This window comes from Octopus sinensis, unplaced genomic scaffold (genome assembly GCF_006345805.1).
Source record: "Octopus sinensis unplaced genomic scaffold, ASM634580v1 Contig09387, whole genome shotgun sequence".
Taxonomy (NCBI): Eukaryota; Metazoa; Mollusca; class Cephalopoda; order Octopoda; family Octopodidae; genus Octopus; species Octopus sinensis.
In genome coordinates, this window is record NW_021831828.1 from 1 (window position 1) to 64,977 (window position 64,977).

At 35.3% G+C, this 64,977-nt stretch overlaps 4 protein-coding genes and 1 long non-coding RNA gene across 5 annotated transcripts; all 5 read left to right on the forward strand.

Moving 5' to 3' along the window:
• The first annotated feature begins 1,022 nt into the window (after positions 1 to 1,022).
• Positions 1,023 to 1,541, forward strand: LOC115228092 (endoplasmin-like). The gene has a single exon (XM_029798759.1). The coding sequence runs from the start codon at positions 1,023 to 1,025 to the stop codon at positions 1,539 to 1,541; it is 519 nt and encodes a 172-aa protein (XP_029654619.1).
• Positions 1,542 to 2,013: 472 nt separating this feature from the next.
• On the forward strand, positions 2,014 to 2,562 carry LOC115228088 (endoplasmin-like). The gene has a single exon (XM_029798756.1). It carries the CDS (start codon positions 2,014 to 2,016, stop codon positions 2,560 to 2,562), a length of 549 nt encoding a protein of 182 aa, XP_029654616.1.
• A 28-nt stretch (positions 2,563 to 2,590) lies between these two features.
• Positions 2,591 to 3,124, forward strand: LOC115228093. The gene is made up of 3 exons (XR_003883184.2): positions 2,591 to 2,857; positions 2,888 to 3,031; positions 3,065 to 3,124. It is a non-coding gene; the product is annotated as an uncharacterized LOC115228093 (long non-coding RNA).
• A 21,733-nt stretch (positions 3,125 to 24,857) lies between these two features.
• Positions 24,858 to 25,607, forward strand: LOC115228089 (craniofacial development protein 2-like). Its single transcript, XM_029798757.1, has one exon. It carries the CDS (start codon positions 24,858 to 24,860, stop codon positions 25,605 to 25,607), a length of 750 nt encoding a protein of 249 aa, XP_029654617.1.
• Positions 25,608 to 50,997: 25,390 nt separating this feature from the next.
• Positions 50,998 to 52,539, forward strand: LOC115228091 (acetylcholine receptor subunit alpha-like 1). Its single transcript, XM_029798758.1, is given in 3 exon segments — positions 50,998 to 51,194; positions 51,227 to 51,335; positions 51,337 to 52,539. Coding segments are annotated over 3 exon segments (1,509 nt in total).
• Positions 52,540 to 64,977: the final 12,438 nt, after the last annotated feature.

Below are 64,977 nucleotides of genomic sequence, written 5' to 3' on the forward strand. Positions count from 1 at the left end.
TGTCTGAAAGGTCAAGGTTTCGTATATAATTTTCCTTGTTTTCGATTAAGTTAGTGGGGAAGCGTTTTAAATTTGTTTTTGATAGATTTAGTTGACCACTAAGAGTTACATTGGGGACGCTTTTGTTGGAAGTGTTTCCCATTAATCTAAAATTTGTTTTAGATTCTTTGTTATTGATTATGCCTTTGCAATATTTCTCCCACCAGGAAGTCATCGATAGAAATTCTATTCAATTATTTTTTAATAATTAAAAATAATGAGATTAGATAAAACCAAAGCTTTGAAAAAGATACATATGTAAACAAAAAAAATTAAAAAAGAATTAAAGTAAATTACTTAAATTTCCAAGAAAAGAGAGAAAATAGAACACCTTAGTTTAATAATATTAATTGTTTTTAGAACTGTAATTAATCTAATTATGTGGCTAACCTTAATAACAAATATAAATACATTCAATAAAGAGTAATACGTGTCTGCACATGCGGTCACTCTTTTTTGTGTCGTCAAGTCTCTTCTTCATTATTCTCGTCTTCGGTGAATAAACTTAATAAATATTTAAATTTATTCAGAAGTAGGATTAGGCAGACAGGAAGAATCCAAGTCGATCGAGAGACCAATCCCTCCTCCATCTACTGGAACAATGAGCGAACCAAGGTTTGATTTCTTCAGGTAATAGTCAAAGTACTAATTACGATCTTGGAAGTCTTGCTGACCTGAGCAAGTCAGGCCAGTCGATGCAGTTTGATGCCCACGTGGAACGAATAATGTATTTGATTATCAATTCACTATATCGCAACAAAGAGGCAAATTTGTGGAAATTAGACATTTAGGTCTTCTTCAGAGAACTAATCTCTAATGCTTCTGATGCCCTGGACAAGATCAGATTTCTCTCTTTGAAAGAACCACAAGTGCTTGAGGGAAACACTGAAATGGCAATTTACATCAAAGTTTTCCCCGCTATAATAATAAAATAGGCCGATCCCGAGGCTGGAACTTTGGAAATAAGAGACACAGGAATTGGGATGACTAAGGAAGACCTCATAAAACATTTGGGAACCATTGCCGACTCTGGAACTTCAGAGTTTTTCAAAAAATTTGAAAATTCTGACACTGAGGGCCAAAATGACTTAATTGGAAAATTTGGGGTCGGATTTTACTCTTCTTTCCTCGTTTCTGAGAAAGTGGCGGTCATCTCGAAACACAACGACGACCAACAGTACATTTGGACATCTGACGCCTCCTCATACACCGTGGTCCCCGATCCGAGTGGGAATACTTTGGGACGAGGAACTAAAATTATTCTATTCCTCCGTGAGGAAAGTCGTGAGTTCCTTGAAGTCTTCAAATTGGATTCGATGTGTAGAAAGTTCTCTCAATTCTTGTCTTTTCCGATATATTTACGCGACAAAAAAAACGTGTACGATTCGGATGAGTCTGAAAACAAGGAACCGAGGACCGAAGAATATTGGAAACATGTCAACACGGTAAAACCTCTTTGGCAAAGAAAGTTTGTCCCCCACAAATTATTTAAGTCCGAGTGAAGTAGAGGAGAGTGAATACAACGAATTCTACCAGCATTTGACAAAAGATAGCAGCCCTGTCATGTTCTACAGTCACTTTAAGGCAGAGGGGGATGTCAGCTTTTCGGCAATGATCTTTGTCCCTTCCAAGCTTGTGCTTGAAAACTTGCCAAAGAACAATGTTAGAGTTTGTACATTTGGTGGTTGATCTTAAGTTATATGTTCGCCGTGTTTTTATTTCAGACATTTTCAATGATAATGAGTTTATGCCTTCATATTTGCGTTTTCTTGTCATTTTGATCGATTCTGACGATCTCCCACTCAACGTCTCTCGTGATCAATTGCAGGAGAGCAACTTGCTCAAAATAATCCGAAAGAAAATAATCAGAAAATTTATTGAAACTGTTTCCAAACTCCCAGAAGAAAAAAGACAGGAGTTTTGGAAGGAATATGGAATTCAGTAGCTTTTGTTGTTTTTTATTTCAGAATTAAAATGGGAATTAATGAAGACACTGGAAACAGAAATCGGCTTGCAAAAATAACTCATTTCTACTCTTCAATCTCGAACGAGACGATGACAACCCTGGATGACTATGTGGACAGAATGGATCCGAAACAACCCGCAATTTACTACATTGGCGGAGATTCCCTCCAAACTGTCCAAAAGTCCCCATTCGTGGAACGACTTATGCGGAGGAATTATGAGATACTATATTTGTTGGATCCCGTGGATGAATATGCAGTGGGGCATCTGACGGAACACAAGGGAAAAAGATTCCAGAATATTGCTAAAGGAGATATTGAGATATCTGAGTCGGATCAAGTCGCCGAGCGCAGAGCACAGTTGGAAGTCGAGTATAAGGAATTTGGAGACAGAATTAAGTCAATTCTTAACGTCTTGATTTCCAAAGTGAAATTGTCACACCGATTGGTCAATACGTCGTGTGTGGTTGTGGCCGACACAGACGGACTGACTGGAAATATGGAGAGGATAATGACGGCACAGACCGCTCACAGGGCTCAGGATCCAACTGCCAGGTGAGAGACAAGGATTGAGGATTGGTAGATATTATATGCAAATGAAAAAGATTTTGGAAATAAATCCATATAGCTCACTTGTCAAGAAGTTGAAGAGTGACTTTGATGTACTTGGTGTTGATAATTTGTAGGTTCATGGTGGTAATGATACCGAGTGGGTGGACACTCTAAAGTTTTTTTATCAGATCTGCATGATGAGGTCTCAATATACCCCGCGTGATTCGATTGGATTTGCTAATCGTGCCGAAAAACATTTGAAAAATAGTTTGCAAGTGAATGATGACGATTTTTCCAATGAAGTAGTTTTTAAGTATTTTAGTGTTTTTTAGTTGTTTTTAATTGATGACGATATCGAAAATTCAGTAGATGTTACATCGGAGGGGGATACGTCTAATAAGATTTTTGAACCATCAATGGCTGACAGCTTGCCTCAACCAGAGGACGCTGACATCACTGCTGATCCTGTTACTGAGGTTTTCTGTATTAATCTGATTTAGGCTAATCAGGAATTATAACGTTTAGTTATTTAATTCTTTGTTCGGGTGTTTTTTTCTTTGCCTTTTACCTATAATGTGTTAATTCGTTTTAAGAGAAATTAGTTATTAAGGATGCTGATATTATTTTGTTCTATATTTTTAGGACTGTATTTTCCCGGTTATTTTATGTCACCGTCCAGATAGGTCGGGGCGCCAGATCGGTTATGTATAAAATTTTTAATAAAAACTACCTTTCGGAAGTTATTTTCTTTTTCTGGTCATTCTTTTGTTGATTTTAATATTATTTTTGCAAAAATATTGAAGTTACTGAGTTCATAAAAAACCAACATCCAGTCATTTCCAGATAATTACCGTATTGATTTTGCATTTTATTTAAAAACGCTTTAACCAAGGTTAGCCAAACAATTTTCAACAATAAAGTTTATTAGAAAAATCCATTTTTAATTTTTAAAAATGTTGTAAATTTCTATTTTTATCATTAAAACTCTAAAATACAATCCGGCCTACGGCCGGATGATTAAATGTGAATATTTTTCCCTATGCGGCCTTCGGCCGCGTCGAATTTGTAACAATGGCACAATTATTTCACAATTAAGTAAATATGGCACGAGAAAAAACACAGAACGAACCCCATGAATATTTGCAGTTAAAGTTTTTTTACTCTGCTAATATGTATCCTTTGATCTTTTTCATCCTCTTCATTAATTATCGTTACGAGTTCTCGATCCCTATTTTTCACAATATATTTTTGTGCAGATATCTCGTCGTATAATGGGTATTTTCTATAACCCGGGTTTGCATCCCCATCATGGCGTATTAAAATTTCATCGCCACTTTAAACTTCATCATATTTCCATTTTCTCCGCCTTTTCATTTTTTCTTCCGATTTTACAATATTTTCAAGGGCTTTTTTCTTTTTTTTCACGACCTCAGAATTTGTTAGTTTTTTATTTGGTTTCTCCAAATCAGTTCCGAACAAGAGATCAAAAGGCCTTTGTTTTGTAGTTTCTTAAGTTCTGTGTCTTCGATACAAAAAAAACGCAACTTTGAGCCATTTTTAGAAATGTAGGTGTTGTTCTCCTTGAAACTAAATTTTTTGGCATATCTCCGTATTCATGCCCTTTCTTCCGAACTCAAGGAATCATCAGGGTGGCCTGATTCCAAATACTCCCTAATTTTTTCGAGGGTGTCTCGAGTTAATTCAACTAAAACCATTGATTAATGCTAATCTTTTCAACTTTTTAGAACTTTTTTATTAATAAGATTTTATTTTTTTATTATCAATATTTTTTTGCAATGAAATGTTTTGTAGGAAAAATATTTGTTTTGTATTTAGATAATTGACCTGACCGATCTGGCGCCCCGGCCGGTCTGGACGGTGACATTTTATGTTTACTAATATTTTATTAATTAAACGATGTTGTTATAGTTGAAATAATTTTTCCAAAATTTGTTTTTTTTTAAAAACAAAAATAATTTAACTGAATGCGATCGAAACAAAAAATTATGCGATCTAAATAATCAAGCTTCTACACAAGATAAATCATCTAAACTAATTCCCGAATTCCAATCAATTTATCAAACATTTGATTATGAAGATATTAACAACTTTTTGCAACATTTATTAAATATAGGAAAAGATTTGATTCTCCTATTCCAAGATATTTTTAAATTAGAAATTCCATCTTGGATGATTAATCCTTTTTTGTCGAAGCCAGAAGAAGAAAAAGGAAATATTCAAGAGGAATTAATTACTTTAAAATTCAATCCAGACTTAAAACTATACTATGAAAATTCAAAAACGTCAGTTATTTTTTGGCAAAATATCAAAGTGAAAGAGACTTATCCAAAATTGTGCAACGAAAAGCACGATTGCTACTCTATTTTCCGACATCATACTGTGTTGTATATAAAATTTTTAAGGGGGTCGATTAAATATTAGGGGGGTCAAAAAAATCAGGGGGTTGACAAGTAAAAAAAAGGTTGAGAACCCCTGATTTAAAGCATCAAACAAATGACTCGACCGGTTCAAGAAAAGGCACGAGTTATAAAATTCTACTAAGAATTATACTTATACCATTGAACGCTTACATAGTATATAGTCTATTTGATTATAATTCAGTCCTGAGTTTCTTTATTTTCTCTATAGAAGTGCACTAAAAAGAGCCACGACCATCTTCGAAGCTCTTGACTGTGTTTGCCGAGAATTACTTATCGTGGTCTTGTAGAATTTTCTGGCTGAGGATGATACGGGTACTGTTCATACTTCAAAGACGCCGTTAAATTTACGCTAATCTTTGAAATAGTCAGACATTGAATCATATTCTCTTCCTTTGAATTTTCATGCTGGAAAATTAAACAATTATATCTCGTTGCAATATTCATTTGATAGACAAAACGGCCTCGGTGTCTGCTTCCTTTATCAGATTTTAATTTTGAAAAATACTTAAACACTTATAAAAGGATTAAAACAATTATTAACACGATAGAACACTGATTGACAGCGAGTTTAGAAAAATTTACATAGCATTAATCATTTATTTAAGTTTTTTATTCTTGCGTCGCACGACCTGTGAGGAATAGGTTAAATCCGTTTTTTCCCATGTGTCGAAAAGAGCTTCCAGGATACCCAGGAATGGGTGGCCTACCCTGCTTCAGTGCATCGATCGACGCCTTAGCTTGAACCTATCAATGAATTCACTGAAGAAGCTGAACAAAATCCCTCCTCCTGGCTCGCAGGGGAGGACTCGCGCTGTGGTTAAGCCGTCAGGATACCCTCCGTGTTCCGAAAAACACGAGCATTAGGATAGCGAGTCATCGCCTTGACAACCCGCAAATTGACATATCGTCGTCATCAACGTGGCTGAAATATGGGAATGACTCTCCCCGATCAGACAGGTTATTCTCACAACGGAAACAGTGTAATAACTGTAAAAGTAAGGCAATGACCATTGACCATTTAGCCACGAAGTGCGGAGTATGCTTTACTATAATTACACATGGAGACATAACGAGATGGTGAAGTCCCTTCGTCTTTTGCTCTGCAATAAGTGAGTCTTGGGACGGTCCAGAAAGTTGCAAAACCATCGAGTTCAATCGTTGTGTGAGAACTCAAAGGTGTGCATTAAAGTGGATACCCCCATACGCACCTCGATTGTTGTCCAGCACAAACCGGATATTGTGGTCCACAATAAGGTCACCGGGGAGATTGTTATTGTGGATGTGGACATCACGTGCCTAGACAGTTTGCAGTTTGCAGAAAGTGTAAGTGGAAATAGGAGGAAGTATGATTTCCTTGCAAACGAGCAAGGGATAATGCATCAGTTCAAAGTCAATGTCATTCCGTGTGTGATGCCATGGGATGGACTGGTCACCAAATACCACAAGAGGTACTTAAGACTGCTGGGTGTAGACAAGTCTCTACAGGGTAATATGCAGTCAACTGTTCTTGAGAGGACTCTGGAGAGTGTCTCGTTTGATCCTTCCCTGACATTTACTCAGCACTTTCTCAAAGGTCTACAGTGCCAGAGAAGAAAAGGTGCGTGGAGTGCCATTCTCTGTTCACTTCTAAGGCTCTGCACTTAGGCAATTAATTAGTTTTTTTATCCATAAAGTTTAGTTTACCTGACCATGAATCCATGGTGTTTTAGGGCTTCCGCATATGTGTATGATTTTTAAGTAATTACACATTGTTTCCATACATTTATTCTTAAATTCTTTTACATTATCCTTCTGTAGAATTAACGGTTCTGATAATTTTCTGTATCTTTTTTTAGATTTCTCCAAAATTATTTATTTTTTAAATAACGTTGAGGGGCTATTACCCAACCCGGAGTATTATCCAACCCGTGACATAATATGATTAGAAAATGTTTTTGGGATGTGAGAGAATGTGAAAAAATATTTATGGGTACGAGCTCTCAAAAGGTTTGGAAGCCCTGCTATAAACAATAATTCCATTAGTCTCGTGCATGTATGATTTTTGAGGTTATTTTGTAGGTTATGGTTCAAGAACTTAATTTTCCCGAATTATTAATCTGAAGATCTTTTAACTTTTCTGGGTTTAAAACCGTAGATTGTTAAAAGTTTTTTTACTTTGATAGTTTTAAAACCATTAAAAAAGCCACAACAAAACCATAATTTAGTGCAATTCACAAAGAATTTATTCTCAAATTATTATACTATGATGCAGTGCCACAGTCTATCATAACTATAAATATAAGAGACATTTGCGATTCATAACGAGCTTGCTATAGAAAAATGAAAGTAAGTTTCATATTTTGTCAATTTTATCGTTAAATTAAATTTATTTCATTTTAAAGATAAATCAATTTTTGTCGGATTTAAACAAAAATATGCAGATAATAAGAAAAGAAACCTCCGAAAATACCTTAATTTTTCTCATCATTTTTACATATAAAAATCAGCAAAGTCTATTAAATTACAAAATTTACATTACACGAATTTTAGATTGGGTGATAAGTTTCTGGATAAACACTACCATCCAACACCGAGGATCTGAGTTTTGCAGTATTAGGATTAAGAATTTGTGATCGACCGAGTCAAAATGTTTTTTAACATCAATCTACATAGAAAAGAACTTATTCTCATTTTTTTAGTTTATAAACTAATTGCAGATGACGTCGACTTCGTGTCAGACGACAAATCGGCCTTACTTCGACTCCTTGAAGTGGCACCTGCTGAGCTGAACAGATGGTTCCTTAAAATGAACGTTGGAAAAACCGACATCGTTGAAATCATGAGGATGGAGAGCAGCTCAAGTGAAGCCTGGCGCAAAACGAACAAACTCGGTTCTCTACTTGGGGACGGCCATGATATTGTCAGAAGAAAGGCTCTCGCTTGGGCCACGATGAACAAGATAAAGAAAGAGTGGATCGGCAAACGACGACTCTGTACGTCACTTCGTCTGAGGATGTATGAAGCCTTTGTCAAACCAATCCTGACATATAATTCGGCGACCTGGGGAATGTCTAGTACTGAACAACGTGGACTCGATTCTTTTCACCGCAGGCAACTTAGATCCCTACGGATTGAACTGGCCTATAAGAATCAACCAGGAATCGCTATACAATAGATGCAGAACTGGCCCTCTGAGTGTGGAAATCGTCAATATGCGGTGGAGGTTATTGGCCATATTCTACGAATGGACATGCTTGCCCCAGCTAACATAGCAATGGAGGGCTACTTCCTGAAAGAGGGATCGAGCTTCCGTGGACGTCCACGTGTTACGCTGCGGAAACACTTGACGGAGACCTGAAATGTGTGAAGAAAAGGCTAAGGAGTGGTGAGGATCTGGACGAGCTGAGGAAACTCGCTCACGACAGAGGAGGTTGGAGGAGGCTGGTTCAAAGGATTGTTTTTAATGCTGCACGAGTAAAATTATAACTAATATGATTCTACGTATGTTGCAAATAATAATAATAATAAACTAATTGACGATTGTCTTTTTCTGGCTTTTTGACACACTCTTCGCGTTCCAAGCTAGTATTTATTTGATATACTTGTGGTTAAGATTTTTATTAAAAATGGTTATTAAAATATATACTTTATTAAAATATATAATTTTTGTTGTTTTTATAAAAATAAAAATGTTATATGACCTATTTTAGTTTAAAAATAATAAAATAACCAAATTAAACGACTTTGTGATTTAATTTTGGTTTTGTTACGAAACGTACATTATTAAATAGATCTTAAAATGGGGGAAATATATGACCTAAACATACCTTCAGTATCTTGTTTTGCCTTAAACAACAACAGCACAAGTATAGATAACTTTAATTCCCTTTATCCGCTTAATATTCATTAATTAATTCCAGCTCTTGTTGCTTCCCCTTCAAACAAGGAAATCCGTGTTTACAAACTTACTGGCAAAAAGTGGGAGTACTCCGAGACCTTAGGACAACACACTCAAACTGTCACCCGACTGAGTTGGTATCCCAACCAAGACAAGTTTCTGTCTTGTTCCTCGGTAAATACATCTCCATCAACGTTAGGACAGGAACGCCTTCGTCTGGTCGTTAGAGAATGGCAAGTGGACTCCTCAGTTGGTTGTCCTTGGAATCAAGTTCAGTGCCTGCTGTGGGTCGGTCTCCCCTAAAGGTGTCTTTATTTGCTGCTTAGTACTTTAATAGGACAGAAATTGGAGTTGGTTGCAGTGACAAACTCGTTTCCGTGTGTTTCTACCGAAAGTCTGACAACTGGTATACAGGAAGGAGGATAAAGAAGCCCATTCTGTCGACAATTACCTGGTTGTGTGTCATTGGTCACATTAGCATTGACTGGCACCCAGATGAGGTCATGTTGGCTTGTGGATCAACTGATTCTCGAGTCAGGTAATGTATAACGTTCTGGGATATTCCAGAGTGTTTTCAACGTACACCAAAGATCTCGATCCATCCTCTTCGGAAAGCGAATGTGGGAAGTTTGGCGACATGTACTTGGAGACGAGGAGTTGCTACAGCGGATTCGTCAATGATGTAAAATTCTCCCCTTCTGGGAAATACTTGGCATTTGCTGCCCACGATGCCACTCTCAATGTGGTCGAAATGTCCTCTAAGAACATGTATTGTACCATGTGAGTCCTCAGAGTAGCAGTTCTCGATTTGACTAGTCTTCCTCTCAAGTGCATCATCTGGACTAGTGAGACCAGTCTTATTGGCGGAGTTTGTCTCTTGTGGTTATTTGCTAGGGATTCGACTTTATTCCATTTCAGTACGAGTTCAAGAAAAACCATTTGAGCAAAGTGAAGGACATGGACAAGCCCAAGGCAGTCCAGGCTTCGGGGCAGTCTGCAATGAGCAAATTTAAGAACCTGGACAGGACAGCTCAAGAGGACGACGTAGTGACTGCCAACACTGTGCATGCCAATACCATAATGTGCTTAGTTTAAGTTAGTTTTAGAGATATCAAACCATTCGCGAGGTCTGGTAATAGTGTCAGTAAAGTAGCTTCAATGTCTATTGAAGGACGGTTTGCAGTCTGGGCTATCTAATCCATTCTTTAATTCTAAGGAGATTCCTTTGGAATAACATTTATGAGTTGAATGATGGCTAATAAATTATTTTCCTTGTTTCGTTTTTAAATTTTTTCGTTTACTTATTCTTCATTTGAAATTGGGAAAATTGTGGAAATAAACCAATTTTATTTATTTCGAAAAATTGTTTTTTAATTTTCTTTCTTGTCTCAATAAAATTCAACTTTGGACACTGCTTCCCATTCCAATTAATTGTTTATTGCAGACTGGCTACGCATGCCGTAAAAACCTTCCGGCACTGCGCTTGCAAGAAAATGGGTGGAAATCGTATCGGTCGACCGTTTTGTCCCACATACAACGAGCCTGGCATATTTCTAAGTCGAGCCTAGACTTGTTTTCCAGCAAAAGTCCGGCAGAGGACAAAAGTAACACCTTTAGCTAGTCACCGGAATGCGGTTTACAGGCTGCATTCAGGCGTGCGAGCTGGCGTTGATCATTTTGGGTTCAAAGGTTTTTCAGAAGTTTTTAACTTCAGTTTCTCGAGACGCATTGATCTACAAAAACGCAAGTCCGGAAGAAGACCAGACATTGGCAGCCCTCGCTTAGCACCTAGACTGTTTAGGATAAGGGAAGGGGCCATGAATGAAAGGTAGAAAGCAAAAGCGAGGTTAAAGCAATTGCGAAAACCAATCCTTTCGTGCTGGATTTCAATGTTCGCTCCTGAAATAAGCTTTAAATCAACAGGGGTGTTTAAAATTGTTTCAGCGTGCGAATACGAAGGTATCAAGAACCGATAGCTGTTTTTAGGACAAAAGGAGGGAAACGACTGGAGAGAAAAAATAGGTGTAAAATGGACAGAAAATTCTTTAGAAAAAACGACGACACTGGAAAGAAGGCAAATTGCGACTACCAGACTCGGACATGATGACGCAATTATCCATGTAATTTTAAAAAAAACCAATTTTCAAAAAAGCATCAAATTGTTGACGTGGACCACTTGACAAAACTGTTGATTAAAGGGTGGCGAAGATAAGGTTCCGACGATGTTCACGCATGATACGGCATGCGTAGCTTGTACGAAATGTCTCTCTTCTATTTCCAGGGAGAACGGGTTCAGATGCCCGATATGTCAGCAATATTTCCACCTCAGCTGCCTCAAAATTTCGAAAAATGTTTCAATAAAGATTCCCAACCTGCTTTGCCTTTCATGTTTTTTGCTTCGGATTCTTTACGGAGCACTCCTTTCCATTCGTTTCTTTCACACGAGTATATATGAAAGTTAAACCGAAACGTCCTTTCCGAGGTCCCTGAGACAGCAAGGACTTTTCCAACTGGCTCTATTGATCAGCCTTAATCTTAATTTTGACAATTGAGGAATCATATAGAGACTGTGAAAAGACGGCAAGATTCGAACAATGCAGACAATGAAACAAACAATTTCAGAATAGGAAATAATCACAAAAAGAAAACAATTTCTAATGCTAAGCACCAAGTGATAAATAAAACAAGTTAGATGCTAGCTCGAGTTAATGGATGAAAGAGTAGTCAAGATCCTAAGGGTCGACTCAACAACGCTGCATTGCGTATTCAATGGCAGTTTATACGGAGCACTGAGACGAGCTAAAAGAGCCAGCTTGTCCTCCTCTGGTCGTTTGTTTTTTAGGAGATTCTTCTACCAATGCCAGTGAGGAGTTGAGTTGCGGTCTTAGCGACGATTCCTGAAATTTAGAAGGGAAGGGGGGCAAACTCAAAAGAGTCTGGAATACACAGGTATTTCGTTCTCGAATTTTTCGGTCTGAGGACTGGCGGAGCCCGATTGCTGCAAGTATTAGTGACATTGTCGCCAAAAAAGAGTCGACAGAGATGGCGTCCTAAACCAGGGACTTGCCTTCCCTAAAAGGAAAGGTCGTCATCTCTTCGAGATGCTTAATGTCGCTCCGGAAAAGGTCGACTGGCTTTAAACTGGAAGGGAAATCCTCCGACTGGAGCCCTCCTGAAAACGTCATTAAGTTGAATGTGGCGAGGAATTATACCGGCACTCTTCTTACACGACAAGGCGTGCAAGCCGTTCGACGAAACTATGAACTCGCAGATTTTAAAGCTTAAAATCAATAACATTTAAACACTAAATTTCTCAAGATGAAATATTAAAAGTATCTTGAAATATTATAAATAAAAAATCAAATTTAGGATTCCAGATTTTGAATTTCGTCACAAAAAAACTCTGAATCCCTGACTGAATTGAAGCATTCAAAAAAATTTTCCGGGAAGCATAAATCCCTCTAAACAGTATCTCACCCCAACAAATACCTCCAACGATCCACCAGGAAGTACATTGAAAGATATAAATTGATTCGAAGTTGTAATTACCATCAAACAACGTCCCTTAAATATGACTATATCAGCAATCTTGTCCTCCAAATTATACTCCGCAGACACCTCCAATCGATCCATATCGAGAGAAACACTCACCAGTTTATTGTCGCTACTCTATGATTATAAATCTACAAACTGAGAAAGTATTAGCAAAGAACACTCGTCACACCACACAAGGCACTGAATCCCCCGATCTAAAACACAGGAGTGCAGAGGAAGGCCAGAGTCGACGTCCCAGAGAAATATTTTATTGTCCTGTCAATATTTTGTAACCAATTTGACTAACTTGACCAACTGAGATTAATCGATTAAAGTGAGAGGTGACAGATATGAGGGCCTTTAAGGCACTGTCTGGAGAATTTGAGTCCGTCAAATGACCAAGACATATAGAATTAATGACAAATGAGTTCGGAGGTCTCAGTGATATCCTAATTTTACCATTGCGGTCTCCAGTAGCAATTAGGTGAGGCCCCACATCACACTATTCTCAAAAATATACAAAATATACCAAAACAGTGACGCTGGAAATATGACTGCAAACAAACAAAAGTTCTTTTCCATTTATTTGACCCTGGAAGACATTTCCTCTTTTATCGGCAATTAAAAGTGTGCCGGCATCGTCGATGAAAGAAAAGACTGAAATCCTTTTATTCAAATTACTAATTAATTAAGTAATGTCAATACAAGGATTGGACGTGTATTTTTTGTTGTAGATCATATATATTTAACTTTGTAGGATTTACTAAGTCTAATTGAGCAAAATATGTTCCACATTTTGAAAGGGAATTAAGAACATTATTATTTGGACTGATATTTAGTTTGATAGTAGTGACGTGATCGTTACTTTGTAGTTTAAAATAAAAGTATACTCAAAATTCCAGCATAGCAATTTAATTGGAGAATAAATGATCAAATTATTTTTACTGCAAAATAATGATTTCATTGAACAACAAAAACTGATAAAAGTCACGAGATGGATTTTTCCTTACTTATTCTTTAATTTTTATATAAAATTTAAATAAATAAATATATGCTCATTTTATTTAAAAAATTTCATAAAATTGTTTGAAACAAGGTGACCCCCTTGGTCCATTACTCTTCTCCATGGGCGTTAACCCAACAGCACACGCCGTAAAATCACCGCTCAACGTTTGGTATCTGGATGACATTACTATTGGTGGTCCTGCTCACCAAGTCATCTTGGATATCGAATCAATCGCTTTAAGTCTGAACAAAATTGGATTACAGTTGAACCCTTCAAAATGTGAGATCATAAACCTCAACGCCAACGAGGAAGATTTCGCGACTATAGTGGAAAAATATCACTCAGTCTTACCGGGTGGTATTATAACCAGGAAAGGGTCGCTTGAAGTCTTAGGATCTCCCATTTTTTCGGAAGGAATCGAGAAAATACTGTCCGGAAAATTATCCACTTTTGAGTTTATGCCAAGCAGGCTATCCATCCTGGACGCTCACGAAGGGTTTTTCTTGTTGAAAAACTTCATATCACTCCCCAAGCTACAACACGTTCTCCGCTCTGCCCCCTGCTTTATAAACCCTGAACTTCTCAAAGAACTGGAAACAGGGCTGAAACACAGTGCCGAAAATCTCTACAACATTCGTTTTGACGAAGCCTCGTGGACCCAAGCCACGCTTCCAATACGATTCGGAGGCATTGGTCTCCGCTCTCCAGCAGATATTGCATTACCCGCTTTCCTCTCTTCTCGATTGTCGTGTGACTCACTGGTGGTTGCTGTTCTCCCCCTTTCCACTGAACGCAACGCATCCTCCTGGTATCAGATGGCAATCGAAATTTGGTCGAACAAAGGCCTCAAGACACCTGCTAACTCATTCTCACAGAGATGTTGGGACGACCTGCATTCTATGTCAATTTACCACCACTTGGAAGAGGTCTCTGATCAATCTCGTCTTGCATGCCTTAGAAGCGCTTCACAAAAACAATCCGGAGCGTGGCTCAATGCATGTCCTATCCCTTCAGTCGGAAACAAACTGGACGACGAGACATTGCGAATTGCAATCTCCTTACGCCTTTGCATGAAGATCTGTCGCCAGCACCGCTGTAGTTGCAGGGCTTCCGTTGACGAATTCGGACGGCACGCTCTCTCATGCAGACGCAGTGCAGGCCGGTTTCCAAGACATCACGCAATGAACCTAATTGTCAAGAACGCTTTGCATGCAGCTGGTTTCCCGGCACAGCTGGAGCCTCCTGGTCTCATCCGCACAGACGGAAAAAGACCTGATGGGATAACAATCTTCCCGTACACCAACGGGAAGTGCCTTGTTTGGGACTGCGCCTACACCGACACCTACTCAGAGACAAACCTGATCGCCTCAGCCTCCTCTCCAGGATATGCTTCACAGAACTACGAAAAAATCAAAAAATTAAAATATTCAGAGCTCAAGGACAGGTTCATAGTTCAACCGATTATTGTGGAGTCATCTGGAGTCTTCGGTCCGGAATCAATCTCTTTCATTAGGAAACTTGGATCCCTGATCTCGGTTCAGACGAAAGATAGAAGGGAGACCGAATGGCTGTTTCAACGCCTTTCAACAACCGTTGTCAGGGGTAATAGCCACGCTATCCTTTCTGCTCTTAAGCAACCTTAATTAACTTATATTTTCTTTTCAAATAAATATCATTAAAATAAAAAAAAAATTGATGGATATTGTTTGATTGTTACTAGAAGATGCAGACGATCTAGACAGCTTTCGAAAAATCGGAATTTCAAGAAGAATGTGGAGGTTTAACAAAATTGTCCAACAAAGTTTCGCAAATTCGACGAGAGGACTATGACTTTCTTATTGTTATGGATGTGCGAATAATAAGAAAATGAATAGTGTTGTTTATCAATAAATAATCTTTCTATTTCGGGATCTTTGATAAAAGGAACGCCCTAATATCATGCACAACATGCAGTCTCTCACGATAAACTGATTTTAAATTGAACAATGATCAACATCCTTGTTTGAAGAGATATGTATTGAAAACAAAGGAAAAAAATCAAGTATATAAAATCCAAGTACAAATTTCTGTTTATGTTTTCATTGTGTTTAAATATACAACTTTTATTTATCACGTACGCAGATAGTTGCGCGACAACAGTTGGGCCCATAAAAATTGAGGACCGATAACGGAGTTTTTACTTTGTTCACACGTCCATAGGAGACAGTATTCAAATGATCTTGAGCGATTTCGTGATGATTTTGTATGTGACCAGTTGTTCATTGTCAAGCATGCACGTGCGCTTCTTTCGGAGACGACCGTCGCGAGACGAGCTCGCTATTCCAAAGAATTTCCTTTGCCATTCTTGGGGGCAATTTAAAGGCAAAGTTTTTAACAGCGGCATTGTCTAGTTCAGGGTTTCCCAAACTTTTTCTTTCACGACACTCCTAAAAATGTTAACTTTATCCTTGGCACCCCTAAATAATATTTTAAATAAATATTTGTTAAAAATTTGACGATTTTGCTGACTCACAAATACATAGTTCCTTGCGTAATTCAATCAGATGATTTAGAACCTTGCCAATTGATAACTATCTAACTTCAGCGTGCAGTAATAATCCTGTATGAGAACCGCCCATTTCATCACATAGATTTTTAAATAATCTCGTATTTTGTGGTCGTGCCGCAAGATGAGAAAGACTTATCGTTTAGGCCGGAACACATTTTATTATTATTTTTTTGTGAAAATCAAGACAGAAAGAGAACATTTTACCAAAAAACTAACTAATTCAAACGAAGTCCCCTCTTGTCCCTTTTTTATTTTGTAGTGTAGCCAATGAAGACATCCGGTTCCGCAGTGAGATGACTGATGGCGGCGTCACTCGTCACGCCGGGGTCCATATTAGATGCATGGAACCTTCAGTGAGATTCAATAAAATAATTTTTTGAATTTTTTGCGTCACCCCTAATAAATCACCGCAGCATCATAAGGTGCCGCGGCACCCACTTTTGGAAACGCTGGTCTAGTTAGTTAAGCGCCCTTTTGCGTAGCCCACAAAGGGTTTCGTTTGAACCACGCATTTCCACTATGCCGCTTCGATTATGTCTTTGATATTTTCAAAAAGCCGCTTCGAGATATATAATGAATAGAACAGGGAATCTCCTTGTGAGTGACAATATTGGTGCCAAATTTCATTGAATGCTTTATTCAAATTCTCATCAGAAAGCAATAGACTTATTAATCTTAGAAAATCCTTGTCAAGTAGTTTCTTTAGGATATTCATGAGTTTTTCTCTGTTAGTGATGTCGAATGCATTTGTAGGATTTGGAATACTTTTGAGTATTTTTGACATATTGAAATAAGGCATATATGACACCATACGACATCTGAGGTAGACCTTCTACTTCAGAACCAACTTTAACTTTTAGAGAGGTATTTTTCCACAGGCTCTCGGATATTGTTAAGCTCTATGATCAATGAAGTTTTTCTGATAGTTGAAAGTAAGATAATGGCCCTTATTCCATCCAGTGACTTTTTTTCCAGGTTTGTGAATTGAGATTAAGAGAACAGTGAAGTTCCAATGACTTGTTCAATATGTCGGTGATTATATTCCTAACAATAACCGGAACATGTTTTAGTAACTCGCTAGGTATACAATCATAGCCAGTTGACCGATTGCTTTTGACGTGTATGAATGCATCTGTAAATTTTATTACTGTAAAATTGTTTATATAGCTCCTACGGAGGTACTTTACTGTAAATAGGTACTTTGACATCTGTTAAAAACACTTTAAGTGGTATTTTAAAGTCTGTTAATAACACTGTTAAGGTCGATTATGATAATAGCTTTAATTTTGATTAATGGTCGATAAAGATATATGGCATTTAATTTTATAGTACACACACAGACAGCTCGTATTGAATGCTGATATGTAGATAAACAGTCATCTACATCCCTTTTCACAATAATATCGTCATACCTTTCAACAGAAGTCAGGGGATTTTAGGAGTGATTCTTGATATGCATCTCTGCTTTTCTCCACATGTAGATAACATACCTCTGATATGCGAAAAGAAAATGGTTAATCTGGACCTCCTTGAATATGAAAAAGTGGTTCTCATTCGAAAAGAAAATGATTAATCAAGGAAGCTTAATCAAGGCCGTCCAGATTAATCAAACATTGGTGGTATAGAAACAAATCTGAACTTCAAAATGCTGCTCTATGTGGCTGTAAAACCGACTAGTCGCCCGGTGTGGTCTCGTGCAGGTTTGTGGGAAGAAGATGATCTCGCTTGTGAAGTGCATCGGGATCACGTGACTCATTTGTTCTGTTTTTACCGTGGTCTTAATGTAAATAAAAAATTTTTATACATTCAATTAATCAATTAAAGCTACAATTATAACTAAATTCAATAAAACAACTATTACAATGACCTAATTATTGACTGTTTATTGGATTAGGAATAGAGGCAATAAAGATTCTGAATAATAATTTTATTAATTCTATATTAAAATGTAAGCGAATGTTATTATGAAAACACTTCCTCTTTCAACTGAATTATCTCCGCAAATGCATCAGCCAATTCGTCTTTTAGTTTTTCGTAGTTAGAACAAATGTCAACTTTGCCGGAATAATTCCAACTCAATCGTTCCACCAATTGATTTAACGATTTTAACTGAGTTTTCCTATCTTCGAGGGACGACTCCACGACTTGGAGATCATGTGTTAGTTGTGCGACAATATTTGTCAGTTGAACTACTTTTGCTTCTTTAATAACTAATTTGTTCATAGTCTCAACACAGTGTTTGTCGAGTTGATATATGTCTCGTACTGGAAACTGTTTCTTCATGTATTCCACTTTGTTATTAGCAACAACCAACTTTCTGTTGGCATTGCATAACTGTTCTTGGAGAATGGACATCTTTTCTTGAGCAAACGCTGCCTCCACGCGTCCACAGTGAGCTCTAAACCTGATTAACAACAATTTACTCTCTATTTTTTATTTTCTCTTCTAAAACAGCATTTTTTCGAACAAGATTTAAATTTTGAAAAGAAAGCTGTTTCTGTCGTTCCAAATATTCCTCAATTTTTCGATTTAACAAGATTTTTTCCAGTTTATACAAAGAGTGTGATTTTTCCAGGATATTTTCAACATGTGAGAATCTTTGTTGTAAAATAATAAGTTTTTTGCGAAATGAATCCTCAATTTCTCTGTTGTGGTTAAAAAATGAACGAAGAAAGTTGTCAATTCCCGAAAGACGAACATTTAGAGATTCAATAATCTTTTGTACTAAAAAATACTTAAAATGAAAAATTACAATCAATTTTATTTACAGTCTTGGTTTTGTTTTCATCAAAAATGACCTGATTTATATATACATTTTTGTTTCGTTCTGAAGAAAAATCAACCTTTTGGGCAATTTGGGTCGAATTCTTCGAATTCTGTCTTTTGTTTTTTTTCTTTTTTTTCACTGCATGCTTAATTTTTGTTTTGTAATCTGATCTATTTAAAGGTTATCAAAAGATATTTACTTTAAAAATCGGACAATATAAACAAAGGCAATAAGCAAAGTAAAAGCAACCAAAAGGACTAATAACGGCGACTCTGATAACATCTATTAAATTTTTTAATTGATTAAGAACAAAAATAAGTAATGAAAATCTGAAAATTATCAAACTAATTCACATTGGATTTAAATATTATATTAAGAAAAAAGTAAATAATTTTTTATTAATTTTAATATTATTTTATTAAATTTGCTATTTTAAAAAAACTGAAAAAATATCTGACAAAGAAATAATTGGAAACACAAAAGTACAATATGGTCACAAATTCTGACAGCTTAGTTTTTGAGCATATTAGACAAAGCTCATTAGCTCTCTTCAAGGCTATTCCATTCAATCTTGATTTGTTAGATATATTTTTTAAAAGTACTTCAAAATGTTATGTCAGTTGACTATCGGTACTCTGTCAATATATCATTGATCTTATGTCAATCATTAATGCTACAAATTTGATTAGGATTGGATTTAGTTGTAAGATTCCTTAACTTTTCAATCAGTAATGTCATTGGCGAGCGTACACGTACACTTCTTTAGGAGATCAGAATATGAATCTCCATTAAGCCAGCGCCTTTATCCCCAACCGACGAGAACTATATTTTCTCGTCCAAGTTTGATATTATAAGTCTGATAAGATGTGAAATTGACCTTCAAGATTTGTCAGGATGAGGAAAACCGATTAAGCACGTCTTATTTTATAGCTTTGTATTTAAGATTTTCTAAGATTACTAGTTTATGGAACTAAACCATTCATTTATGTTGATAAAGACATCAACCTTCATTGCCAATTATAATTGTTTAAGAAAATATTCTTATATTTTCAAACTCTTCCAATTATGTAGAGATGCTTCTCTGTGATTCTGTTTTGGGCGAGTAGAAATACTTTTTTGAAGTCAAATTTTTGGTTAGAGAGGAAATCCTCTGGCCATTAATCTTCCTCATACACTAAAAAAATATCAAGAATAGTTTTTGCAGCAGAAGAGTTAAAATAATTAAAAAATTATTTAAATAATAGTTTAATATATTTATACTTAATTTAAATAATCAATTATCACATAACTTGGTTGTTTGTGCAAAGTATGTCATGATTATTTATCTGTTAATTAGAATGGCAAGCAAAAAAACTGTAAAGAGACCTCAAAAAAGACAACAAAGGAGCACATCTAACATATTTGCAATGATTGAGCCTGATCAAATAAAGCGTTTCAAAGAAGTTTTTGGAATAATTGACCAAGATTCAGACGGAGTAATATCAAAAAATGATCTAAGGAACACCTACAACAATCTCGGTTGAAATATTTTAGTTTATTGCCCAGGGTTGACACCTTCTGACGCGGATTTGGAAGAAATGCTAGCCGAAGCTCAGGGAAATCTTAATTTCACGATGTACCTGGCCATGTTTGGTGAAAGACTGAAGGAGTCTGACCCTGAAAGCGTGATTGCGACTGCTTTTGCCTGTTTGGACAGCGAGGGGACTGGATATGTAATGGAAGACGACCTGAGATCATATTTGACCACTATGGGAGACAGAATGACCGACGAGGAAGTTTAATTTCATATTCTATTCAAGATTGACGTCATACTCCGAGATGCCAAAGTCAAAGACGAGAAGGTGTACTACAAAGAGTGTGCTGCTATGCTCAAGCAAGGACGAAAGGACGACTGAATGACTGTTTAATACTAATAAGATATAGTTTCATTTGGTTAATTATTTATTAATCAACCTATTTGTTCATTTTATAGAAATTGCGGTTTTAATTAAGGTTATAATCGAATATTTTTAGATTATTGATATTTATTGGTTTATCCTAGAACGGAGTCCTAACGATATTGATTTGTGATTCTCGACATTTAATTTTTTATCGATTAAATTTAGTATTTTTATAAAATCGATAGGCTAAAAATTATACTATGTTTAATGACAGTTAAGTGCTCAAAAAAAGCATTTTGTTAACTTCCAAGAAACATAAAATTTCCGTTGGTAAGTATTTGATGATATAATAAATTTTTTGACAATGTATTGCCATCAAAAATTGGATGAATCAGAAATTGATAGCTGGGATTTGAAAGTAAGGCCTTTTTGAAATGTGACATTCCATTAACTAAATTATTGATGTCTTTGTTTACCGATTTATTCAAATGCAACCAGATTCCACTTCCTTCACAATCACTAGCTAAAAATTGTGCTAAATATATTGCTAATTAATATATGGATTCGTTTACAATCAAATTCAAGTATTCCATCAAATTTTATTTTATAGAACACAAAAAAATTTTGCGATAACCGATGAGACTCAAATCCCAAACCAACGATATGTCGCGGGTTTGATGAGATTAATCAAACTCCCTAAAATTACTTATTTGGTGTCATTCACGCAAATTGATTATGCACCTACAAAAATATTATAGCGCAGATTGTTGATGATTGAAAGACTACTTGCCGGAAGCCTGAAAGACTCGTAAGAATCCTCTGTGCCCGGATGGTCTTTAAGAGAACTTGTTGCTCACTATAATTGTGGTTAGCATTGAGACACTTTGGTGTCTTTTTTTATTTCCCCGTTAACGATTTTTCCTTGTTCTTTGCGCTTTAGTTTTGTGAACAATAAAAACAATTCAATGTGAGCGAATTCTTGGGGAAATTAGGATTGGAATTAAATTTCTCCAAGTCGGCGATTAATTCACGATTATATGACGATTTGATCAAATTCTTGGAGGATCGCGGTGGTTATAAGTACTTCGGGATCACAGAGAGCCTCAAATCGCTCATACTATCTGAAACTAAGATCCAAATATTAGGGGGAGTGCAGAAGTAGGCAGCAATTTTATGTAAAACTAGTTTAAATGCTAGGACATTATCCCATGCATTGAATAAGTATGCAATTTCATTGATTAGTTATTATGTGGGTATTGTGGACTTTGAGCCACATGAGTACGATGATATGGATTGTATGATCCGTAGAATACTAAAAAAAGACCAGGTTCATGTGCTGGCAGCCAATAAGGAGAGGTTATATCCGTCACGTGCTAAATTTGAAAGGGAGCTCTGTGGAGTGGCCCATTGAAATGAGTGTATTTTTTAAAGATGTATGATCACCTGTACGCGATCTTGCATACCGAAAAGTCACGAGCTAGTCACCCTGGAACCATGAAGTCATATTTATTGGCTAAGTACGGTTTTACGATTGAACAAGTATCAGATGTAAAGGGGTTGATCTGCTTTACAGATGGCATACTTACTGTAGACATCAACGACGGTAAATATCCATTTGTAGCCATCATTTGAATCATTAAATTTTTTAATGTTTATAAGGTCAGGTTGAAATCGTTTATTTGGTCTTTTAAAAATCACATGGAATCTAGATCGGAAACCTGCATTAATTCTATACTTTAAGTGGAATAGAAAACTTACAAATTGAGCATTTGTTGACAATTGGTTCTATAATTTTCCGCTTTATTGTAAAATAAGAGTGTAAAAATTCCCGTTGCAGTTGACAAATTCCAGGAAGGCTATTTCGATGAATAAAATTTTCCATAGTTTGCATTTCACTCTCATTATCCATGCAAGTAACTAGTTTGTGATTTTGAAATCTTTTGCTTTTAAGGTATAAACTTTCGTCTCGAATCCGCTCAATGTATCAATAAAATATAAAGACAATATTCGTTCCAATATTTCCCAGGGCCATCAGTTTAATTTGAAATGGATTGAATATCTTAAAACATTTAGTTTTTCATTATACTAACTTTCGTAGACAAAAAAATATTCACCACACGAAAAGAGTTAGAGACGAGAAATATTTCGAAGCAATCATGAACTAATTGATCAAAACAACTTGAAGTACGAAAGAAGAGAGACTTCATATACTCCAGGGATCAATCAATTTGTGGACATGGTATCTCATCACTTCTCTAACTAATCAGGAATTTGGAGAAATACATAAAGGATCTCATTTTGACCTCAAATTACTCAAATTTCAAGAATTTAGTTTCAAACCCAAATTTGGAGATAATTATGACGTTCCAGTCAACTTTAGTTGGGTGAATCGTAATGTTGTCACTCGTGTTAAAGATGAAGGAAAATGTGGATCCTGTTATATATTTGGAGCTGTATTAGACACTAATCAATTCGTAGTTGGGAAGTTTTGAAGGCAAATTCGCTATTAAATACGGCAAGCTTGTTAGCTTCAGCGAGCAAAATGTACTGATTGGAACGGACGAATGTCGTGGGGCACCGAGGTGAGTGTATTTAAATACATAATGAAAAATGGTAGCATCGACACCGAAGAAATGTACTTTTACGGAGCCAGGGTGTACTATCTCATATCAATCTTTAGAGTTGGTTCTGCAGATATAGAAAAAATGTTGTAAAAATGATTGGATTTAAAACATTCACATCAGAATTTGAGTTATTGAAAGCACTGATCAACATTGGGCTGATCACTGTAGTTATCTGTAGCTCAGATTTATCATTTCAATTATATCAAAAAGGTAATCTTAAATGTTCTAAATTAAGGAGTTACCCACTTTAAAATTGGTCTGGTCATTAATTCCAGCAAGTCTGAGTTTTTCAATCTTTTTGTTGAGCCATTTATGTTTAAGAACTCTCTTTTCTGCGGATTCCTTCCTTAGTTGAGACAGACACCTCTGTCTGATCTGGAAATTCTGGGGTCACCGATTCTCGCCGACTCAGCTACACGAATCATCCTCGCCAAAAAATCTTATCGCATCTATTTGTGAAAAACTTTCTGTCATTGATCCTCATCCTTCATTCTACATCTCCAAGAACTATCTTTTGATCCTAAAAATCATTTATATACTGAGGAGCTCTTCTTGTTTTTATGTCACGCAGGTGCTGGAATCTTATGATACCTTGATTCTGAGTTCTGCTGAGAAAATTCTTAATGTGCATTTCGATGATATTGGCTGGTGTCAGGCTAAACTTCCTGTGAGTCACGGAAGTCTGGGCCTCCGTTCCAGTCTGGATTTGACTCTTCCTGCCTTTCTTTCTTCGACGTCTGGATTATATCTCCTTGTCCAAAAGATTCTGGAAAAAACTACTGAATCATCGTTGGACTTTGATATTGATTTGGCCCTTGCACTTTGGAAACAAAATTTCTCTAAACTCCTTTCCGATGTCATTTCTCAGCAGGATTTGGACAAAATTCTTTGCCGTCGATCTTCAGCTGACTTGAACCGCTACTCTAACAAAACAGACTGGCCTCTTTCCGTTCCTCCTGTCAGCAATACTCAGGCTCCTGGCTTAATGTACTTTTTCGTTTTGGATACTGTTCTCGATAGGGATTCACTCCGTTTGGGTATTTGTAATCGCCTTGGACTCCCTGTCTGCAGACCTCACCTCTGTCGTTGTGGGGCTAAAGTTAACGCCCTTGGGGTACATCCTCTGTCTCCGAATGAGTGCCGGCCGATTTCCTCGGCACACTGAAATTAAAAATCTAATTCACAAAACTTTGGAAAGAGCTGGTTTCCCTTCAGCTCTGGAACCGACGACCTTGAAGATGCAAAACGTCCCGACGGCTGTACAGTTTTCGCTTTTGAATCCGGGAAGCAGCTTGTTTGGGACGTCACTTGTGCCGACTCTTTCGCCTAGGGAGCCTTGAATTCCATGCCTTGTCGACCCGGTACGTCGGCTTAGAAGGCCGAATCCACGAAACTGATGAAATACGAGGATTTACGCGATCGATTTTGCCTTTGGGCAATTGCCGTTGAGACTTCCTGTGTTTTTGGGGCCAAGAAGCTTGCTCATCTGAAGAAACTTGGGCGTCTGTGCACGCACCCATCGCTCCAGAGATCCCAGGGAATTTATATTCCTTATTCAGAGGATCTCGCTGGCTGTTTTACTGGGGAATTGTGGTAGTTAATACAGTAAACTATTGTATTGCACAATGTCTGATATAACACAAGCAAAACAATCATACGAACTATCTATTATGTCTTTCAATGTAAGAGGCCTTAAATCGACTTGGAAACAACATGCACTATCTGAGGACAGGAAGAAATACAGGATCTCGGTTGGATGTCTACAAGAAACCAAAGTGAAGCTCGGGGATGAGCAAGTTTATGGGGACTATCGCCTTATTCTGCTGCCCTCTGAATGCGGACACTATGGCCAAGGCTTTGTGACACACAAACACTTATCTACTTGTATTCATCGCTGCTGGAGAATCACCAATCGAATATCTGTACTACAAATAAATACCGGACACAAATCCGGAATGCTTTCCATCATTAATGTTTATGCTCCTCAAAGCGGCAGGATCGCCAAGAATCTCGACGAACTAGACTCCTTTTACGAGGAGCTAGCTAGGACACTCACAAGTCTGGAGGATTTGTCCATTCTATTCATCGCCGGGGATTGGAATGCCACAGTTGGCATCCGCTCTGGGGACGAGCAGTTTATTGGCAGATATGGCCGTGGGTACAGGAACCTTCCGGGCACTCTTCTGGCCCATTTCTGTGAGACCTTTTCACTATTTTTGTGTAACACGGCTTTCTGCCACGCTGCACGACATCGGACCACATGGACTGGAAGTAGAACAAATGGGGCTGGTGAACCTACATCAATCTACAACCAAATCGATTATATTCTTTGTCGACAGACCGATAAGGCAAGAACACATGGGAATTCATTATGAATGGTATCCATACGGCTGCTGACGAGCACATCGGGAAGCAACCAAATAATAGTCAGTCCGGGAGATGCTGCCACCCAGATGTTCGGGCGAAAATCGTTGAGCAAAAGGACCTAAAGCTCAGAATCGAAAACAAGAACGATCATAATGACAAACAGGCACTGAAGAGGAAACGTGCCAGAATACAACGACTCATTAAGAAACTAAACCGTCAGCACACTCGCGACACTCTGGAAACCCTTCTAAACGAAATCGAAGGGCTCAAGAACGGCGCACAAATGTTTCAGGCCATGCGTCTTCTCAAAAGAAGAAAAAACTCTCTCTAATTTGCCATTTTTGGTTCCTGGCAAATTTCAGAATAAAATTTTTATTTAATTTTCTAATTAATTTAAAAGGAAATATTATTATTAACCAAGGAATTTAAAAAAATTAAATTTTATTAAAGTAATTTTCAATTCCCAATCGCCTTTTCATAGAATTTTTAATATTTTCTTTATATCATCTTATTGAAGTAATGAATTCCGCATCATTGTCATTTTCAATGTTTTCTAGAAGGCTGTTTTCAATCTTTCTTAATTTGTATAGCATTTCAGCCTTGCTTAATGATTTATGTACTTCTACACAACCCGATTCTTCTTGTTCCTCAATAGAAATTAATTTCTCCTCATCATCAATTGCCTCCTTTGTAATCAATTGAAATAAATTCTTCTATTTAAATTGGATCATAAATATCTTTTTTGCTTACAATGTCAGCTGGTATATTTATGTCAAAATTCTTAATCCAATTCGCAAAAATTGATGCTGTTATCCAAGCCCTTTTGGAATTGTAATAACAAACAAAGGAATTATAATCATAATTCTTGAAACATCTGGGCAATTTTGGTTTCCCGATCAATAGTGTGTGTTCCTGACACATTGGCACACAACATGACTGAGACTCTATCTTTGAAATTTTTATATCCATCAAACAAAAAATGTCATTAGAAAACAGAATTATAGAACACCGCCATAAAATAAGTAGAAAAAGGAATTCATCTTTGCATCAAACCAGCTTGTGAAATTGAAAAAGCACTGTAAAAAAATCAGGCAAAAAAAAGACAGAAAGAAAATTCAACGAAAACGGGGTGAATAAAATCAACAGAGATGGCCAAGTAACAAATAAAGTATTAAAGCCTAAATTAAAACATGTCCGGGCAAGTTTAGTTTGCAATCTCAAATTAATTTTAGTAAGTCGGCAAAAAATCTCCAAATTTTCATAAGAAACAAATTATTTTATTGAACGAAAATGTTAGTATCCAAACAAAAAGACAATGAATAATTAAATTTCAATTTTCATATCCCCTGGGGTTCAAATTAATCCATTTCCAGAGAGAGCGGCCTAAAACTAACCATAACCAGCTCCAACACATGTCGTCAAGATCATACTCAGCCTTCCATCCTAATTCAGTATAGGCTAAATCACAATTTGCATAACACGCAGCCACGTCTCCACTCCTTCTTTCCTTGATTTCATAAGGCACTGGCTTGTTTGCAACTCGCTCAAATGCCGCCACAATCTGCAACACAGAATAGGGTGTTCCAGTTCCAATGTTATAAACCTGAGATTATTGATTAGCATTACGAGTGCCCAGACACGTTCTCGATTTTCTCCAGCGCTCTCACATGAGCAACTGCCACATCAACCACGTGCACGTAATCGCGAACACCGGTCCCATCCACGGTAAGGTAGTCGTTACCAAAAAATAGGAAGAAAGGGCAACGATCCCATACAAACACGGGTAACGTAAGGAAGAAGGTTATTGGGGGTACCAACTGGGTCTTCCCCAATAACTCCGAAGGAGTATTCCCAATTGGATTGAAGTATCTCAGTGAAACAATTCGCCAGGTCTATTTCATTTTTAGTTAAAAAAAACGTTATCAGAATGATATAAATCTGACAAAATAGTCTCAATCATAAACTTAGTTCTTCCATAGGGGTTTGAACAGCCCCCCACTGGATGCTTCTCGTCGATAGGGAGATATACGGGATCGCCATAGACGGTTGCGGAACTCGAAAAAATAATATTTTTGACTTGAAATTGTTCCATTGTCTAGAATTAGAAAGGTGGAGACTTGCCTTCAAGAGAACAAGTGTTCCGTTGATGTTGTTCTGGTAATATTTCAGGGGATTTTTTACTGATTCTCCAACTGCTTTAGAGCCGGCTAGATGGATCACTGCCGAAATAGAATTCTGTTAAAAAAGTTTTTATTTTTTTTAGAAATTACAGTTTTAAAAACATTTACAAGTTTATCACGATCAGTCAAATCTAATTCAATGAATTGTATTTCACTATCTGTTATTTCTTGTAGTTTTTTTTGTACGACTATAATCTTTATAGAATTTTACTAGAATTTGAATTGGAGAGATTGTCGACTATTATTGGGTTACGACCCGCTTTGATTAGTTCTATAACAACATGTGAGCCCACATATCCTAATCCACCGGTAACAAGAACAGACTGCATCAGCAAAATTAAAATTTTGATATTCTATTTAATGTTGGATTAAACAGTATAAATAAAATTGTTTTAATTGAATATAATTCAATAATTTTATGTCGAAAATGCTTAAAACACAGTAAAAAACCAATTTAAGAGACAGAAGCGAATAAATTTATATTTTTTGGAATGGCGAAAACAAATTTCACTTTTGATGCCAACTATGCATTTAAAAGTAAACAGTGAGTGAATACAGTCAGGATGCCTCCATCAACTTTCCCATATCTGACTCTACAAATAACTGACATCGTTTTCAGAAACCTTCCCAAACTAGAATAGTCTGAGGATTCTCGGCTGCTTGTAGTCGATGGGAAGCCTCGTTTTGATTCGAGGCTGCTCTGATTTCTTGTTTTTGCTTCTCTGACAATTCTAATTTCGGTCCCACTCTTTTTTTGCGTTTTGTAAATTACCCCTTTTATTATTAGAACTTTCACGAGAGCCATAATGTTTATAACCCCGCATGTGCAGCTGAAGATATTAGAGAACTAATTAGATTGCTCCAAGCTCTCCTGTTCTTAGCTAGGTTCCTCAGAGAGTCCAGATCTTCACCAGATGCCAATGTTTTTTACGGTTTTCAGATCGTTTTGTAAACAATCAGGAGGCTAGTTCTTGGTTTTCCACGAAAGTGTCCTACATTAGAGAGGGGTAGTAATCCTCCAATGCGATGTTCGGGGGGATTTCGGGTCTAACCTCAGGACATGTCCAAAAAGTCTCCAACGAGAGCTAATGATCTCGCGACTTATTGGCGTACATTCACACTTATTGTACAGTCCGCTTCGCGAGATCCTGGATGGCCAAAACATTCCAGTTATGTTTCTTAGATGATTCCTGTGAAACGAGTCGAGCTTCTCCAATTCCTCTTTTGTCGTGTCCCAGGTCCAGAGTTGTATAGAAGAAATGGTTTGATATATGTGTCGTATAGCCCTTGTTTGTGTTATTTCCCTTCTGTTTAACCATATGTTTTTTAGCCTGTGTAATGCCGCGTTTGCCAAGGTTTTTCTCCGTATGATATCTTCATTGTCTTCTAAATAGAATCAAGTTTCTTAGTGTTCCTCCATTTCTCTTTGAGTGGGTTATTTATTCGTCTTATTCTGTCCATTCTATTTTTTTTCCATGCTCACTGTGAGAAACCATTTCCCAAGTATATCTAGTTTTTTTGTCTTCAGAGATTAGGACGGCATAAATCACTTTTTCTATTTTTCCTTGGTATAATAGCCTCAGTTCCCTCATAGCAGCCTCCAAGTATATTGTGAATAGTAGCGGAGACAGGGAGTCTCCCTGAGGAGTGAAGGTGCCAGGATGTGATGATTTAGGGGTACTTGACATTATGTAATTAATTGCGTAAATATACTACAATTAAGAAAGGTCTCTAGATGTTAATAATGTGTGGTAATTGAAATTATGTAATAAATTGCCTAATATATTACGTAATTTTTGGTGGTCCCTATATGTAAAGATATATGGGTCTTGAAATTATGGACTAAATTGTGTTATATACTTTCCAATTTGGAGAGGTTTCTAAATTTTAGGATATGGGGGTAAAGATTGTATCATGAATTAAAAACATTTATATTATGCAATATAAGGAGGTTCCAGGTGGTTCCAGACTATGTAATAATTTGCGTAATAAATTGATTAAAATATAAAATTTGGAGAGCTCCCAGGATGTGAGGATATATGGGTTCTTGAGATTATTAAACAATTTCGTTATGTATTTTCATTTGAAGAGATCTCTAAATGTTTGGATATGGGGATACTTGAGATTTTGAAATAAATTATGTAACATGCAATTTGGGAAGGTCCCAGGATGTGAGGATTTACGGGTTCTTGAGATTAATTAATAAATTTCGTTATATATTTTCATTTGGAGATGTCTCTAAATGTTGGGATATGGGGTTACTTGAGATTTTGAAATAAATTATGTAACATATTATGCAATTTGGGGAGGTGCCAGGATGTGAGGATTTAGGGGTACTTGAGATTATGTAATTAATTGCGTAATATATACTACAATTAAGAGAGGTCTCTAGATGTGTGAATAAGTGGGTACTTTAGATTATGTAAAAAATTGCCTAATATATACGTAATTTTTGGAGGTCCCTATATGTAAAGATATATGGGTTCTTGAGATTATGTACTAAATTGTGTTATATACTTTCCAATTTAGAGAGGTTTCTTAATTTTAGGATATGGGGGTACATGAGATTATATCATAAATTGAGTAACATTTATATTATGCAATATGGTGAGGTTGCAGGATGTAAGGATATGGGGGTTCTTGAAATTATGTAATAAATTGTGTAAAATTTGAATTTTGGAGAATTTCCAGGATGTGAGGATATATTGTTTCTTGAGATTATTTAATAGATTGCGTTATATATTTTCAATTGGAGAGGTCCCTAAATGTTGGGATATGGAGGTACTTGAAATTTTGTAATAAATTATGTAACATATTATGCAATTTGGGAGAGGTGTCAGGATGTGAGGATTTAGGGGTACTTGAGATTATGTAATTAATTGCGTAATATCAACTACAATTTAAGAGGTCTCTAGATGTGTGAATAAGTGGGTACTTGAGATTATGTACTAAATTGTGTTATATACTTTCCAATTTAGAGAGGTTTCTTAATTTTAGGATATGGGGGTACTTGAGATTATATCATAAATTGAGTAACATTTATATTATGCAATATGGTGAGGTTGCAGGATGTAAGGATATGGGGGTTCTTGAAATTATGTAATAAATTGCGTAAAATTTGAATTTTGGAGAATTTCCAGGATGTGAGGATATATTGGTTCTTGAGATTATTTAATAGATTGCGTTATATATTTTCATTTGGAGATGTCTCTAAATGTTGGGATATGGGGTTACTTGAGATTTTGAAATAAATTATGTAACATATTATGCAATTAGGGGAATGCCAGGATGTGAGGATTTAGGGGTACTTGAGATTATGTAATTAATTGCGTAATATATACTACAATTAAGAGAGGTCTTTAGATGTGTGAAAAAGTGCGTAATTGAGATTATGTAATAAATTGCCTAATATATTACGTAATTTTTGGAGGTCCCTATATGTAAAGATATATGGGTTCTTGAGATTATGTACTAAATTGCGTTATATACTTTCCAATTTGGAGATGTTTCTAAATTTTAGGTTATGGGGGTACTTAATATTGTATCATAAATTGAGTAACATTTATATTATCAATTTGGGGAGGTGTCAGGATGTGAGGATTTAGGGGTACTTGAGATTATGTAATTAATTGCGTAACAAATTGCGTAAAATATGAATTTTGGAGAGTTTCCAAGATGTGAGGATATATTGGTTCTTGAGATTATTTAATATGTCGCGAGCGCAGCGAGCGACCACTCAATTTCTAGATCCGATCAATCAAAAAATCTATAAATTGACAAATACCCAGGCTTGTATTTGGGATTAAATATATTCGATAACAAAAATTAAAATCGATGCCAAAGCAGAATGAGCTTTAAAACCGATTTCATAAATAAAAATAATATTTTAAAATTTATAATTGATATTTTAGAATAATGAGAAAAAATCTAAATGCTTCATAATTTATAAAAATGTCAAAACAAGAATCTTCTGAAGGAGCAAGCCTGTCTGCACAGTTCATTTTTGATTAGAAGACCTAATTTTAGAGATTAAAACGAAAATATAGCAATGAGATCTGTCAAATTATTACCCCCCTCACAACCTAAACCAAATTAGCGTTCAGTATTCATTGATTTTACTTTTTCTATTAAGGTCTACTTATAAATTATTTTATGGGATTCAATGGAAAACTTAAGTTATTTCAATTTTAATTTTAAATCATGTTAAAATTTTAAATAATTTAATAAATATATTTGTTGATGATAGGCTTGTTAGGTGTCAAAGTTGCGTCTAGCGCTCGGTCGCGCGCTGCGCTCGCGACATAATAGATTGCATTATATATTTTCATTTGGAGATGTCTGTAAATGTTGGGATATGGGGTTACTTGAGATTTTGAAATAAATTATGTAACATATTATGCAATTTGGGGAGGTGCCAGGATGTGAGGATTTAGGGGTACTTGAGATTATGTAATTAATTGCGTAATATCAACTACAATTTAAGAGGTCTCTAGATGTGTGAATAAGTGGGTAGTTGAGATTGTGTAATAAATTGCATAATATATTACGTAATTTTTGGAGGTCCCTATATGTAAAGATATATGGGTTCTTGAGATTATGTACTAAATTGTGTTATATACTTTCCAATTTAGAGAGGTTTCTTAATTTTAGGATATGGGGGTACTTGAGATTATATCATAAATTGAGTAACATTTATATTATGCAATATGGTGAGTTTGCAGAATGTAAGGATATGGGGGTTCTTAAAATTATGTAATAAATTGCGTAAAATTTGAATTTTGGAGAATTTCCAGGATGTGAGGATATATTGGTTCTTGAGATTATTTAATAGATTGCGTTATATATTTTCAATTGGAGAGGTCCCTAAATGTTGGGATATGGAGGTACTTGAAATTTTGTAATAAATTATGTAACATATTATGCAATTTGGGAGAGGTGTCAGGATGTGAGGATTTAGAGGTACTTGAGATTATGTAATTAATTGCGTAATATAAACTACAATTTAAGAGGTCTCTAGATGTGTGAATAAGTGGGTACTTGAGATTATGCACTAAATTGTGTTATATACTTTCCAATTTAGAGAGGTTTCTTAATTTTAGGATATGGGGGTACTTGAGATTATATCATAAATTGAGTAACATTTATATTATGCAATATGGTGAGGTTGCAGGATGTAAGGATATGGGGGTTCTTGAAATTATGTAATAAATTGCGTAAAATTTGAATTTTGGAGAATTTCAGGATGTGAGGATATATGGTTCTTGAGATTATTTAATAGATTGCGTTATATATTTTCATTTGGGAGATCTCTAAATGTTGGGATATGGGGTTACTTAAGATTTTGTAATAAATTATGTAACATATTATGCAATTAGGGGAATGCCAGGATGTGAGGATTTAGGGGTACTTGAGATTATGTAATTAATTGCGTAATATATACTACAATTAAGAGAGGTCTCTAGATGTGTGAATAAGTGGGTACTTTAGATTATGTAAAAAATTGCCTAATATATACGTAATTTTTGGAGGTCCCTATATGTAAAGATATATGGGTTCTTGAGATTATGTACTAAATTGTGTTATATACTTTCCAATTTAGAGAGGTTTCTTAATTTTAGGATATGGGGGTACATGAGATTATATCATAAATTGAGTAACATTTATATTATGCAATATGGTGAGGTTGCAGGATGTAAGGATATGGGGGTTCTTGAAATTATGTAATAAATTGTGTAAAATTTGAATTTTGGAGAATTTCCAGGATGTGAGGATATATTGGTTCTTGAGATTATTTAATAGATTGCGTTATATATTTTCAATTGGAGAGGTCCCTAAATGTTGGGATATGGAGGTACTTGAAATTTTGTAATAAATTATGTAACATATTATGCAATTTGGGAGAGGTGTCAGGATGTGAGGATTTAGGGGTACTTGAGATTATGTAATTAATTGCGTAATATCAACTACAATTTAAGAGGTCTCTAGATGTGTGAATAAGTGGGTACTTGAGATTATGTACTAAATTGTGTTATATACTTTCCAATTTAGAGAGGTTTCTTAATTTTAGGATATGGGGGTACTTGAGATTATATCATAAATTGAGTAACATTTATATTATGCAATATGGTGAGGTTGCAGGATGTAAGGATATGGGGGTTCTTGAAATTATGTAATAAATTGCGTAAAATTTGAATTTTGGAGAATTTCCAGGATGTGAGGATATATTGGTTCTTGAGATTATTTAATAGATTGCGTTATATATTTTCATTTGGAGAGATCTCTAAATGTTGGGATATGGGGTTACTTGAGATTTTGAAATAAATTATGTAACATATTATGCAATTAGGGGAATGCCAGGATGTGAGGATTTAGGGGTACTTGAGATTATGTAATTAATTGCGTAATATATACTACAATTAGAGAGGTCTTTAGATGTGTGAAAAAGTGCGTAATTGAGATTATGTAATAAATTGCCTAATATATTACGTAATTTTTGGAGGTCCCTATATGTAAAGATATATGGGTTCTTGAGATTATGTACTAAATTGCGTTATATACTTTCCATTTGGAGATGTTTCTAAATTTTAGGTTATGGGGGTACTTAATATTGTATCATAATTGAGTAACATTTATATTATCAATTTGGGGAGGTGTCAGGATGTGAGGATTTAGGGGTACTTGAGATTATGTAATTAATTGCGTAACAAATTGCGTAAAATATGAATTTTGGAGAGTTTCCAAGATGTGAGGATATATTGGTTCTTGAGATTATTTAATATGTCGCGAGCGCAGCGAGCGACCACTCAATTTCTAGATCCGATCAATCAAAAAATCTATAAATTGACAAATACCCAGGCTTGTATTTGGGATTAAATATATTCGATAACAAAAATTAAAATCGATGCCAAAGCAGAATGAGCTTTAAAACCGATTTCATAAATAAAAATAATATTTTAAAATTTATAATTGATATTTTAGAATAATGAGAAAAAATCTAAATGCTTCATAATTTATAAAAATGTCAAAACAAGAATCTTCTGAAGGAGCAAGCCTGTCTGCACAGTTCATTTTTGATTAGAAGACCTAATTTTAGAGATTAAAACGAAAATATAGCAATGAGATCTGTCAAATTATTACCCCCCTCACAACCTAAACCAAATTAGCGTTCAGTATTCATTGATTTTACTTTTTCTATTAAGGTCTACTTATAAATTATTTTATGGGATTCAATGGAAAACTTAAGTTATTTCAATTTTAATTTTAAATCATGTTAAAATTTTAAATAATTTAATAAATATATTTGTTGAATAGGCTTGTTAGGTGTCAAAGTTGCGTCTAGCGCTCGGTCGCGCGCTGCGCTCGCGACATAATAGATTGCATTATATATTTTCATTTGGAGATGTCCTCTAAATGTTGGGATATGGGGTTACTTGAGATTTTGAAATAAATTATGTAACATATTATGCAATTTGGGGAGGTGCCAGGATGTGAGGATTTAGGGGTACTTGAGATTATGTAATTAATTGCGTAATATCAACTACAATTTAAGAGGTCTCTAGATGTGTGAATAAGTGGGTAGTTGAGATTGTGTAATAAATTGCATAATATATTACGTAATTTTTGGAGGTCCCTATATGTAAGATATATGGGTTCTTGAGATTATGTACTAAATTGTGTTATATACTTTCCAATTTAGAGAGGTTTCTTAATTTTAGGATATGGGGGTACTTGAGATTATATCATAAATTAGGTGAGTAACATTTATATTATGCAATTAGGGGAGGTGTCAGGATGTGAGGATTTAGGTTTTCATTAGCCTGCAAGGATGTGATGATTTAGGGGTACTTGAGATTATGTAATTAATTGCGTAATATATACTACAATTAAGAGAGGTCTTTAGATGTGTGAATAAGTGGGTAATTGAGATTATGTAATAAATTGCCTAATATATTACGTAATTTTTGGAGGTCCCTATATGTAAAGATATATGGGTTCTTGAGATTATGTACTAAATTGTGTTATATACTTTCCAATTTGGAGAGGTTTCTAAATTTTAGAATATGGGGGTACTTAAGATTGTATCATGAATTAAATAACATTTATATTATGCAATATAAGGAGGTTCCAGGTGGTTCCAGACTATGTAATAATTTGCGTAATAAATTGCTTAAAATATAAAATTTGGAGAGCTCCCAGGATGTGAGGATATATGGGTTCTTGAGATTATTTAAACAATTTCGTTATGTATTTTCATTTGGAGAGATCTCTAAATGTTTGGATATGGGGATACTTGAGATTTTGAAATAAATTATGTAACATGCAATTTGGGAAGGTGCCAGGATGTGATGATTTAGGGGTACTTGACATTATGTAATTAATTGCGTAATATATACTACAATTAAGAAAGGTCTCTAGATGTTAAATAAGTGGGTAATTGAAATTATGTAATAAATTGCCTAATATATTACGTAATTTTTGGTGGTCCCTATATGTAAAGATATATGGGTTCTTGAGATTATGTACTAAATTGTGTTATATACTTTCCAATTTGGAGAGGTTTCTAAATTTTAGGATATGGAGGTACTTGAGATTATATCATAAATTGAGTAACATTTATATTATGCAATTTGGGGAGGTGTCAGGATGTGAGGATTTAGGGGTACTTGAGATTATGTAATTAATTGCGTAATATCAACTACAATTTAAGAGGTCTCTAGATGTGTGAATAAGTGGGTACTTTACATTATGTAATAAATTGCCTAATATATTACGTAATTTTTGGAGGTCCATATATGTAAAGATATATGGGTTCTTGAGATTATGTATTAAATTGTGTTATATACTTTCCAATTTAGAGAGGTTTCTTAATTTTAGGATATGGGGGTACTTGAGATTATATCATAAATTAGGTGAGTAACATTTATATTATGCAATTAGGGGAGGTGTCAGGATGTGAGGATTTAGGTTTTCATTAGCCTGCAAGGATGTGATGATTTAGGGGTACTTGAGATTATGTAATTAATTGCGTAACAAATTGCGTAAAATATGAATTTTGGAGAGTTTCCAAGATGTGAGGATATATTGGTTCTTGAGATTATTTAATATGTCGCGAGCGCAGCGAGCGACCACTCAATTTCTAGATCCGATCAATCAAAAAATCTATAAATTGACAAATACCCAGGCTTGTATTTGGGATTAAATATATTCGATAACAAAAATTAAAATCGATGCCAAAGCAGAATGAGCTTTAAAACCGATTTCATAAATAAAAATAATATTTTAAAATTTATAATTGATATTTTAGAATAATGAGAAAAAATCTAAATGCTTCATAATTTATAAAAATGTCAAAACAAGAATCTTCTGAAGGAGCAAGCCTGTCTGCACAGTTCATTTTTGATTAGAAGACCTAATTTTAGAGATTAAAACGAAAATATAGCAATGAGATCTGTCAAATTATTACCCCCCTCACAACCTAAACCAAATTAGCGTTCAGTATTCATTGATTTTACTTTTTCTATTAAGGTCTACTTATAAATATTTTATGGGATTCAATGGAAAACTTAAGTTATTTCAATTTTAATTTTAAATCATGTTAAAATTTTAAATAATTTAATAAATATATTGTTGATGATAGGCTTGTTAGGTGTCAAAGTTGCGTCTAGCGCTCGGTCGCGCGCTGCGCTCGCGACATAATAGATTGCATTATATATTTTCATTTGGAGATGTCTCTAAATGTTGGGATATGGGGTTACTTGAGATTTTGAAATAAATTATGTAACATATTATGCAATTTGGGGAGGTGCCAGGATGTGAGGATTTAGGGGTACTTGAGATTATGTAATTAATTGCGTAATATCAACTACAATTTAAGAGGTCTCTAGATGTGTGAATAAGTGGGTAGTTGAGATTGTGTAATAAATTGCATAATATATTACGTAATTTTTGGAGGTCCCTATATGTAAAGATATATGGGTTCTTGAGATTATGTACTAAATTGTGTTATATACTTTCCAATTTAGAGAGGTTTCTTAATTTTAGGATATGGGGGTACTTGAGATTATATCATAAATTAGGTGAGTAACATTTATATTATGCAATTAGGGGAGGTGTCAGGATGTGAGGATTTAGGTTTTCATTAGCCTGCAAGGATGTGATGATTTAGGGGTACTTGACATTATGTAATTAATTGCGTAATATATACTACAGTTAAGAAAGGTCTCTAGATGTTAAATAAGTGGGTAATTGAAATTATGTAATAAATTGCCTAATATATTACGTAATTTTTGGTGGTCCCTATATGTAAAGATATATGCGTTCTTGAAATTATGTACTAAATTGTGTTATATACTTTCCAATTTGGAGAGGTTTCTAAATTTTAGGATATGGGGTTACTTAAGATTTTGTAATAAATTATGTAACATATTATGCAATTTGGGGAGGTGCCAGGATGTGAGGACTTGAGATTATGTAATTAATTGCGTAATATCAACTACAATTTAAGAGGTCTCTAGATGTGTGAATAAGTGGGTACTTTACATTATGTAATAAATTGCCTAATATATTACGTAATTTTTGGAGGTCCCTATATGTAAGATATGGGTTCTTGAGATTATGTACTAAATTGTGTTATATACTTTCCAATTTAGAGAGGTTTCTTAATTTTAGGATATGGGGGTACTTGAGATTATATCATAAATTGAGTAACATTTATATTATGCAATGGGTGAGGTTGCAGGATGTAAGGATATGGGGGTTCTTGAAATTATGTAATAAATTGCGTAAAATTTGAATTTTGGAGAATTTCCAGGATGTGAGGATATATTGGTTCTTGAAATTATTTAATAGATTGCGTTATATATTTTCATTTGGAGAGGTCCCTAAATGTTGGGATATGGAGGTACTTGAAATTTTGTAATAAATTATGTAACATATTATGCAATTTGGGAGAGGTGTCAGGATGTGAGGATTTAGGGGTACTTGAGATTATGTAATTAATTGCGTAATATCAACTACAATTTAAGAGGTCTCTAGATGTGTGAATAAGTGGGTACTTGAGATTATGCACTAAATTGTGTTATATACTTTCCAATTTAGAGAGGTTTCTTAATTTTAGGATATGGGGGTACTTGAGATTATATCATAAATTGAGTAACATTATATTATGCAATATGGTGAGGTTGCAGGATGTAAGGATATGGGGGTTCTTGAAATTATGTAATAAATTGCGTAAAATTTGAATTTTGGAGAATTTCCAGGATGTGAGGATATATGGTTCTTGAAATTATTTAATAGATTGCGTTATATATTTTCATTTGGAGAGATCTCTAAATGGGGATATGGGGTTACTTAAGATTTTGTAATAAATTATGTAACATATTATGCAATTTGGGGAGGTGCCAGGATGTGAGGACTTGAGATTATGTAATTAATTGCGTAATATATACTACAATTAAGAGAGGTCTCTAGATGTGTGAATAAGTGGGTACTTTAGATTATGTAATAAATTGCCTAATATATTACGTAATTTTTGGAGGTCCCTATATGTAAAGATATATGGGTTCTTGAGATTATGTACTAAATTGTGTTATATACTTTCCAATTTAGAGAGGTTTCTTAATTTTAGGATATGGGGGTACTTGAGATTATATCATAATTGAGTAACATTTATATTATGGAATATGGTGAGGTTGCAGGATGTAAGGATATGGGGGTTCTTGAAATTATGTAATAAATTGCGTAAAATTTGAATTTTGGAGAATTTCCAGGATGTGAGGATATATTGGTTCTTGGGATTATTTAATAGATTGCGTTATATATTTTCAATTGGAGAGGTCCCTAAATGTTGGGATATGGAGGTACTTGAAATTTTGTAATAAATTATGTAACATATTATGCAATTTGGGAGAAGTGTCAGGATGTGAGGATTTAGGGGTACTTGAGATTATGTAATTAATTGCGTAATATCAACTACAATTTAAGAGGTCTCTAGATGTGTGAATAAGTGGGTACTTGAGATTGTGTAATAAATTGCCTAATATATTACGTAATTTTTGGAGGTCCCTATATGTAAAGATATAAGGGTTCTTGAGATTATGTACTAAATTGCGTTATATACTTTCCAATTTGGAGATGTTTCTAAATTTTAGGATATGGGGGTACTTGAAATTATATCATAAATTGAGTGAGTAACATTTATATTATGCAATTAGGGGAGGTGTCAGGATGTGAGGATTTAGGTTTTCTTTAGCCTATGTAATAATTTGCGTAATAAATTGCTTAAAATATGAAATTTCCAGAGGTCCCAGGATGTGAGGATATATGGGTTCTTGAGATTATTTAAACAATTTCGTTATGTATTTTCATTTGGAGAGGTCTCTAAATGTTTGGATATGGGGGTACTTCTGTAATAAATTGCATAATATATTACGTAATTTTTGGAGGTACCTATATGTAAAGATATATGGGTTCTTGAGATTATGTACTAAATTGTGTTATATACTTTACAATTTAGAGAGGTTTCTTAATTTTAGGATATGGGGGTACTTGAGATTATATCATAAATTGAGTAACATTTATATTATGCAATATGGTGAGGTTGCAGGATGTAAGGATATGGGGGTTCTTGAAATATGTAATAAATAGCGCGTAAAATTTGAATTTTGGAGAATTTCCATGTAATCCAACAATTTCGTTATGTATTTTCAATTGGAGAGGTCTCTAAATGTTTGGATATGGGGGTACTTGAGATTTTGAAATAAATTATGTAACATATTATGCAATTTGGGAAGATGCAAGGATGTGATGATTTAGGGTTCTTGAGATTATGTACTAAATTGTGTTATATACTTTACAATTTAGAGAGGTTTCTTAATTTTAGGATATGGGGGTACTTGAGATTATATCATAAATTGAGTAACATTTATATTATGCAATATGGGGAATGCCAGGATGTGAGGATTTAGGGGTACTTGAGATTATGTAATTAATTGCGTAATATATACTACAATTAAGAGAGGTCTCTAGATGTGTGAATAAGTGGGTACTTTAGATTATGTAAAAAATTGCCTAATATATACGTAATTTTTGGAGGTCCCTATATGAAGATATATGGGTTCTTGAGATTATGTACTAAATTGTGTTATATACTTTCCAATTTAGAGAGGTTTCTTAATTTTAGGATATGGGGGTACTTGAGATTATATCATAAATTGAGTAACATTTATATTATGCAATATGGTGAGGTTGCAGGATGTAAGGATATGGGGGTTCTTGAAATTATGTAATAAATTGCGTAAAATTTGAATTTTGGAGAATTTCCAGGATGTGAGGATATATTGGTTCTTGAGATTATTTAATAGATTGCGTTATATATTTTCAATTGGAGAGGTCCCTAAATGTTGGGATATGGAGGTACTTGAAATTTTGTAATAAATTATGTAACATATTATGCAATTTGGGAGAGGTGTCAGGATGTGAGGATTTAGGGGTACTTGAGATTATGTAATTAATTGCGTAATATCAACTACAATTTAAGAGGTCTCTAGATGTGTGAATAAGTGGGTACTTGAGATTATGCACTAAATTGTGTTATATACTTTCCAATTTAGAGAGGTTCATAATTTTAGGATATGGGGGTACTTGAGATTATATCATAAATTGAGTAACATTTATATTATGCAATATGGTGAGGTTGCAGGATGTAAGGATATGGGGGTTCTTGAAATTATGTAATAAATTGCGTAAAATTTCAATTTTGGAGAATTTCCAGGATGTGAGGATATATTGGTTCTTGAAATTATTTAATAGATTGCGTTATATATTTTCATTTGGAGAGATCTCTAAATGTTGGGATATGGGGTTACTTAAGATTTTGTAATAAATTATGTAACATATTATGCAATTTGGGGAGGTGCCAGGATGTGAGGACTTGAGATTATGTAATTAATTGCGTAATATATACTACAATTAAGAGAGGTCTCTAGATGTGTGAATAAGTGGGTACTTTAGATTATGTAATAAATTGCCTAATATATTACGTAATTTTTGGAGGTCCCTATATGTAAAGATATATGGGTTCTTGAGATTATGTACTAAATTGTGTTATATACTTTCCAATTTAGAGAGGTTTCTTAATTTTAGGATATGGGGGTACTTGAGATTATATCATAAATTGAGTAACATTTATATTATGCAATATGGTGAGGTTGCAGGATGTAAGGATATGGGGGTTCTTGAAATTATGTAATAAATTGCGTAAAATTTGAATTTTGGAGAATTTCCAGGATGTGAGGATATATTGGTTCTTGGGATTATTTAATAGATTGCGTTATATTTTTCAATTGGAGAGGTCCCTAAATGTTGGGATATGGAGGTACTTGAAATTTTGTAATAAATTATGTAACATATTATGCAATTTGGGAGAGGTGTCAGGATGTGAGGATTTAGGGGTACTTGAGATTATGTAATTAATTGCGTAATATCAACTACAATTTAAGAGGTCTCTAGATGTGTGAATAAGTGGGTACTTGAGATTGTGTAATAAATTGCATAATATATTACGTAATTTTTGGAGGTCCCTATATGTAAAGATATATGGGTTCTTGAGATTATGTACTAAATTGCGTTATATACTTTCCAATTGGAGATGTTTCTAAATTTTAGGATATGGGGGTACTTGAAATTATATCATAAATTGAGTGAGTAACATTATATTATGCAATTAGGGGAGGTGTCAGGATGTGAGGATTTAGGTTTTCTTTAGCCTATGTAATAATTTGCGTAATAAATTGCTTAAAATATGAAATTTCCAGAGGTCCCAGGATGTGAGGATATATGGGTTCTTGAGATTATTTAAACAATTTCGTTATGTATTTTCATTTGGAGAGGTCTCTAAATGTTTGGATATGGGGGTACTTGTGTAATAAATTGCATAATATATTACGTAATTTTTGGAGGTACCTATATGTAAAGATATATGGGTTCTTGAGATTATGTACTAAATTGTGTTATATACTTTACAATTTAGAGAGGTTTCTTAATTTTAGGATATGGGGGTACTTGAGATTATATCATAAATTGAGTAACATTTATATTATGCAATATGGTGAGGTTGCAGGATGTAAGGATATGGGGGTTCTTGAAATTATGTAATAAATTGCGTAAAATTTGAATTTTGGAGAATTTCCATGTAATCCAACAATTTCGTTATGTATTTTCATTTGGAGAGGTCTCTAAATGTTTGGATATGGAGGTACTTGAGATTTTGAAATAAATTATGTAACATATTATGCAATTTGGGAAGGTGCAAGGATGTGATGATTTAGGGGTTCTTGAGATTATGTACTAAATTGTGTTATATACTTTACAATTTAGAGAGGTTTCTTAATTTTAGGATATGGGGGTACTTGAGATTATATCATAAATTGAGTAACATTTATATTATGCAATATGGGGAGGTTGCAGGATGTGAGGATATGGGGGTTCTTGAAATTATGTAATAAATTGCGTAATAAATTGCGTAAAATATGAATTTTGGAGACTACAATTTAGAGAGGTCTCTAGATGTGTGAATAAGTGGGTACTTTAGATTATGTAATAAATTGCCTAATATATTACGTAATTTTTGGAGGTCCCTATATGTAAAGATATATGGGTTCTTGAGATTATGTACTAAATTGCGTTATATACTTTCCAATTTGGAGATGTTTCTAATTTTTAGGATATGGGGGTACTTGAGATTATATCATAAATTGAGTGAGTAACATTTATATTATGCAATTTGGGGAGGTCCAGGATGTGAGGCTATGGGGGTTCTTTAGACTATATAATAATTTGCGTAATTAATTGCGTAAAATATGTAATTTGGAGAGGTCCCAGGATGTGAGGATTTACGGGTTCTTGAGATTAATTAATAAATTTCGTTATATATTTTCATTTGGAGATGTCTCTAAATGTTGGATATGGGGTTACTTGAGATTTTGAAATATATTATGTAACATATTATGCAATTTGGGGAGGTGCCAGGATGTGAGGATTTAGGGGTACTTGAGATTATGTAATTAATTGCGTAATATCAACTACAATTTAAGAGGTCTCTAGATGTGTGAATAAGTGGGTACTTGAGATTGTGTAATAAATTGCCTAATATATTACGTAATTTTTGGAGGTCCCTATATGTAAAGATATATGGGTTCTTGAGATTATGTACTAAATTGCGTTATATACTTTCCAATTTATAGAAGTTTCTTAATTTTAGGATATGGGGCTACTTGAGATTATATCATAAATTGAGTAACATTTATATTATGCAATATGGGGAGGTTGCAGGATGTGAGGATATGGGGGTTCTTGAAATTATGTAATAAATTTCGTAATAAATTGCGTAAAATATGAATTTTGGAGAGTTCCCAGGATGTGAGGATATATTGGTTCTTGAGATTATTTAATTTAAAATTAGGCGTGCTACGCCTATTCCAATGCGTAGTCGGTAATCACTCGATGTAATCATGCCACTCTGCGTACGCAAGTGCGAGAGCATTCTGTGCTTGTTTGCATAGTATTTAATCAGTTTGGTTGAATATATGAACAAGGTTTCCATAGAGATCTCAAGTCAGCAAGATGCGGCAGTATTTTTATTCATAGAGGAGTAAATCGTAATTTACTTAATTTTGAATATTTCTTTACTTTTTAAAAAATCCATATTCGTGACTTACTGCACAAAGAAGACGTCGATTAGAAATAAAGTAGCATAGAATTACATTATGATAAAACAAATTAATTCAGTGAAGCCAAAAAAAGAGAGTAGACAAGATCCTTTGGGGTAGAAGCAACGTCGACAAAGTCCACTGATTTAATACGCAGTGGCTTCAACTCCCATATACTCTCGAATATATAACTTCCGTCTGAAACATTACCAGTGCCCACAATATACTAATCTTATCATAATATTGTATACCAGAAGGAATCTCAACAACTCTCGATAGAACACTTTCATATTATCATCTCTAGAACATTCCAGAATATTTTTCACAAGTCGTGAAATTAGTTTATCCATAATTTTCTCAGCTAATTCAAAACGAATGAGAATATCAGAAATGAAATAGTCAAACTATAAATGAAAGTAAAATTAAAACATGTTCTTTTACAGAATCAAATTCTAAAGACTTGTGGGTGATATTTGACAATATTTGGAGATATCTAAAAAACACAGAAGAGCAATGACTATTCCCTTCCTCGAAAATCCCACTTTCTAATCCACATTGAATAGCAGTGTTAATAACCTACGAATCCAGTCGATAAGAACGCAAAACTTTACTAAGTCGTTCCAATTCGGCCACTGTCAAAAAATTGAGAATAAAGCATAAAAAATATATAGCAGGAACTTGAGTCTGTTCACAGCACAATAAACTTTGTACATGAATTATGCTGTCTACAAAATCATCACGATTAAGCGAAAAATCAATACAGGATGACTGTAATAAATAAGTCAATTCTATACAACAATCTAAAATTTATTATCGCGTAACATTACATCTTATCACATTCTGATTGGTCGACATGAGTCCACCAAAATAGTATTTTGTAATTTCATTTACATCACAAATCGTGTAAAGGAGGCGACAAATAGCCGATACTCGCATTAAATTGAACTCGTATTCGGCAGCAAATAACTAGAAAATCTACCAAAAAGCACACCCTTTTGACAATATGAGGAAACAACATCTGGATACCCTCAGAGGTCATTATAAATTTTATATCATGTAGAAGACATATTAGCTTTTCCAAATATAAATACGTACTGCACATCACATCACCCGATGAAATATATAACTGCAAAATGAACCATCGAAAGATAGCGTCTGAGTGGACAGCAGAATTGTAGCCAATTTGGTCCTATTTTTTGATTATTGCAAAACAACATTAATTAAGGAAAACATGGCCTGATGGGATTTGGAACTGTCAGACGAAAACAACAAATCAGCTTCCTTTTGTGTAAAATTTGACGAAAAGTAGTTTTTCAGTTCCTCGAAATGGGATTTCGAAGGGAAATCAAAACACCATTTCGTAAGCTTAAAATAACAAAAATAAAAACCGCAAAATCTAGATCATTTACACTTAGATCAAGTCGTCGAATCTATATTATATTCGAATGAATTATACTTTTCTTGATAATCCATCCTCATTAACATTATCCTGCCAATGAGAAAGAGTACAAATACGTTAATTTTGTTTGAAATTAAGTCTGTTTCGACAGCCAGCTTCGTTCTAAACTTATATAGTAGAGGAGTCGCTTCCTTGACAGGGAATTCATTAAACGATTCCAGATTGGTCTCCTACAATTTGAAATGCCAAATTTACAAAAATAGTCTCATTTGATATTGCAATGGATTCAGGTTTTAACTTCTTCCTTTCAATTTCTGCCAACTCGTAAATCTAATTGTTATTTTACAAATTATAATATATTTTTGTGGATAACCCAAAAAAATAAATTAACCTTGTTTTTCTTGTGATGATTTAGCGCGCTTATGTGTGAATGCACATTATTATCCCCAAAGCACACAATGAACATGGAAATAGCACAAAATGCAGCATTTCGGAGTGTGGGAGAAGAGTAGTCAGCATACTTTATATTTTTTTGCTGTAATATTACCTTTGTAAGTTTTTTTAGAATTAATCCAATTTTCTTATTTGGAATTCCGTCAAATGCCGTAGGATATCTTCCCATGTATCGAGCAAGAAACAATACTGTCTCCTCGATGACTTTATTCTCAGTTTTATTTAGAAGCTTTAAAATATTCTCAACCAGTTCTTCAGCCATACACTTTGAATTAAAAAAAGTTACAAAACCGTTTCAGAAAATGAATCAACGTGATGCCTCAGAACGTCTGACCTGAGTCGATTCGCAGATTTTAAAATTAAAAATGTTGTCTCAAATAAATAATATGAATTACACGATCTGAAAAGAATTGAAATTGCTCAGATAGGTTTGTAGATATGAGTTGGAGAATTTCTAAAATTTTGGATTTTATGACCTGTGAGTTCTCCTTTGCAAGGGACTAAGGTAGAGTAATAGGATTATTTACAAGTAGAAGTGAATTGTGGAGAGATTTTAGATGTTCGTCGATTACTAAGTCTGAACCAATTCTTGATAGAATTGATTTGATCTCAAATAGTTGTTCTTGTCTTTCATTAAATGATTTTGAAAACTGAAATTTAAAATTTTTTTAATACCAGTTTATCTCGATAATATGACAATTCAGGTATTTGTTGTTTATTAGTATACATAATGTAACACAAAAAACCAGAATGCAAATTGCGCTATTTATTAAGAATTAATAAATATTTAAAATAATGTATAAATAATTTAGAAAATTATTTGAAAAAATTATTTTCCAATACCAAATTTAATTTTATCACGATGATTAAATTTTAGAAATGATAACGTAAACAAAGTTTGATTAAGTGGCTGATTGGATAGTTGAGAGTCTAAGGGTCAGCTCACAACACCGCACTGAGTATTGAATGGCAGTTTCCGCAAAGCATAGGGACGAAGATTCGCTGAAAGAGTTTGCTCGTGTCCTTCCAGTTGTTTATTTTTTAGGATATTCTCCTACCAATCTCAGTGAGGAGTTGAGTAGCTGCCTTGCAGTGATTCTTAAGGGTTTTAAGGCAAAAGGTTTTTAAACCAAAATTAAAGCGTTCAAATACCCAGGTATCTCGTCCTCTTTAACTGAGCACTGGCTGAGCGCTGGTTGCGGCAAATCTTCAGTAGCGTCGTTGTCAAACATGAGTCGAAACAGGTGGCGTTCCAAACCAGAAAGTTGCCTTCCCTGAATGGAAAGATCATCATCTCGTTGGGACACTCATCGTCGCTCCGTACTTCGTTTCAGCCTTTTTGGACTATAGGAATCACGGGGAAATCAGGGCCAAGTTTAACTTTATATAATAGATTTCTTGAAAGTTTCTGGTTGAAGTTATTTATAAAGCCTAAATGACCCTATAAGCCTTGAGGTCTCACCTCTATTAGTGTGAGGCTGTGATAGCTTTTTCATGCTATTAGCTGCATAGCCCGGATATTCCGCTTGCAAGATATGTATGAAAAGAACTTATTTTAGCACGTACGTTACCACACAACCTCAATGGTTCGAGAATCAACAGGAAGCTCGTAAAATTGTGGGATCAGTTGGTAGCAAATTCAAGTCCAGTCTCAGTCCGGTTCTGATTAACTTTTAGCGTGCCAATAAGTTGACCTGTGCATTTTAACATCCCAAAAAACTTCTTTTTGTCTTTCCAATCGATGATGCCATACACTTTCAAACTCTCTTTTCAATTTCTTTGGATTTGTCGGCTGACGACTTGCAGGAATTTTGGGGAACCTCCCAATTCCTTCAGAGATGTCAAGAAAGAAGAATTGGGGTGAGTTCTGGACAGCAAAAAAAAATTGAACTATGCCGATTTTGTAAATTTTATTTTTAAAAAAATTTGAATTTTTTACCGGCTTGTGGAGATGAATGATACAGTTGTCATGCGAAAATTTGCAAAACTGAAGGACTATGAACTTCCCCGTACTGAAATGGAGTCAGTTGCCTTCCTTCAAGAGGTTGGAATCTTTCCTAAAGAAAAAAAATGTCAAAACAGACATTTTATGACCCTTCTCCAACAGCAGGAGAGTACAACATGGGTGTGCCATAAAAGTGGGTGTCGAACATATAGTTCAAGTGAGTCATTTAGACCAGCGGTTCTCAAATGCGGCCCCCGGGGCCGCATGTGGCCCCCAGGATTTTTTTTGCGGCCCCTCTAGAGTAACTAACTTTTTTAATTTTTTAATAATGTTTAAATTTAATTATTCATTCTTAAGGTTAAACATATCCATAATTGGTGATTTCATTAATCAATTTGAAGCACGTTTTGGGGTACATTTATATAAATTGGCACAGCGGCGAGGAGGGCAAAGACCCGGAAGAAAGACAAGTACGCCTCGCTCGCCGACAGATTCCTCTTTGTGCCTGTTTCAGTCGAAACATCAGGCACATTCGGCCCAGCCACGCTACGTTTTCTCACCGAGAGAGGCCGTCACCTCGGGAGGATTAGAAACGACCCCCGCGAGGTCAATCGGCTTTTTGAGCGCGTCTCAATAGCCGTACTCAGGGGGAACAGTTTCTCTATTCTCTCTGCGGCTAGTAGCTGACTTCCTGTTCCATTTTCTTTTCTATTTCGAAATTAAAAAAAAAATTTATATAAATTTAATTTTTAGAATTTTAAAGAATTCCTTCCTTTAATGAGAATATTCTCAACTCCATTCAGCGTGGAAATTAAGGATGCGCCTGCAAAGTTTCAACTAGAACTCATTAATTTACAACATGATATAGAACTGGCGGCATTGTTCAAAAATGCGTCCATTATTAATTTTTACGAATTAATTCCTCAAGACAAATTCAAAAATATAACACACAATGCATATATAAATCTACATATTTATGCGAATCAATATTTAGTAAAATGGAAAATATAAAAAAATATAAAATATTTTTTGTGCGGCCCGCGAAGCTAATCTTAATTATCGATTTGGCCCTTGAGCTAAAAAGGTTGAGAACCCCTGATTTAGACAACTCCTTCGATGAGCTAATAGATGCCATCGTCAAATTTTGTCCGCCGAATATCACGCTTCGTACTACCAGCTGACCTTTTTTATTGTAATAAAGATTTTTTCACTGAGGGATAAGCATCTTTATTAACCAACAACTGTATCTTTTTAGACAGGTGGTCGTTAATAGCTCAGATTTAATTTTGTCGGTATTGTTTTGACACCACTAAGCCGGTAAAAAATTCAAATTTTTTTAAAAATAAAATTTACAAAATCGGCATAGTTCAATTTTTTAAATTTTCGATCTAATATTCATAAAAATTTTCATTAATTAATTTAGTGCCTATTTTCGTGATTCATGAAATGCAACAGTACCGATTTGGTACTTTAAGTTTTGATTTTTATTAGTTTTTCAATATTAGAAACAAATTTTTATCTGATAAAATGAATGCTCAATCATTTAATTTCGTAAAAATACATTTTTAACCACATCACAGGTAAAGCAAAACAACATTTTCTTTTTCATTTGTATTTTTTTTTTTTTTTTTTTTTTTTTTTAGGCAAACTTATTGTTAATGAACGAAAAGAGTTAAAATGCGCAGCGAATCGACTGGCAATTCCCGCGCATGATGGCCAATGAGATCCTTTGAAAGAGTCTGATCGACTCGTTGGGATCTTTCGTGGCAACCACGAGCTTAGATCCAAGGCGACGGAGAAACGATAGCGTCTGCGGACCGATGACTCCAGAGGTTTCCACCGCGACTGCAGCGAATAGGTGATTCATGGCCAGGACCCGGTACTTCTTCTGTTTTGTTAGTTCCGCCTGCTTTGCAACTGAGCCCGGTTCCGCAGCGGAGGCAATTAGATTCTTGGCGGAGAAAGTGTCGGAGCAGGTGGCGTCCCAGATAAGGCATTTCCCCTTTTCAAACGGGAAGATTGTCATGCCATCCGGGCGCTTACCGTCGCCTCTGTCGAGCCCGACTGGTTCGAGCTCATTAGGAAACCCCGCCGTCGTTAGGGCACGGCTCACGGTGTCGTTGATGGCGGCGTGTCGTGGGAAACGTCCGGCACTACGTGAGCAGGAGAGGGGATGATGGCCATAAGGGTCCACTCTTAAACCGCAGCGGCACTGGTGTGTTTTGCAAATGGGAAGTCCGAGGCGGAGAGAGACGGAAATCCTTACACAGTCGTTGTCCATTAAGGTGCCGATTGACGCCATATTTTTTGTATTATAATCAAAATAATAATTACTTATTTTGTCACGTGATATCTAATCTAATAAACCTGATAAGATAAGTTTTATACAAATTATTATAAACATAGTTTTATCGTAAAAAAATATTTTTATAAAAATCACAGGATCTTTTCATAACCTCACTCTCGAAATATTGATTGTAGGGTCCATATGTTTCCTACACGTGGATTAAATTGATTATTTTATCTCTTGATTTTTAAAATTCTTGGGACGAAAATTAGTCGATACGTCAATGAAATCGCGATTGTCAGTTATACATATGTTTAGTTTAAACATCGCTGTATATTTTATTTATATATGCTCATTGAAAAAATAGTTTTTTTAGGTGAATTATTATTTACTTTACTTTAGTATTTTGTTTCAGAATATGCATAAATATGGCAGAAAATGCCTTGTTTGATGCTTTGATCGTCCAAAGTCAATATAATCGAAATGCACGACCACTGGAAAACAACTCATTTGACAAACCAGTCGACGTTCGATTAGGATTAAGACTAATTCAGATCACCGACGTGGTGAGAATTCGGTTTATATTTTAGGACGAAAAACGTCAAATCCTCACGTCTACTCTTCGAATATATCACGTTTTTATTTAAAACTACTTTTTAAGCGTTGGACAGATCCAAGGTTGGTGTGGAATCCAAAAGAATACGAAAACATCAAGTTAATGCACATTCCTTCTCGTCTCCTATGGGTTCCGGATATTGGACTTTACAATAAGTTATCCATATTTGTTACGCAACAGTGCCGATGGAAATTATGAAATCCCATTAAAAACGAACACTCAGGTGTATTTCAACGGAACAATCATATGGGAACCTGCTGCGATCTACAAAAGTTCATGTCCTATCAACGTTGAGTTTTTCCCTTTCGACATTCAAGAATGTTACTGGAAATTCGGCTCCTGGACTTACGACGGATCAAAGATAAATCTGATTCACAAAGAAAATAATCTCTCTAAAAAAGAAACAGACGAACATGGAATCGATTTGACAGAATTCTACCCGAATATCGAATGGGAAGTACTTTCAGTGACAGCAGAGAAGAAAGTCAAGTTCTACGAGTGCTGTATCGAGCCATATATCGATATATTTTTCTACATCACAATAAGGAGAAAAACAGTGTTTTATCTCGTCAACTTTCTCTTTCCGTGTGTTTGCATTTCCTTTCTTACGATCCTTGTATTTTATCTCCCTGCCGGATCAGGAGAAAAGATAACTCTGAGTATTTCGATTCTTTTGTCCTTGGCTGTGTTCATCCTTCTTTTGGCTGATATTGTGCCCCCGACCTCCCTTGTGATCCCTCTCATTGGCAAATATCTTTTGTTTACTGTTATTTTGGTGACACTTTCCGTCATTTTGACAGTGATTGTGCTCAACGTTCACTTCCGGTCGTGTTCTACACATCGAATGCCTATTTGGGTCAAACTACTTTTTTTGTGGGTGTTGCCCTCGTTGCTTAGAATGCAGAAACTTTATGGATCATTTGAATCAAGCAATAACGACAAAGGATTTGTGAGATTTCTCTACAAATTTCAACAAAAACGAAACAAGCTTATAAAGGCATTAAAAAAGTGGTATTATATCAAAAAAGACTCCATAATTGGGAAGAGACCGGCAAGTCCTGTCAGGACTACAACTCCGACGGGAGTCGAAACAGAAGCATCGTTGAATTTAAGGAACGACAGTGTTGAACACCTCAATATTTGCATTCGACATAAGATCGATCAAAAGACTAGATACTCAGAATCCATTCGGAGATCAATTGGTTATGAAAATCAATTTAAACAAAACGAAGAAAAAGAAACGAAAAATCGAATTTTGGGAAATTTGCTGAGTGAATCAATTCAAAGTTGTATCGAAGCAGTCAGATTTATCTCAGATATAATGAAGGAAGAAGAGGCAAAGAGTTGTGTATGATTACTTTTTAAACTTTTTAGTCCATGTCAGATTGGCAATTTGTCGCTATGGTTTTAGACAGGCTGTTTTTGTGGATTTTTTTTGTAGCGATTTTGATTGGATTTTATACAATTGTCCTTTCTGCGCCAACCTTAGTTGACCGTAGAGCTGCAATTGCTTAAATGCTATTTTATGTGTACTAACCATTTTAAAAATGCTATTTCAATTTAATACATAAACGAAAAAACGTTAGTTAATCCTTGTTGTCTTTGTCCACGATGAGTCAACAAAACCTCACTCATTAAGGAGCATTACGGTTTAATACCATTTTGAGAATCAAACTTTTCCCATTTGAGTCAGATGGGTCATGGTTTTATATAACAAAACACCAACAACAAGCGCCCGCGAATCCACAGACCCGTAGGTTACTGAGTTTTCGCTTACACCAGTCGCACAAAGAGAATTGTTCATTAGATAACAAGAAAGTTAATTATTCTTACTAGAGCCATATCCGAAATTATTGAGTCCTTGTCTCATCAGTTTTCTTTTAGCTGTTGGCGGCTGTAACGACGCCAGGAAGCTCGTGACGTCCCATCCATAAGTCCATATATGTCATGACGGCGTCACTTGTCAAACCCAATCGGAGCATCCGGGACAGGCAAGGAGATTATTACCAGACCACTCATGCTTTTATATAAGGCGACAAAAATACTGAACGTTGCTATTATCAAAAAGTAAAAATTTATAATAACAAATTAGTAAATTAATTAGAGTGGAAAATATCTTATCGAGATAATATTGAATCCAGCTTCCTCCTCTTTGTTTCCGATCCGCCTCCTCCTGCCAGACTCATGTGTCGGGATAAGACGTTCATGTGCTTGGCAGGTTCCACTAATGTCTCATGGTGGGTACTTTCTCCATTCATTCGCTCATTGATTGCCCTAACATCCATTCCAATACTTGTTACGTTATTCGCCCTCGTAGCTGAGAGTATGTATTCCGGACGCATGCCCTCTAATGTCTTTCTAATCACGATCGTTTGGACATACAGTGGGCCCAAAAAGTCATGGCACCACTTAATAAATTTCAGTATTTACGTTTTTACCCATAAAATATGAAGTATTTTGACTTTTAATTATTTTTTTTGAAAAATTAAAAAGATTCTGATTTAGAAAATAATTTTAAATCCTTAAAATATTGATAATTGACAAAGAAAAAACAACTTTTTTTAATTTTTAGCGTTATTGAAGGGTCAAAAAGTGTTGGCACTTTTATATCTACAGTTTTAGTTTAAGTGCATATGATAAGAGAATGTCATTTTGTCAGATTATTTCTTTTAAGTTTTCTTCACAAAAGCTTTGTTATCACTTAATAACGCATTATCAATATTGATATTACAAAAACAGCCGTTTTTAGCACTACTTTATGGGAAATCGAAAGGAATATTCTTTTGAGCTAAAACAGATGATTGTCAAGTCCCACCAAGAAAAAAAAGTTACAAGCAAATTTCCAGACAATTTAATATTCCGAAAAGCTCAGTAAGGAATAAAATAGTCCGTTGGAAAGAACGAGGAAATGTTTGCAATAAATCGAGGTCTGATGCACCTAAAAAGATATCGAGCCGTTCTTTTTCAATGATAAAAAGGAGTGTGGCAAATAATCTCAGAATTATTAGAAGCAAGCTGGTAGATGATTTAGAGACCGTGGGAATAAAAGTTGGTTTATCTACGATAACTAATACATTGCGCAAACAAGGAATTCATAAAAGGGGGGCACGACATATTCTTTTACTAAGAAAAGTCCATATATCAGCGCGACTAAAATTCGCTCAGAATATTTTAAATAAAGATTTAAAATATATAATGAACATATTATGGTCAGATGAAACCAAAATGGAACTTTTTGGCCTCAATTATAACAAATACACCCCTCGTCACCGAAAACCGGACAAGCCATTTTTTATGATTTTATTAATTAAATACGAAAAATCAAAAACTTACGCTTAATATTTTTACTTTTTTTTTATTGTTTTTACTATTTGATAATAACTACAAGTTAATTAATTAAAAGCTTCATGGGCGGGAAGCCGACGCGATCGAGAAAGAATTAGAGCGTACTATCGCAAGGGATATCCGCTCGAAAAACCATCTCGATTCGCGGGCGTCGCCTGTGATAGCAGACATGCGGGACCCGATCTCCTGAACGAAGCTGATTGCCTTACTGCCCAAGGAACCGGAAGTCTCAACCGCAAATGGAAGGAATTGGAACTTCTTCGTAAGTGAGGAGTACTTCCGCATCTTTTTGCATTCCGCGGTTGTGACAATAGATCACCAGGAGCGGAGGCGGACATCAGCAGGTTCTGAGGCGAGAAAGAGTCCACACACGTGGCATCCCAGGTGAGAGGCTTCCCCCTGTTGAAAGGAAACACAGTTATCCCGTCAGGCCTTTTTCCGTCCCCCCGATCGATCCCAGAGGGTTCAAGCAGGGAGGGGATTCCGGCGACTTCCAGGGCTCTCCTGATAAGGTCGTTAAGAGCGGCATGACGCGGGATGCGACCAGCACTGCGTCTACACGATAGAGCGTGCAATCCAAAGCGACAGATTTTCGCGCCACAGCGGCAGACATGTGGCTCGCATAGGCGAAGACCGAGACGTAAACAAATTCCAGTGCGTACGGACTCGCTGTCCAGAAGGTTCCCAATGCTCGGCAGTGGAGTGGCATTTAGCCAGGCTCCGCTGTGAGGGCGACATGCCGTCTCAAAGCAGGCCAAGCGGTGTTGGTAGAGAGATTTACGTAAAGATTGGATTCGGGATTGTAGGCGGACTTCGTCCCAAACAAATTGCTTATACTGATCCTCTGGGATTTCCAGTCCTAGCGAGTGCCACTTTAGGACCGCCGATGATAATTCAGAGGGCACGTAATGTTCAAAATCGGTTAGTAGAACCGTGCCCATGAGTTTCTGGCATGAAGAAAGTGACGACAGGTAGGCAGGCAGTGCAACATCATTCGGGCACCAAATTCCAAGGCCTCCGTGGCGTATGGGGAGTGAAGCTTGACTCCACCCCAAAGAGTCGAACTCGACATTGCATATTGAATCGATCTTCGAACGAAGGGAGTCGCCGAGATCAGTGAGAATGTCCTCATGTAGGTAACAAGGTGCACTTCTGAGGGAGTAGAGTAATTTAGGCAGGGCTAAGAAGTTTCTCGCAAGAAACAGGCCGACGTGGCTGTCCAAAAACGTGAGGCGGTCCAGCAAAATAGTTAGCGTGGAATGTTTAGTAAGAAGATCAGTCTTAATAGCGGTCGGCAGGATGGGGGATCCGAGGATCCGGAGATCATTTACATCAGTCGTGCGCACTTGACCAAGACCAGTGCGGAGGGACGATGATAGGTCGTCAAGGCGTTTATCAGGAATGTTGAGACCGACTAATTCTGATTTGGTGGGGTTAATCTCCAATCCAATCCTCAGAAGTGCAGGTGCCAACGATAAAGTGTCTCTTAAAATCGTCTCTGGGGAGCCGCCAATAGTGGCATCGTCCAGATACCAAATATTCAGTTCGGAAGAAACCGACCGAGCTATTCCATTTATTCCCAATGCAAAGAGAAGGGGACCTAGTGGATCGCCCTGTTGAATTCCCGTACTTGAAGGAATAATATCCGAACCGAATACTAGAGAGCTAGGTCTTCCATATGACAAGAGCGCCAGGGGGTACAAAACGGGGAACTGGTCGTAGCAAACTGACAGGAAGTGATCCCGGTGGATGCAGTTAAATGCGTTCTTGATATCAAGTTTGAGAAGTGCCCTGTCATGGCGAGAATCGGCTGACGCATTGGCGATATAACATCTCATTGCGTGGGCGGCGCCTTCACATCCATTTTTGACAGCAACTCCGAGTTGAACAGGTCCGAAAAACGCGCCAAGATCAGAAGAGACGAGCCTGCAAGCAAGCTTAGCAGCCAGCCTCCTGAAGACATTTCCGACAGCGATGGGGCGAACTCCACCATCGGTCTTCCTCAAGGCAGTGAGATTGGCAGAGAAGAATAAGTCACGTGCGTACGGGATAAGGTCGCCGGAGAAAAACCGATTGCAAAGAGCAGTGATTGCCTTCACCAGGCGGGTTCTTGCCTCGCCTGTAACCGGGGACGTCAGGTCACGTAGGTGGCCAGGACGAAGACCGTCCACGCCACCACTGCTGCTGAGGGGGAAACTCGCGATGCAGCTTAAGATCTCCGAGGGTGTAAAGGAATGTGTAGGGGTTTCAGAGAGGACTGGCAAAGCACGGAGGTCGGTGGGGGCAGCCGGATGTTTAAGTTTGAGTGACTCGAGAAGCTCTTCCGACGGAGGTAGAACAATGTCATCGGAAGCGACAAGGCGAACAGCTGCCTTAACATCATTTTCCATAAGCTTGGCGTGGACTTTATTACGAAGGTTTGTGCGTTCAGGTTTATTCGTTAAAGGGGTCTCAAGTTCAACGGGGGGAGTAAGAAGAACCGTGAATGGATTTTTGTCGAAGAGGGTTAAATTTTCCTTTAATTGCGAAGTCAGTGAGCCGCGCTGCTTCGAATTAGGTTCCCTGTAGGGTGTGCCAATTGCCATGGAACCAAAGCAAAATAATTTCAGCCAATCAGCAGGCTGGTCAGAATCAAGGGCGTTTACAATGGTCTTCGTGAGCGAGTCGGCGACGGCAATCCGAGCTGCTTTCGGAATTTTTATGCATATCTTCCGTGCGCGGCGCAGACCGGCAACAGAGGATAACAAATCTTTGAAGGGGATGTCACAAACAACCGGACGAGACGGAAGTGGGGGATATTTTTACTTAATAATAATTGTGTATTAATATTTTTACTTAATAATAATTGTGTATTAATTATTAATTATTTGGAGGAAAAAATCAAGAATATGACCAAAAATGTACCATACCGACAGTTAAAGCACAGAGGAGGCAGCATAATGTTATGGGGGTGTTTTTCGTCTCAAGGAGTGGGTGAACTATTTTTCATAGATGGAATATTAAGTGCCAAGATGTACGTCGAAATTTTGAAAAATTGTTTAGTTTCGTCCATCAATAAATTAAAGCTAAGAAGCAATTGGACGTTTCAACACGACAACGATTTCAAACATAAAGCTAAAATAACTAGTGAATGGCTTAATAATAATGGAATAAATGTTCTGAAATGGCCTAGTCAATCTCTTGACTTAAACCCAATTGAAAATTTATGGAAAACGTTAAAAATAGAGGTAAGAAACCGAAGACCTAGAAATATAGTGGACTTAAAAGCATTCTGCCGTGAGGAGTGGAATAAAATTTCCAAAGAAGAATGCTTTAAATTAATAGATACATACAAAAGAAGATTAGAAGCAGTAATTGTTGCAAAAGGGCATGCAACAAAATATTAATAAGGCATCGTGCCAACTAGGGCGAACTAAGTTAAAAAAGTTAAAATTTAATAATAGTAAATAAATAATAATTTAAATGATTTTTTAACTATATTTTATTATAAATAAATGCATATTAAACATTATTATTAGGTTAAAAAGTTAAAATTTAAAATTATAAGGTTAAAATTATTTTAACCTTATATTTTTTGATATAATTTATTAATTTTTTAAATTAACAATTAATAATACATTCTGTAACAAAAATTTTTGGTTGACATGCCTAAGATAGCAAAATCGTATCAAATCAAAGCTAAAGCCATTGTTAAGGATTATCCTCAAGAATTTATGATTCTTGAGGATGGTGTATTATATTGTCGTCTCTGTTTGTGTAATATTAAATGCGAAAAAAGGCATTTTGTAAATTCTCATCGATCCTCACAGAAACATCAAAATTCATTGAGTTTATTCGAAATAAAAATTATTTTTTGTAGATTATCTGACCACATCACACCAAACAAATATTGACCAATATGCCAAAAATGATGATTGGGCTCTACAAGTAACCAGAGCATTCATTAAATCCGATATTCCGCTAAACAAACTATCTATGCCATGGCTTAGAGAATTGTTTTACGGAGGTTCTGTGCGAGTACCCTCACCATCGAAGGCTAGAAGCTGTGTCAATCAAATCGCAATTGATCAAAAATTGATAATTCAACAAAAAATTGTGTATAAAAATTTACTTTATTTCGTAGCGATCAAAAGGTTTTTGCTATTGCGGATGAAACACAAATTCGTGGCCAAAGATACGTTGCTGTGATGATTGGATCGTTAAATTCTCCTGAAACAACATATCTGATATCGTTTAAGCCCGTAGAATCTGCTCCTAACAAGAACATCATTGCTCAAATAGTCGACGATGTACTTCGGAATAATTTGGTTCAAAGGGAAAATTTCCTTTTGTTAATTTCGGATGCCGCAAATTATATGAAATCGGGTAAAATTTCATGTTTAAGTTTTAGCTGGCAAAATACTTAAAAATCTGTACCCCAAGTTATTCCATGTCACATGTACTGTTCATCTATTACACAATTGTTGTGAGAAAATAAAAGCTTCCTATCCGGAAATTGATTTGATGATTGCTACTGTACAAGCAGCAATTAACAAGAACAATACAAGAAAACGAATATTTAAAGACAGAAACATCGCCATTCCACCTCGTGTGCATTTGACAAGATGGGGGAGTTGGCTTAAGGCCGCTACTTACTATTCAGAAAATCTGATCGGAGTACAAAATATTTTCGCATCATTCGCGGATGATGGATATCTAGTTCGAACAGCCAAAGAAAGTCTTCGAAACCATGTATTAGTGAGCAGTCTATGTGACCTTATCCGAAGCTATTCAAACATTCCAGGTTTTCGAGTAAATGTCGCTATTGCAGATATTATTACGAAATTTGAAAGTACGCGCTTCACAATTGAACAGGCATATTATTGTTTAGAATCGTTGGAATTTGGGAATGACAACAAATTTATCAAAGAATACATAATTCAAAGGCTTAAAACAAACGATATTTCGAACATAATTAGAATGACTAATTCACAAATATCTCCTGCCGAGTATGCATTACTTCTGAATTGTAAGCCGACCTCTTGCTCGGTTGAAAGAACTTTCTCTCTAATAAAGAGTTTTCTAAGATCCAACCGAAATTTTCTACAAGAAAATTTAGAAAATCATGTAATTTGTATGTGCAACAAACATTTTTAGTGTTTTTATTGTTTATTTATAAAGTTAAATTTTTGGGTTAATTTTTTTAGTTTTTAGGTTAATAAAGTTAAAGTTTTTAGGTTAAAATTTTTATTTTTCAGGTTAAAAAAAAATCGCCCTAGTGCCAACACTTATTGACCCTTAAATAACGCTAAAAATTAAAAAAATGTTTTTTCTTTGTCAATTATCGCTAATTTAAAAGATTTAATTCGCTTGCCAAGAAATTATATTTATGTAATTTCTTGACTTCAACGTGCTTTAAAGATTGTTCAGAAGTTATTCAAACTTTGATAAGCATAATAATGTTTCAAACTTTGTCGTAGACAAAATATCCGGATTATTATTCCTAACTTAAAACCCGTCTTGATCGTCGTGTCCATTTGTCTTTCGATCACCTCAATAGAGACAGTTTAGTGAACGGAGTGGGTCTTCAATTTCCTAGACTGTTTTATCCCATATTGTCGGCAGATGTCCACGTGAATGCACCCTTCAACCTCATTGTGGCGACGCAATCATAACTGTTCAACATTCTGCCATATTTAATAACAAGATGATCCAAAGTATTTTTGGCGGGGTGTATTGGTTTCGACTACTACTTCCGCTGTCAAAGAATAAGTTTCGGTGCTGACTCATACACAGCATTCCCTCCGACCTAGGAGAGTTATTCCCATGCAATAACCACCAGGACTACTTCTTCAGATCAATGTCCAAATCATCATAGCAATTAAATAAATAAAAGGAACTTTTTTCACAGTGAAGAAGCTTTGTTTTTATCTGCTCAATTAAGTACTTTCCTTGCACATCTTTTAAAACGTTCAGTCTGCGGCTTTCCGGAGTTGAATTTTGGTACTTTCTGGATAGGAATTTCCTGATAATGGCTAATTTGTGTTTCACCATTTTTCCCTCAAAAAAAAATGTCCGTGTCCACCCGTTTGAGTATATCGATGTTTGTTACTTTGGCCCCCCAAGGGATTCTCAATAAACCCCTCCAGCACAAAGTTCTACGGCATTAATTCTTCTGTTTTATTCAACAAAAATAAAATATTTCATTAAAAAAATATAAATTGTTATTTCAAATTGTTTTAAACAGAAAAAAACATCTAAAAATAAAATTAAGTTCTTATCGTTGGTGCACCCAGGATAATTGTGACCGTCAACGCTTTTTTCGAGTTTACGATTTTTTGTTTTTGAAAGTTGTCTAAGCCTTTTGCATTTCCTAGCCCCATTCTGACATTTTTAAGATCATTTTGTATTGTTAGCGGAGGCTGTACGTGGACTTCCTAGAAAAGAGTCTGTGCCTCAAAAATACGATTTCATGATGTCATTTGCAGGAACAGCAAGGTCAATTCTTAAAATATGTTCAGGCAGTGGTTATGGACCATTCCTTATAATAGTAACCAATCTGATTTTCATATATTTGTCATTTGATTAGTTTTACAAGAAAGAAAAATCCTTATTGGTCGATACCCAGCGAGTTTTACTTGACCACGGCGACTTAATAATTTACTTGAATAAAGTAAAATATTTTTGAGTAAATACTGATCTCTTTTCAGCATAGAAAAATAAATTTTGAATTTTTTGTAAAACAAAAAATGATTAATTTACGTCAATGTTCTCATCGGTAAAAGTCTTAAGTATCATATTGCAGCGAATTGGCTTAATAGAATGAATCAGGGACAACGAATTAATGTTTTGTCCTTTTTTCAAACAATCAAAAGCCTTAAAAAGTCAATATGATTTAAAACCACATAATCTATAAAAGACGATCGCTTTATATTTGCAGATTGTTTTTTAGACAAATTACGACCACTATTTATTGGCCAGTCCACAATTGGATGATGACTTACAGGAAAGGTCGTATGAGGAAGTTGTTCATCCTCGTACTTATTACAATCAGACAATTAAATAAACAAACCTGGACATTCGAACTCGACAAATGTCTTAAATTTCGGAGAATTGCAGAATTTGCAGATTGTATATAATGCATTCTGTGAGACCGTAGAGTAGAGTATGGTCGTGTCATTGGTTTTTCCAAAGCTTCTTCGTCTTGATTGTCTATTTTTGAAACTTTTTCTTCCTCGTCATATCGTATTTCGACAGATTCAAACGATAAAAGTGCTACAACACTTTTTGTACATATAAAAATACTTCTAAATATTAAAGATCATTACTTATTTTCAGAAACGTATAATTTTTTAATCGGATCACATTTTGCAGTAGCTCGAATCACTTTTATACACTGAGCAGAGCGGAAATTCCAAATTCGTATTTTCCCATCATAACAGGCAGTGACCACTCTGAAGTAAACAAGAAAAGCACTCACAGCCACCCTAAATTTGATATTTCAGACTAACTCTGGGTGTGGAAGGCTCATTATTTCACTGATCATCCACTCTGACTTGTTCCAACACTTCACCGTACAGTCTCTTGATGACGTCAGCAGATATAAGTCTGTGAGTGAGATTGCTGTTATTGCTGAATTGTGTGCTTTACAAATCTGTAAATTCTAAATTTTGGCCATACTTTTTTTAGTTTATAATCTTGAAGCGAATATATTCTCAAAACTCCTGTCTTGTCCCCGGAAGCCATAAAATCGGCGTCAACAGCAATCCTTACAATTGGTGTGAAATGTTGGAAAGTATGAAGACATTTTCCAGTTAAACTGTCCCAAACTTTAAGTATTGGAAAATCCAATTCTACCTTTGCACGTGCAATCAGAGGATGCAGAGACGATTATGTTAAAAGAACTTTGTATGTCGTTCACCGTATTTCTGTGACCAATGAATATTTTTGAGCACTTGTTAGTATTTAAATCCCATTTTCTAGTGAAATAAAATATTATAAATTACCTTATTGTGGTGTCGTAGCTTGCAGAATAAACGACGTCAGATGTTACTAAAAGCGCTCGAATCGAACCCACATGTCCTTTAAAAATTTGAGTGACTTTTTGGTAGTTTTCGTCAAATTTCACCACATTGAATGAATTTTGTTTTCCGGTTATTGCTACAACCTTTCCTTGTTCACCAACACCAGCAGAATACTTCTCTCTGCTGCACTAAAAGTGGGCATTTCAAAAGAACAGAACCATTTGAATAATGGAATAAAATTATATGGTTGGAAGTATATATTCCGTTCTTCCAGTTCGACTGATTTGTATGAAATACGCTCTCCTGATTCCAGATGCGTCGGAATATCCATTTTTATGAAACTTGCATAGTTTTTGTTATAAACTTCACCGGGGAAAAACTAAAAAAAATAGTTTTACAACACAAACGTGTAGAATAATATATTTTTTGTGGTTTCTCATAGCAACGCAGTCTTCTCGGAACTCCTTTACTTTAGTGTTCCAAAGACGAGAGACTAAAGACAGATTCCCAAGGGTCTCGTTGTCCAGCATTTGGAATAAATACTTTAATAGGTTATTAGGCAACTTTCCTATCAAATCAAATCGTGTGCTACATTGGTAGTCAACAGGAGAATACCTTTGTTGCTGATTGCTGTGGTCTTGGTACTTGGAAGTTTTACTAATATTTTTAAAATTATTTCTTTTTCTGAGGAGAGAGGTCAACTTGACCAAGACAAACAAAATGTGAAATGATTGAACGTTTTTAAGTATTTTTATTACAAATTTTATTTGAAGCACTCCTGGTAGAGATCCAAACCATTGAAAAGTATCTTCGATTAAAATTCTTGCGGCATTTGACGGAATTGCTCTGTCTGCACTTGTGGATGGTGTGTCACATAGTTGGCGAAAATTATGCTGACTAATCGAATAGACATAGTCACGAGAAATCAAAATGTCTAGAATTTTGGAAAGCTTTAATAGTGAGTCGTAGTTTCTTATTCGGTTCAAAAGGCCATATAGAAAATTTTTTTTAGTTTTTTCACCAATTTGATAAAACCAAGTAATGTCTTGGAGTTTTTCTGTCAAACGACTGTCGTCCAAATTTTCTTGAAATATTGACAGGCTCGGAGATCTTGTGTATCCAACACAATTTTGGTTCATTAATCCAGTTATTTCGATATTTCCATTTTTATTTTGATATAATAAGAACGTTAATCGATGAGAAATCTAATCCCAGAAAACAAATGATTTATTGATATTAATTTAACAGAGATTTGTGGTTTGAAAGTGCCGTTTCTATAGAAATTTTGACGCATTCTTAACTTACTATGTGATAAAACAATTCTTAAATAAATTGATTTTAAAGGTGTATTTGAAGCACCATTCATACAATCCATTAGTAAAATGTTTTTGTTTAATTATACATTAACGTTCAGATGTATTGTTTAGATCAATCGTTTTTCATTTTTAAAAGATAATTGTGGTAAAGGAGTTTTCAAGTATACATACACTTTTAATCATAACTACCTGATACTTCTTTGAAGTGTCTATCCGAATTTTGACAGCAAATTGTGGCCAGGTTCTTCAGAACGGTTAGCTAGGACAACACTGTTTAACAAATTCTGTTTGAATTAAGTTACAATGATGATTTCCAATAACCCGTATCCATGCAAACTTGACTTGTAAAAACTTCACTCCGTTAGAAGCTAAGTACTATTTTGTCTTCTCGATCTACAGTCCGACCCCAAAATGGGGCAGACCCCAGGGGTGGGGCACCCTCGGATTTTGGGGCACCCCCGCAATTTGGGGCACTTTATTCCAAAAGTACATTTTGGCAGAAAAAAAATAAAAATCGATAAAAAATTATGGAATTTTTGGGGCACCATAAAATCATTTATAAGGAATTAAAAATAAAATAAAATTATAATAAATTAATTATTTTTTGTTTTATTTTCAATTTATATTTTTATTGTTGTGGTTATGGATTACGAAACTAAATTGAAGATTGCTAAAGAAATTTTGAAGAAAAATTTATCTGAGAGGCAACTAATGAAAAAGTACAACACAAGTAAAGGAACAATATCAAGAATAAAACGAAATATTGTACCTTTCTTGCAACACGGCAATACTATTTCTGAGGAATATGACACATTTAAAGCCGATAAAGATAAATTTGATGATCAAGTCTTTGAAATATTTCAAAGACTACGCGTAGATAAAATTCCGATTTCAGGCCCTATTTTGAAAAAAATTGCCTTAGTTACAGCTTCAAAAATTGGATTTACTTCTTTTAAAGCTTCCAATGGGTGGCTTGATAGATTTAAATGCTGCAGTTTAATCGGGGAAAAACTTAATCCATTGATTATTGGAAAATATAAAAAACCTCGGTGTCTAAAAAATTTTGATGTTCAAGATTTTGGGTTATTGTATTCATCTTCTCAAAATGCATGGATGACTGGAAAGACT

What these genes read in the sequence shown, in the direction of transcription:
- LOC115228092 (XM_029798759.1), top strand. Translation starts at nt 1,023, where the DNA reads ATGACTAAGGAAGACCTCATAAAACATTTGGGAACCATTGCCGACTCT.
- LOC115228088 (XM_029798756.1), top strand. Translation starts at nt 2,014, where the DNA reads ATGGGAATTAATGAAGACACTGGAAACAGAAATCGGCTTGCAAAAATA.
- LOC115228089 (XM_029798757.1), top strand. Translation starts at nt 24,858, where the DNA reads ATGTCTGATATAACACAAGCAAAACAATCATACGAACTATCTATTATG.